At 37.6% G+C, this 72089-nt stretch overlaps 2 protein-coding genes across 2 annotated transcripts; both read left to right on the forward strand.

The window, feature by feature from the left end:
* Positions 1 to 6454: 6454 nt before the first annotated feature.
* Positions 6455 to 12534, forward strand: LOC121256152 (WAT1-related protein At3g28050-like). The gene is made up of 7 exons (XM_041156817.1): positions 6455 to 6837; positions 6925 to 6990; positions 7187 to 7300; positions 11251 to 11488; positions 11590 to 11748; positions 11842 to 11993; positions 12099 to 12534. The coding sequence occupies exons 1-7, from the start codon at positions 6665 to 6667 to the stop codon at positions 12250 to 12252; spliced, it is 1056 nt and encodes a 351-aa protein (XP_041012751.1). The 5' UTR covers positions 6455 to 6664; the 3' UTR covers positions 12253 to 12534.
* Positions 12535 to 27905: 15371 nt separating this feature from the next.
* Positions 27906 to 28877, forward strand: LOC121255063 (WAT1-related protein At3g28050-like; the record flags this gene model as incomplete). Its single annotated transcript, XM_041155355.1, has 3 exons — positions 27906 to 28088; positions 28191 to 28342; positions 28561 to 28877. Coding segments are annotated over 3 exons (498 nt in total), but the record flags the coding sequence as incomplete, so codon positions are not given.
* Between the last annotated feature and the right edge of the window lie 43212 nt (positions 28878 to 72089).

The raw sequence follows: 72089 nt of genomic DNA on the forward strand, positions 1-72089 counted from the left end.
TGACTTCAGATTCAACCCAACTGGCCCAGTCCACAAGTTACACGAGTAAGGATTGTATAATTGTTGGGAATTGTGAGTCACTTGCCATTATCCACACCGGTAACATTTCTCCTACCCCGAATCTCCATCTTCTCGATGTCCTAGTTGTTCCTCGCCTCACCAAAAATTTGCTTTCTATTAGTAAATTAACATATGATTTTCCATTATCTGTTATATTTACTAATAATTTGTTTACTATTCAGAATCGCAAAACAGGAACAGTGGTGGCAACCAGCAAGCGTGATGGCGGCTTATATGTGCTTGAACGAGGCAATCCTACTTTTATTTCTGTCCTTAAAAATAAATCGCTTCATGCGTCTTATGATTTATGGCATACACGACTTGGACATGTCAATCATTCTGTTATTTCTCTTTTAAATAAAAAAGGACAGCTTTATCTTACCTCTTTGTTGCCTTCTCCTACTCTGTGTAGCACATGTCAAATTGCAAAAAGTCATCACTTGCCTTATTCTCAAAATGAACATAGGTCGTCTAATGTGCTTGACCTTATCCATTGCGATATTTGGGGTCCCTCTCTCATCAAATCGAATTTAGGTTTTGCCTACTATGTTCTACTTATTGATGACTATTCTCGTTTCACGTGACTCTATCCTTTGAAATTGAAATCTGATTTTTATAATGTTTTTATTCAATTTCAAAAATTTGTGAAAAGTCAATATTCTGCTCGTATCAAAATTTTTCAAAGTGACGGTGGTGCTGAATTCACTAGTAATTTCTTTCAAGAGCATCTTCATTCTTCTGGCATCCATCATCAACTCTCATGTCCATACACACCCATCCAGAATGATCGTGCCGAAAGAAAACACCGCCATGTGACTGAGACAGGATTAGCCCTTCCTTTTCATTCTCACCTCTCTCCTCGTTTTTGGGTTGACGCCTTTAGCACTGTAGCTTACATCATCAACCGTTTGCCCACACCGCTTCTTGAAGGTAAATCACCTTTTGAGATTTTGTATGGCATTCTCCAAATTATGAAAACTTTCATCCTTTTGGTGGCCGTGTTTATCCTTGCTTACGTGATTATATGCCTAACAAACTTTCTCCTGGCTGTATTCCATGTATTTTTATGGGTTACAGTCCTTCTCACAAAGGGTTTCGCTGCTTAGAACCCACCACTTCTAGGCTTTACATCACTCGCCATGCTCAGTTTGATGAAACTCATTTTCCTACCCTTGCTACCTCTCAAGCCCAACCCATATCCTTACTTCAGTTTTCCAATTTCCTTGAACCTAGTCTCCTCCATACAGATTCGCCTCCCTCTGACACCTATTCCCAATTACTCAATCTGTGTTTAACCCATGTATTATGTGTACTGATTCAGTTAATAAGTCCTTGCAGGTCTTTGGTTCTCTTGCAGGTCCCTCTTTGCAGCACTCGGCTCCTCCACCTGAGTCCAGTGCAGATCCTGTTCTTGCTGTCGTGGTTCTGTCGGGCTCTCACCCTATGCTTACGAGAGCTAAAGTTGGTATTTTCAAAACTCGTCACCCAACAAATCTTAGCTTCTTGGGCTCCTCTGGTCTTCTTCCTGCTCTTCTTGCATCAATTGAGCCTAAATGTTTCAAATCTGCTGCTAAGAATCATGTTTGGCTTACTGCCATGGATGAAGAAATCCATGCACTCAAGAGTAATCGTACCTGGATTTTGGTCCCTCGACTTGTCAACACCAACATTGTGGGCTCCAAATGGGTTTTCCGGACCAAATACCTGCCTGATAGATCCATTGAGCGCCTCAAAGCTCATCTTGTTGCCAAAGGTTATACACAGGTACCTGGCCTTAACTACACTGATACTTTCAATCATGTAATCAAGGCTACCACTGTTCGTGTTGTGCTCTTTCTTACTGTGATACAGAAATGGCCTTTTCATCAACTTGACGTCAAGAATGTGTTTCTCAATGGTACTCTCACTGATCAAGTTTATATGGAGCAGCCTCCAGGGTATATTGATCCTTGCTTTCCCAATTATGTTTGCCAGTTGAAGAAATCTCTCTATGGCCTTAAGCAAGCCCCTCGTGCCTGGTTTCAGCGTCGTAGCTCCTTTCTCACTCACCTAGGTTTTTCTTGCAGCCGTGCTGATCCATCTCTTTTTATCTTTCATAAGCAGTTGGATATTATTTATCTGCTTCTTTATGTTGATGACATCATTATTATAGGCAACAATTATTCCCTTCTTGACAGCTTCACTTGTAAGCTCAATTCTGAGTTTGCCACGAAGGACTTGGGTTCCCTCAATTACTTTCTTGGTCTTAAAGCTTCCTCCACTTCTGATGGTCTCTTCATCAGTTAGCTCAAATATGCATGGGATATTCTTTCTCGAGTTCAATTGCTTGACAGTAAGCCTGTTCACACCCCCATGGCTGTTTCTCAGCATCTGATCGCCGATGGTCCTCTGTTTTCCGATCCCACTCTCTACAGATCTCTTGTTGGTGCACTACAATATCTGACCATCACACGTCCCGACCTCACTTATGCTGTCAACTCTGTCAGTCAATTCCTGCATGCTCCAACTAATGATCACTTTCTGGCTGTTAAGCATATCCTCCACTATGTCAAAGGCACCCTTCATTTTGGCTTAACTTTTCGTCCCTCCTCATCTCCTGGTGCTCTTGTTACTTATCCTGATGTTGATTAGGCTGGCTGCCCTGATACTCGCCGTTCGACCTCTGGTTACTCTATTTACCTTGGTGACAATTTAGTTTCCTGGAGTGCTAAGAAACAGCCATTGTCCCTCGTTCCAGCTGCAAATTTGAGTATCGTGCCCTTGCCTCCACTGCTGCCAAACTCATTTGGCTCACACATCTCCTACATGACCTCCAGGTATCCATCCCACAGCAACCTCTTCTCTTATGTGATAACAAGAGTGCACTTTTTTTAAGCTCCAATCAGGTTTCACACAAGCAGGCTAAGCATGTTGAATTGGACTATCATTTTCTCCATGAACTTGTTGTCGCTGGCAAACTCCGTACCCAACATGTCCCATCTCATTTGCAGGTTGTTGATATTTTTACCAAGAGTATTCCTCGCCCACTCTTTGAGTTCTTCTGATCCAATCTGACGCTCAGCTTGCGAGGGGGTGTTGAGGATATCACTCCTCAATCAAAGTCTTCCCATATATGCCAAAGTTGACTACCGTGATTATGAGAGATTTATTTGTACATTGTTTCCTTTTTATTGTAAATTCATTAATTTGTATTAACTATATACATTCTGTAACAATTATATAAAGCAATACAATTCACCACCGTAAAGCAAGGTGGATTTCAAACATTCTAAAAAGTAATTGCTTTAGTCAATCATATTGGTGGAGTGCACAAAAATGACTGCACATAAAATTTTTGTTCCTAAAATCTAATAAAACATCTTAACTCAAACCATTTCACTACTATTCACAAACTATTTCACTATTATTAACAAAAATTTGAGATATTCTAAAGGTCCATTTGGCAATACAACTGTTCTAAAATATTTTCAGATATTTCATATTCTAATATCACTCAAATACAAAATATTTTCAATTTCAAATCTTCAATTTTTTAATATAATTATTACCTAATCATGAAAACTTTTATAAATTTTAAACAAGATACAAAAATACTATTTTTTTTTTCAAATTTCAAAACAAAAATAACATTAAAAATATATTTAAATAAATTTTTAACTTATATTATTTTTCTTCAACTTTTTATCTTTTATTTCCAAAACTCAAATAAAACATCTTAACTCAAACTGTTTTACTACTATTAACAATTATATTGAAATATTCTAAATATTAAAACGGGTAAAGTGTCAGAAATAGCCCTAAGTGTCTAAATATGGAAAATGATTGTTGGACTGATGAGAGTGACCGATTGGATTTTTTAATATTTTTTTACTTAATGGTTAAAGAAGTGACTATTAGTGAATTAATACTTTTCTTTTATTTTTTAAAAACTCTTAAGCATATATAAAAAAATGAGTGAAAGAAAGGGTAAATAAAAATAAAAAAAGCATTTGCACTAATCCGTCATTATTATCGGTTAACTCTCTTGTCTGAGTAACACGTTCCTAAAAATATTATTCCGTTCAATAATAATCAGTTTTTAGAATATTTGTAAAGAGAAATTTTATATGCAGTCTCCATTTTGATAAAGATATTATCAAAATGAAAAACTATTTTGACAAAAATATTATTGTAAGTCCTTCATTTTGGAGACTGCATGTGTAAGTCCTTCATTAAATAAAAAAAAGTACTATTTTGATAAAGATATTATATAATTTAAAAAAAAATTAAAAATAAAATTAACTAAATTTGCAATGCAATTCTCATTTAAAAATTGAACGTAGCATTCTCGTTTGCAAATTGCTTATCTTGATCTTTCCTCTCCCTACTCGTGTTTCCCAACCACTCCCTCTGTTTTCTATTTGCAAGATAAAAACTTCTGGATTTTTAACTAATTTTTCCAATAAAAAACAGTATTGGTAATATTAAAAGAGAAGTTCGAGATATATAAAGAAATTATATAAAAATAAATTTAATGATGCAAGTCTATGTGAATTTTCAAATTTATTTTATAAAAAGAAAAAATTATAACTTAAGATAGCATATATCACTTGTTTACTCGTTTATTTTTTATAATTCACTATTGTATTTGTCATATTAAGAGCATTCCCATCCGGTTTCTTATACTTTAAAAATCTCTAAATTTTAGGGAATCGGCTTAACTTTTTGATAAAATAAGCACTCCATCCAGTTCTCTATTTTGAGGTATATAGGTTTAGGATGTGAACAACGACTCTCCATATTTGGGAATAATGCTACTCATTATCTTAATTTTCATCATCCTCCCATCATCTTATGATGTGTCATTAGATGATTAGAAATTATTTATTATATTTCACTTATAAACCAATCATCTAATGACGCATCATAGAATGATGGAAGGATGATGGAAGTTAAGATGATGAATAAATTTTTTCATAAAGTAATAGAAATAATAATAAAGAAAGAATAAAAAAGGATTATGTTAATAAAATAGAGAAATGTTAAGAAATGAGATGTAAGATTTTTTTAAAGATGAATAAAATTTAGAGTTCCACTTCTGACTGGTTGGGCTGATGTTGGGCGTTTAGCAACCCCCAATAAAAATAAGACATGTAATTAGTTTTATACTAGACACACTAAAACTAGTCTCAGTTGATTATACCAAGGAAACTCATTTATGAGAAGAGAACAAACATTCCAACTTCATCTTCTTCGAACCAGTTTGCCACCACACTAAAATAGGTCCATTGCCACCACAACCAGAAAAGGCCGTCGCCCCCAATCGTCACCCATCACAACCGGGTTCTATCCTTTGCCCATATCTCCTCTCTCCTCACCCAAAACTCTTATCTCCCATTTCCTCTATCACATATGAAAGCCCCTATTCTCTCACTCTCCTCACCCAGATATTTTAGAAAAAAATCTCTATTGTTTAATTCGTTTCATTAATTTTGCTATTATTTTTTCATTCATCATGTTTAAAATATCTATTATTACATACCAATTCAACACGAAAATCATTTTCAAATGATCTCTCCCAAAACAACTTACCACAAAGTACTGAAAAAAGAAAAAAAAATCCATGTTTTGGCCGAGACTTATCCCTTTCCTCTTTCTGTTATGCAAAATCGAAGCTTTCTTATGCTCCTCTGTTCTTCCTCTTCTCGCACCTTGAATCTGCAAGCTTGAATTGACAAGCTAGAGTGGCTCGCAAAGCCACACTTCCAAACAACTCACCACCAACTTTCAAACAATCTCGAGAAGGATTACCCACAGAACAACTTGAATAACCCTTTGTTTTCTTTCTAATTTCTAGAGGAATGAGTAATAGAATAGAGTAGAAAACGTATAAATCGCCTGAGAAATAAGTTACAAATGAAAATGAAAGAAAAATCAAAATAAGAGACTAAGAAGAAGTAGAAGAAGAAAATTTTGGGTAGCAGAAGTGATGTGGAAATAGGAAGGAGAGAACACAATATAATGAGGCAAAGATTACACAAAAGGAAGTTTGAGAGGAAATTTATCGGAAAGCACTTTGTGAACAAAAACAGTGGGCTTTAGTGGAAGGGGAGAGGGTTTTTACAAGGGAGGAATTTTTTTTTATGCTATGTGTAATGGAAAAGTTATGTGGCAAAAGTTCATTGGGGACTGTTATTTGAGGAAAAGCAGATGGATCGTTGAAAAGTTTTTCTCTAAAATTTAAGAAAAAATTATAAGAAATATGACTTTTAACTAAAATGTAGAGAAAATTGTAGGAAATCGAAATGAATGCTCTAAAGTAATGCATAAAGCGACACGTAGGAAAAACAAAGCGAAGAAGTTGAGAGAGGATTCTTCATTGTCACGTTTTATGGGAGCCAGAGCCACTTATGGATCACCACGGGACGTCCAGGAATGGAGTTGCTTTATCGCATATCTGCTGCCCTTTCGCTGTCGTATTAGTTGTTGTTGGATATTATATTTCTTTACTCGACCAAATACCATAGATCCTACCCATTTCCAATAGCTTATCGAGTAGAGGATTTGACTCGTTTTCTTTCATCATCTGTTGAACAGTAACTGTGTAGCAAAGAGAGAGCGAGAGATGCAGGGCTTGGGAGTAATCGCAGCATTGGTGACAGTACAGTTCCTGGAAGTTGGCTTGAACACCATGGTCAAAGCAGCCATGAGTAGAGGGATGAGTAACTATATTTTTGTTGTTTACTCGAACGCCCTCGCCATCTTCGTCCTTCTCCTAGCTTCTATAATCTATTACAGGTTTATATATTCATCTGACAGCTCCAACTTTCCAGCTCACCAACTTCCTGCAACACTTTCTTTAACATCTTCTACTTTGATTTGCAGAAAAAGAAGTCTTCCTCCACTAAAATTTTCAATAGTCTTTAGAATCTTTGTGCTTGGCTCGCTGAGGTAATGTTTAAGATTATATTTTCAGTATTCTTAAGAATTTTTGTTCTTGGCTTGCTAAGATACTGTATAAGATTATAATTAGGGAGTTATAAATGGGTTTCTAATTGGGGGTCTGATAATTTGGTCATAAATGTGCACCTGCAGCCCCGCCGACACTAATTTATAATCAATCATAATTTTTTGGGCGACTTTATAGTTGCTCTGTGCAGACTTTCATGTACACTGGGATTGGGTACAGCTCCCCAACTCTGGCCTCAGCAGTAATTGATCTGATGCCAGCTTTTACCTTCATTCTGGCTATCATCTCCAGGTGCATCTCCTCTCTGTTCACACTGCTACATGCTTAAGCTACTACTCTCACCAGTCTGAATATGCTACCAAATTCAAATGTGTTGGTTGAAACTTTTTTTACAGCTAAAATATTCTTGTTAATCAATGTTGCTTCTAAGTTCAGAAAAAATATCCTTTAATTGGCGGAGTGCCCACCGTTAAGTCCATCATTTTATATGTTTGTAAGGTGTTTAAATACATATTCCATAATAAATGCTGGCATTGGTTATTAGATCCTAAAATAGTGTTTGAGACGTGATTGACTAATAAGTTGCCAGTGGACAATGGAGAAGCTAAGATTTTTATTTAGACGCATCATATATACAACTCTAAAATATAACATATTTGTAAGGATGAGAATATGTTTTAACCGACTATTAACTAAGTATAGGATAGAAAATTTAACTTGTATATAGATGATTTGTTGCAGTAATACTGGCTAAATTTATTGGAAATGGTGATCATCTTTTATAAATTGTTTCTGGCACCAGTAAAACCTTGATGTCACTTTACCATATAATCTTGACATCGCCAAGGTTCCTGGGCCCCTTTCGTCAACCTTCTGATATTAAATTCCTAGAACAACCTGATATTCACCAACCTATATTTTGGTGGATCAAGATCAACCTATATTTTGTAAACATGATTGGTCATAAGGTGGTAATCCTAAATTTTAAAGAAATAGTGCAGAATTGTAGTTTCGCATTGTATAAACATATCAACACTAAGGAATTAGTTCAGTCTAAGTGGGAGCTTATCCCATATTTCTTAAACCTAAGTTGGATTTTCTGCAAAGTGGTGGCTTCCGCCTAAGGAGGTCTTACTACATGCCTATGTGGAGAAGTTATGCGGTTAGAAGATAACTCGTAGAAAAATGTGGGGTGAGTTTCTTCAATGAAGTTGTTTTGCTAGTTTTGAGGTTTTGGATACATTGGGGATCAGAGTTTCAAATGTCTCTCATCACCGTTATACTTCATCTTATGTTGGTGGAAATTCCCATAGATTATATCTGATTATGGATGTAAGCCTTTGTATTGAACTACTTATATCTTATGTTAGTCAAAATTGATGCTTTAACTTTCACTTTGTCTTGGCCTTGATGAATTTCGTATTACTTCATTGGGAGAGTGTGGGTGGGTCTCTGAATGAGTTGCCTCTAATAATTACTGTATTGGTGCAACACTCTGTACGAATGATACACTTATGTTTGGACTTATATTCAAAGTATCACTTTCTCAGAACAAACGCGCATCAAAGCAGTGGGCTCTTCATTGGGATATGGAGATGTTTCAGTTTGGTGTTTGTGTTGTTTGATAAAAGATTATTTTAATAGCATTTGGATTTGGTAACTGTGTAGCTGCTGTGATTAGGATTGTGGGATGGCACCTATCATATTGTTTACAAAAATATGATATGGAACATTTGATAAAAAAGTAATCAATCTGTGGTGTATGTAGATGCGTACTTTTCTTTCAAAACAGGAAGTTGTTAAATCTTTATAAATTAAAAGTGAAGTTAGTGATGAAGGTGTGAGAGGGGGATTGAGGTGAAAGAAAACAAGCTCGAATAGGATCATGTGCCTATAATGTCCAGTTTCTATTGCGATTGCAATTGCATTGGCAGTTGTGACCTGGAGCTTTAATGTTGGATGCCAAATGTGGAGCATTGTCTGAAGATATTGTCTTTGATGCACAAACGGGTTCTTGATATGGCTGAGAATTGTTTCTGTGATTGATGCCTACCCTAATTTCCTCCTGTCCCCCTCCCATGGCACCCGCAAGCTGATGGGAGGAGGACACACCAGCAACTTGTCCTCGATGAGTTGCTTATAATGAGTTATTTGTGGCCCTTGGTGATAATATCTGCAACTGGTGAAGAGATGAAATAAATTTAATTGAAACGTCATGATTGACTACCTTGTCACTTGTGAAGCAATAGTTAATTTACATGTGCTTTGTGCAGCCTTGAAAGCCAATACTAAGGCACTAACATTATCACACTATTATGGTACAAGTGGAGAAGACAGAGTAATGAATAATTCGTTTATGAGCATGTGAAACCAATAGAATTAAACCAGAGTTATTAGCCATTGCGTGATATTCAACCTCTCTGTAGTCTGTACTTGTGTGTGAGACCACTTCTTGCTTCACTCCCCATGAAACAAGACATGAGCCAAAAAAAAAAAAATGCAAAAGCCAGTGGTGAAATTATGGCCCTTCGAGGTTACTTGCCAATTAATTCAGTGGAATGAGGAGTAGAAAGGGTCACGATCAACAGTCACTTTGAAAAATCGAAGGACCTCATTTTTTTTAATATGTTATTCAGAGGAACATGGTTTATTTGGTTGGAGGGGAATGACTTGAGCTTTGAAGATGGGGAACGCTCTCTGGAAGAGCTAAAATGATTTTGTTTTCAATACTTTATTTTTATGGGCTTCTGTTATTGATTTAAGTGGTGCTAGTTTTCATGATTTTTATGTTTCTTTTTCAAGCACCTAACTTCCTCTAGGAATTTCCTCTTGTTAGCTGTATACATCCTACGTACTTGGATTATGCCTATTCCATTGATTCAATAAAATCTTGCTTCTACTGACAAAAAAAAGTAATGCATTTTATTAAATTCATAGAGGGGTGCAACCCTAGCACACATGAAGTATTCAAAAGGTTGCACCCACTATTGAGAAGAAAAAGAGCAGAACTCTTTGGAAGCTAGAAAACTGGACAGTTGGGAGCTATTTCAGTAGCAATCCAATCATAAACAATGTGGTTGTCATTGTCCACTCATGTTCTTCAAAGGTTCGGGTGTCGAGTTCTTGTTAAACACACTGCATTAAGCACAAAGGGATCCTGTTCCGAACTTCTAAGTTTTAATGGCTTCCACAAGGATTCTGTCAGTAGGCAAAAATCTTCACCACTTTTCGGGACACGATCTACTTGATCCCAAAAGTGTACAACTTTGCTGTCCATAATTCCCTAGGCAGCTCACATTGTTACAACCAGTATGTTATCACCATGTGCGTCTTTCGCAAATTGTCTTTTTTAGAAGGCCACAGGACAAAAAAAGAAGCTATCCTTGAAGGAGCCTTATTTATTCAAATACATTTCCAGGGAAAAAGAGAGCCAACTGGATGGAGAAATGAGCGCATTGAAAAAGATTTGACCTCAAAGTTCTTCCTCTTGGATGGGATGAAACATATCTGTTCCTCACATTCTCTTCTCCACACAAAAGGAGTATAACTTGTCAAAAAAGAAAAGTAAACAACTACATCTCCCACCAGTGGAGCATATTATCAGAAATTTGTTTGTGTTCTGCAACCGAAGCCACCTTGCTTTGGGATGGATGAAACAGTTTTGGGAAGAGAGACTTCTAGGGCCGGTTTTGAACCACACACCATGCCAAAATCTGATTTTAGACACATCACCATGCTCATATCTAATAAAACGAGAGAAGTCCCCCTACCCTCTCCTAATCTTCAATCAAATTAGAGACTTCAATCCAATTGGAAGCCACACTTAGGGTCTTTGATCGGCTAGGGGACTTCGGTTAATGTGAAATTTCAACCTAAGCTGGGTTTTGACCTCAAGTGGTCTTCCCACATGAGGAAGCTTTATTGTTAGAGGATGGCTCTTATAAATGAGTTTCTATGAAGAGCTAGTTTTGGAATTTGAAGACTTTGAGTGTATTGGTGTTCAAGTTTTGAATCTATCATCCCCATTTTACTTCAATTTTTATGACAGTCTCTGATTTGTGGAGATAGATTTTTGGGCCAAGGCATATAAATATTTCCTGGTTAATTACTTTTTTTCTCCACGTATTTGACATCCAAATATGTTAACATGTCATAACAAACTAATGTTAGAGTTTCCATCGGCATAAAAATCACTATTCCAAGGCATAAAAAATAAGGCTTGAATCAAATGGTGGTTGTAGGATGGAGAAGTTGGACTTGAGATTTCAGAGCAGTCTGGCCAAGTGCATTGGCACCATTGTATCTATAGCTGGTGCATTAGTTGTGACTTTATACAAAGGTCTGCCCATCACAAGTGCTTCATCACCTGATAGTCGCCAACCCAACGAAGTTCTTCTGTCACCAAAATCAAATTGGGTCATTGGAGGCTGTCTTCTTGCCACTGGTAGCTTTTGCCTTGCAGTATTGTTTATTTTCCAGGTAAACCTTGTTTATATGTTTAACTCATCTCTTGATGAATTTCTTGCAGGCATTATATCACAATGATTTACACTTTTTTTTTTTTTTTTTAACTTCTACAGACCCTGATTATTAGAGATTATCCTTCCGAGTTGATGGTAACACTCATCTGTTCCATTTTTGTAACCATCCAATCTGCCTCAATCGCACTATTTGCAGAAAAAGATCCAGCCGCTTGGAGACTAAGGCTAGATACGGAGCTGATAACTATATGTTACTCGGTAAGCATCGAGCAGGTGACATGCTTGTCTTAGGATTATAATTTTGATGCTAAGTATGAATTTCTGTTTGGTTCTGTGATAACATGTTTCTAGGCCCTATTTGTGATTGCTACACGAAGCGTAATTGTTGCATGGGCATGCCGTAAGAAGGGTCCTGTCTATGTTGCATTGTTTAGCCCTCTAGGAATGGTCATTGCGGTTGTCATGGGGGTTTCGTTTCTTGGGGATACTCTTTATCTTGGAAGGTATTCTTCTGATCAAATCTCCGTGTAACAAATCTTTGCAACAGTGCTCCTTTTTTGGATTCTTGAGAACTATTCGCATTGTGATTCAACGTAATTCATGTGCAGTGTGATAGGTGCTGTTGTAATTGCTCTCGGGTTTTATGCTGTAATATGGGGACAAGCCCAAGAAGATAAGACGATTGAAAACAGAGGAATTTGTAGCCTTGAGTCATCTTCTCCAAATGTCCCTCTTTTGCAGAACAAAAACTTGGATTTCTAAGACTGCACAAGAATTAAGACAGTGAAAGAATGGTATAAAACCCTGAATTTCAGCCTGTGCAGTTTGAAGACAAGATATCTAATCTGTAAGTAGATTTCTTGTAAACTGAGTTTTAAGTTTATGGTGAAAAAGATAAACCCATGTCCATAGATAGGACAGTTGAGTTGAATATTGATAACGTTATTTTCTTCAGCTGAGTGGTTCAGATTCACAAATGGAAAACTGGGTTGTCATCAGATTTAATGGTGGTTGGTGTCTATAAGGAAAAAGTTAGTAACTTTATTATCCTGTTTCCTCTATCTCTTAAGGCTACTTTAATACGAGTTTAAGGAAAAATTGGGTTTAATGTTTGTTGTTAGATCCACCCGAATTAGCAGCCATTTTTTCGGACAGCTTGATGGGAAGTACTTTTTGTTAGGAACTAAACGGATTCAAACTTTGTTCTTGTTGGTGGTTTATGGGAGTTTTTCTGTTTTCCCAAGCTTTTTGTTTGATTTCATTAGAATGGTCATAGAAATCTTAAAAAACTAGACTAGTTTTTTTTTTTTTTTTCTTTTTTCTTCTTCTCTTTCTTTTCTTTAGCTTCAGCTTCAACTTTTATGGAAGAAAATTGAAGAAAAACTGAGAAGTAAATGGAGTCAGATCTTCAACGACACCAAATGGAGGGACAAAGGGCTACAAAAGTGAGACAAGGAGAGAGGGCTCAAGGATACTCAGACGGGAGGGAAGTGAGAGACGAATCGAGTAGATCTGGAAGGGAAGTGAGAGACGAATTGGAGAAAGGAGTATAATTTCTCTATTCATATTGTTAGGGGGTAAAACCTCCTGGCCCAAAAGGCATCCCAGCTCAGCAAATTAAAGGAGCACCTTTGAAGACAAGTGAGAAGAAAGAAGAAGAGAGGAAGAAGGGACAGAAAAGGATGAGGAGGAGACAAAGGCGGGAGAAAATAAGGTGTTAGGAGGTGGCATGTGACATAAAGAGAGGAAAGGAGGGGACATAAAGTAAGGATGGGCAGGGGAAGAAAAAGGGAGGGGGAACTTCTAAACGACTTTGACTTCTTGAATTTCATTGGGTTCTTCAACCTTACGACAATTGCTCCACAAAGAATATATTTTCTAGAAAATAGCTCTCTGACTTCTATTGTATAACGAAGATGAGAGACTTAAAAAAAAATTATATTATAGTAGATTTATCCTCCAAACAACGCGTGAACGTAGGTACTATGCTGAACCCTATAAATTTGTTTGTCTTCATCTCTTTTATTTTTCCTACATTTATTTTCTATTCACTGCTGTGAATGTACGTATGGATATCGTACAGTTGCTCCGGACCAATACCTGGGGCTCCAAACCACACCGATTGAGACTCGGATTGTCACAGTGGGCCAATAATGACTTTTTCTCCCCTTTCGGCTTATTGTGTGATTTTTAGCACTAATTCCTGGTTGAGAGTCAACAGGTGGGTTCAGCCACTCTACTGCCCGATCTCCCTCACGGCAGGAAAGGTCAATGACCACCCGACCTCACTAATTTCTCGTTGAGAGTCAACAGGTGGGTCCAATTACTCGATTGCCTGTCCTCCCTCATGACGAATCCATGGCGGCAAAGGTCATGGACCGCCTGACCTCACTAATTTCTTATTGAGAGTCAACAGGTAGGTCTAGCCACTCAATTACCCGACCTCCCTCACCTGGACAACAATACTAGCACATCATCTTCTCTAGCAAAGGCTGAGTGTTTATACTCATGCCATGATCGCCGCCAGCGGGTTACTTTCGGAAACGAGTCGACAGACTAGACAATTGCTTAAGATGGACCCAGGGGGCCGAAGGGCTCATTGACACTTAATGCGGGTTACTACAAACAAACTCTAGCATCAATACCAAAATAGAAATGACAACAACAATTCACATCAATGGGAAAAATCCGTTGACACTATCAAAAACAAAAACATCGGAAGGATAAACACTGTTTACTAATGATAAACATTCATACAAATGAACTCAAAGCCAAGTCGCACCTTGTGGCTCGTTGAGAGTCAAAAGGCACTAAAAGTCATTGGATTGCCTGACCTCCCCCATGACGAGCCAATAGGTGGGAATGGTAACAGACCGCTTGACCTCACCCACACCTTGCCAAGAGTCAATAGATGGGACAAGTGACTTGATTGTCCGACCTCCCTCTGTGACGAGTCAACAGGCGGGAAAGGTCCTGGACCCCCCGACCTCCCAGACCCAATAGGCAGACAAATCACTTGACTGCGTGACCTATCCGCGCTCGCATCTAATGCGGTCGAGCATATCTCCCACCCAAGCCAAGCTCCGTGCTTTCACTAATGCGATCGAGTATACTTCCTGCTTATCTCACCAAGTTGTACCCCGCGCTCGCACTTAATGCAGTCTAGCTCATCTCTCGTTGAAGCCGAGTTTCACGCTCAAAGCTAACGTGGTGGAGTACATCTCCTGCCTAGCCTCATACTCGGAAATCTTTATCACTTAATGTGAGCAAAATGGAAAATCAAGCATTCGGTCCCATAATTTATTTTTCTAAAGATTGCTGCAGACTATCTCTATCACAATTTAATTTGAAGATTCTCAAGACTTCCTTTGAGTAAGTCGGCCTTAAGAATCGCGAGCATTTGTTAAGAGGTAAAACTCTTGGCCCAAAAGGCATCACATCCTAGCCCATTAAAGGGGCACCTTGAGAGACAAGTGGGAAGAGAGGAGAGAGGAGAGAGGAAGAAGGGGCAAGGAGGGGACAAAGACTGGGAAAAATAAGGTGTGTCAGGGTGAAGGTGGGATATGACATAAAGAGAGGAATTGAGGGTACATAAAGCAAGGATGGACAGGGGGGGGACTCTGGAAGACTTCAACTTCTTCTTGAACTTCTTTAACCTCATGGCTAGAGCTCTAGAGAGAAGATCTTCTCCAGAAAATAGCTCTCTGACTTCCATTGTACAACGAGGATGAGAGGCAATGAAAAACTGTAAAACAATCATCTTATAGTAGATTTGACCTCTAAACGAGCCGTGAACATAGGCATTATGCCAAATTACGTAAATCTGTGTTGCCTATGTCAAATAATGTAAATATGTGTCTCCATCTCTTTTATTTTTTTTGCATTTATTTTTTATTCACTATTGTGGATGTAAGTACGGACACTGTATAACCACTCCGAACCACCATCCGGGGCTCCAAACCACACAGATCGAGGCCCGAATTGTCACAGTGGGCCAAGAATGATTCTTTCTCCCCTTCCAGCTTATTTTGCAATTTTTGACATTAACACATATCATCCAACAATACTCAAATTTTCAGTTCAAGTGATAAATTTACAACAAATAAAGCGGAATTGTACCCTATAAGAAATGCGCACAAGGCAAACTCAATGATGGGAGAACTAAAATTTCCCAAAATTTTCAAAAATATTAAACTCAGTTTTGACTCCATCTAAAAATTATTTATCTTCATAACAATATGAAAAAAAGATACTTGATTTTTATTTTTAAAGAAAATTTTGGTCATACACCCTTATGCTATACGCCACTAGTTTAGCATCATGTGCAATTTGTTTTTGAATATTAGCTCTCGGTGAGTAAGTTATTTAAAAATAGGAATGCTGATGAAAAATTTGATCTAATTATAGGTTGTTCACGTATAAACTTTTTTTTTTTTTTAAAAGGAAAAACGTTTATAATATTAAAAAATAAGGCTGTCGTGGTGGAGCTGCCACTACCATTGTAATATCTAAGCGCAAGCGCAAGTCCAAGCCCAACTCTTATTAAGCTCAACTCCTATTTGGCTCAAGTGGCATCCTTTAAAAATAGAGCAAGAGAGTTGTGCGTAGGGCTGTAATTGAGCCAAGCCAAGTTAAGTCAATTTTTGGCTTGTTGAGCACGGCTTGACTCAAAATATTCAAGCTGAAGCTTGAGTTCGAGACTTTTGTTTATTCTTTATTCGAGCTCGACTCGATAAGTTAAACCCCCAATTCGAGCTTGAGTTCAGCTCGAATCGTTTTTTTTTTATAAATAAAATTTAATAATTAATAAGTTAGATAAATAAATAAAAAATCTAATATTGAATTTGTACAACTAACAAGTAGAACGTCTATTAAATTATAAGATTTAAAAAATTTAAAAATAATTAATATCTAACTAGTTAATATTTATACATAATAACAATATATTATATGACTACATATATTATTAATATATATACATAATATGATAGCATATATCTATTTCATATATAGTTTCCACATACTAGTATATGACATTATTAAATCTTATCGAATAATTATTGTACAAATTATAAAATATAGCTATAAAGTATATTCAATATATATACATAAATAATTAGGTTACATATTATATATTTAATTATAAAAGTGTTATGCTTATATTATTAGCTAATATATATATATATGTATATATACATAGGTGTATATATATATTTATCAAAATATGAATGAGCTTTAATCAAGTTAAGCTAATAAGTTGACTCGAGCATAAACGAGCAGGCCTTAATGAGTCTTAGCCGAGTTGAGTAAAGTTTTGTCAATTATATATCATTTACTAATCGAGTGAGTATCCACTTTCACGGACGAGATCTTTTTTTTCACGATTCGAGTTTAATCAAGCAAGTATTGAGCGGGTTATCAAATAGATTGATTCATTTACAGCCATACTTGTGCACCTAAGTTAAAAGGTCAGTTTCACCTAGGGTTTAATTTTCATTCAACTTGAACGGAAAAGCCATTGTGTCTGTAACCCCTATTACCTCATTTTGTTCTCCGCCCAAGCTGCTGCAAAATCTCCCCATTTGCAACAATAGCTCTTCCAAAACCTCTCTCTCTCTCTCAACAATTGTGAGGAGCCCAAGCATTATCGACATCGACTTCACCATACAAAATTTATTCAAGGGATGAAATAATGAGATTTCTCCTTATAAATAAGCATAGAATGAACACACCACTCACACTAGTTATCTCTTCTCATTTTGTGCTTGCTACTCTCTCTAGTTTTCCACGTTTTGGTAAGTCCTTTTGTAGTTAGTTTATGTTAATATGATTTTTGGTGCTGATTGTGTAATTTTCGTTGATGTAAATTGCTTATTTGTTTGGAATATGTATTTTGGTCAGTACAACTTGAGATTTGGGTAGGAGTTTGAAATTAGTTCTGTATGTATTTGGAGCAATGATCTCTTTGGTAGGGTTTTGCATGATTTTATTTGAAATAAGAAATTGAGTTTTAATGTAGGTCCATTATCAGTAATTTGAAATTTATTATATTTACAACCCGTTATTACATATGAAATCTTTGGAAGAACATGTGTTTGTTTTACAGCTTTGGGTATTTCGTTTTACTTAAAATGAAATGATAAAAGCAGACCACTATTCCTCTGGCTTCTACAAGCTTCTTTTCAATAATGATAATGTCCTTTGCCTTCTTTATGATGGGGCTAAGGTTTCCAGTATTTTACTGGCCTGAACCATGGGTTTTGCGCTGGCAAGCCGAAAGGTTCGCATACAACAGTACGCAATAGAATCGCACTGCTTGATTGCTTCGAGAGTTTTAGTTCTTCCGATAAATTTACATTTTCGACAGCCGACTATGGGCAATTGCTCCATAGAAGATTGACACTTGATTACGATGGTAATCTTCGATTGTACAGTTGGGATGAGGAGGGCAAGATGTGGGTTGTTTCATGGCAGGCCTTTCAGGTACCTTGTATTATTCATGGTGTTCCTGGAATTGGCAGAAATTGGTCGTGCCTTCCGAGATACAAGATGATAAATCATATTGATTGGTCTCAAGGGTGTGAACCCGAATTTGATCTCTCTTTTAAGAAGAACGTGTTTGATTTTTTTTGCAGCTATTCCATCTTTATTTTTTGCAGTTATGATTACAAACAAGGAAGAGGTGCAAGAGGGATTGTGTACAAAGGGGTGTTGGTGGACAATCGAGTTGGGATTTGGGGGAGGGGAGGTGGAGAGACGAAAATGGATCTGGGAGCCGTTGGTCTTCTACTTTTCTTTTCTCTTCGTTATTTATTTATTAATATTAATAAAAACAGCTCTGACAGCAGCAGGCCACACCAGCTTCGTACGCAGATTTGTCTGCAAAATCGTCTGTACCTAGACAAACACAGGCTCATGGAAGAAGAGTAAACCTATTGAAGACACAAGGACGAAGATGGTACAAGAGAGAAGTTTTAGAGTAGTTAAGGATGACAAGTGGTTGGTTGGAAGAAGTGATTACGTAATATTTCAATAGGAAGTGCAAAGAAAAACTTTTTCGTGTTGTGTAGAATTTATTTTTTATTTTTAAATCGAAGAGTTGGTAGCAACTTGTCATAATGATCTCGTCTCAAATTTATTAATAAGCTCTTATTTATAGTGAAGGAATATCATAATTACCAACCAAGCATTAGGGAGTTTACAGATTATAAAATAAAAAACCTCCCAAATACAAACTAACCAAAACCGAAACAAATAAAACAAAGAGATGAAAAAACTAAACAAGCCTATAAGAAGACCACAAATAAATCTAACAGGCCTCAAAAAGACGTGTAAAAAAAATCCAAACAAGCCTAAATAAACCAAGGCCGAAAAAATAGAAATTTTAAATAGGCCTAGAAAGAAATTCAAAAAAAAAAAAAAAATCAGCAAAGCTAATGATGGAAATAAGGAAGGCCTAAATAATCTAACTGCACAATACTTTTTAAAAATTGGGAAAAATCTTGATTACCAATATATGTGACATTCATACCCATTTCCTCTTCTCTAGCAAGAAAATTCGCCGCACTATTACCTTCCCGAAATTGATGAGCTACCACGAAATTTATCCCCTCAAGTTAAAAATTTATCTGCCGCACTTTTAGTTTACATTGGAAACATATGAAGTTTTACAATAATTCTTCATCTTTATAAACTTGAATATTGTTACACGATGGGCTAGGGGCAGGGAAGTGAAGAGGAGATGCATAGCTGGGGAGGGGCGTACGAAGTGTATGAAGAAATGTGAGGAATTGGGGAAGAAGAGATCGACCGAAGCCTAAAATGTTTACATGTGATTATGGGCTTCATGGGCCAGACGGAAGGAATGGTCTCGGGGAATGGTACAGAGCTCTATTTTGACCATTTATTTATATTGAGCAATTTATCTTATTTTGACCGGGGAATGGTACAAATATCTAAAGCCTTCTTTTTAGATATTTGTATTTCTGATTGATTTGGCTTTATATCCTCTAATATTGTATGATTGTATTTCTCAGATCTGTCACCATGATTGAGTTGCTTTTTCGTGTCTGTTGGCAATGACCATGGTGTAGTTTATGTCTTAACATGAGTTTCATTTTTGTTCCTCTTGGATAGGGTTGGGTGTAGTTTGAAAAAATAGCAAAGTGTTTTTCTTTTTTCCTCTTGGAGAGGGTTGGGTGTAGTTTGAAAATATGCAAAGTGTTTCTTTTTTGTTCCTCTTGGAGAAGGTTGGGTGTAGTTTGTTAATATGCTTCCGGTGTAATTTTTGTATCTCTTTGAGAGGGAAAGGTAGTAGTTATTCAAAATGCATTTTTGTACCTCTTTGTGTAATTTTGGTGTACTTGGCGAATATGCCAATGGTAAGACTTTTTGTGGAGATACAACAGGTAATTTTTTGTACCTCTTGGAGAAGTGGGATGTTTTGGTACCATGAGCCGACTAGTATGCCAAGTAGCTGGTTTTTGGTAGCATGATTTTGTACATTGTTGTTTTTGTGTCTTTGATGACGGGCAACATGCAGAGGTTTGGTTTCTTTCCATTCTCATTTTAAAATTTACTGTATGAACATTTGACTGAAGAAGGGTAAGGAAAGATTGGGCATACATCTATTTGTTGTGGCAATAACCAGTAATCTGTGTAGAAATAGATATGATATATATATATATATATATATATATTATAATTATATCTTATTTCATTTTTCAGAGTATCTTTTTGGAAACTTCTAACTTCTTATTTGGAATGTGTACTTCTTTGCAATAGTTTCAATTGGAGAAGAGCAGCATTAGCAGGCATATTTATAATTTTGATACTCTTGTAAGTTATTTTTATTTTAATTAATTTTTACTAATTGGGTGTAGTTTGTTGAGCACATATGGAACTTTTGTTTCCTACTGATTTTCTTCAATGCTAATGTCACAGGTGAAGGAGGGCCATCTATTGAGTAGACAATAGATTGGCTAGGACAGAAGATGGTCAAAAGTAATTAAAAAAGTATATCATGTTTATGTTATTGATGGTTTCTTACTATGTTTACCCCATCTAACTATGTTTTATGTTAATATTTGTAGTCGAGCAGTGGAAACAGCCAGACCTAAGGGGTTTAAAGGTATAATTGTGGGTTTTCCCCAAAGGCCAAAACTTGCCTATTCTCGGAATTTGTTGATTTTCATCAGAATTCTAGCTTTTTACTTAATACCTGGAAAGTTTCATATTGAGGTTATTTTTTCTCCAAAAGAAATATATTCAAGTTTCGTCTAAATCATATGGTGAGTCACTCTGAACTTGCTGCATTTATATTAGCTTCAATCGTTAGTCTGAAATGGATTTTAAAACTCAGGAAGGAAGTGATGCCAAGGAATTTGTGAGGGAGTGGCTTTGTAGCAGTGATGCTGATCACCATGATAAACTAATAGCTTGTGGGGTCATGATTGTTGCAGAACTTAGGATGCAGGTGTTGAGGGAGATTGAATTTACTTGTTCTGTTGGGATTGCTCATAATAAGGTAGGTAGCGGTCAATTTTTAAAATCTTCCTTAATGGAACAGATGAATTTTCTTTTTGTCATTAGTTTAGCTATGACTTTGTTAGCAGATACTGGCCAAACTTTCAAGTGCTATGAATAAACCTGCACAACAAACTATTGTGCCTCTATCATCTGTCAAAGGATTACTCGAATCCTTGCCAATTAAGAAAATGTGAGTTTTTGTTTCAATTTTATACTTCTATCTTGAGTTAGAGATGCAAATCATATTGCTGTATACATTAGCTGACTGTCATTTTGCTATTTAGCTCCAAAAAAGAAAGATAAGTGGAAATATGTTTTTATTTTTTTCTGTATTCTTCTCTCTTTCAAAAATTGTGCTGCTGGTAAGTTCTTGTGAACTGCAATGCTTACTGCCAAAGAAAACATGGTGTTCAGGAAACAGCTTGGAGGAAAGCTTGAGAGTTCTTTGCAAAGTGATTTGGGTGTGAATACTGTTGGAGAGCTGTTGCAGTTTTCAGAGAAGAAGCTACAAGAGAATTAAGGGGGGAATGTAAAAGAGTTATGACAGTGTTATTGCAATGTATTACAATGTCAAGACAATGCTATATTTTACTTATTCACAAAATGTATGTGAATTTATTGATTCACAATTTGTAGTACAATGTATTTGGTTTGCATTATTATTCCATTTGCATGAGTAGTACAATGGATTGCAACACAACGTTATATTTTAATTATTTACAACTTATGTTTCATTATTATTCCGTTTGCATGAACTCGAAGATCAGATACAAACTGTGTTGCAATCTTGATGTAGCCATCAACCTGAGAAAGCAAGTGAAGTTAGGTTCACTTTGCACCATCAGCAACAATGGAATCAAAGCTGAAATCATTTATGAGAATTGGCACCATTAGCAACAATAGAATAGGCAAAAAACATTTTCATTATAAAGGTTGATTTAACAAAATACAATTTACAAACATGGTTTCCACTTTCAACCATTCTTGCACAAGTTGTTTCTACTCAAAAATTACATAATCCATACAACGTGCTGTTTACATTACATTTATCTGAACCAAGCAAACACTATTACAAATGTGATAATCCAATACAAACACAATAACTTTCGTTTTTCCTTTCTCAGATTTTTCGCTATCTCCCTCACTTTTTCTTCTCTTTTTCGAACGGCATACTCGCGCTGTAATACATCATCCCACGTCTTCCAGGCCTTATTCTTTTTTAATAACACGTTCTCCTCTAGCAACTGTAGTATATCCGCCCATACGAAGAATTCACACCTCGCATCTCCCTGCACACAGTATGAACTCCCAAATTAATATGATAAAAAGTACACCCTGCAACAGCAAATCGATTATTTTAATATGACAAATATGAAGTTGTTTTTACCATATTATACTTGGGCAAGCAAAAAATCTCATTCTAGAATTTTTCTTAGTGTAAAACGTCTTTAGTGGCGTTTTCAAATCACACCAACAAATTGGTGACTCCATCACAAAATCATTAACTAAAGATGATGATTAAGAAGATGCCATACGTGATTCTGAAAAAAAGGAAAGACAACTTCAAACACAATAGTAATATTGCCTAGTGAATGTCCGATTAACTAAGACCATCATCAAATTTAAACATAACTAGATTTCAAGTAACCCAACACCAGCAGCTCATTATCATGCCAATCTTTTACCTCACTAAAAAAATCTTTAGCATCTCAATCTTTATTAACCATTAATTTGTAGATGGTATTTAGTGTATACAAACTTCAAATGTACAAGTTAACCTAACAATGTATCATTCCATCAATCTATTTATGACAATAACAACATGCTTCCATTAAAGGATACAATACTTATAAAGTTACAATAGTTAATGATGTAGTTAGTGATGGTAAATGTATATCTAAGTTTACAATAGCGGTAGGAAGGGTGAGCTCGGATTCCATTTTTACTATCTGATATGGCAAATCAACTCAGACTAAACAAACAGAAATTAGTATTCCCAAATGGATAAAGATGCCAATAAGAATATAGATTTGGATTAGCCAGGTAGTTTATTTATAAAGAAAAGAAGATATTCAAGTGGCAGGGGTCAGTTTTCAGCTTGGAAAGTCCAGTTAAGTGCAACATGATTGGCCATTTATTATGATTTATTTGTATGGTTCTATGTACAAGTACAAGTAGACAAGAATAAGTAGTGATGTAAGCCTCCAACCACAAGCAAAAAGAAATTTTGGGTAATGGAGAAAAAAGAAAATGGAACAGGAAAAGAACAATCACAAGACAAGAAAAGAAAGGTGAGTTTAAATCTATTTTCAAATAATATTGACCATTCGGTCCACTCATGACTAAACCAGAGAGAGAGAGAGAAAGAGAGACAGAGAGAGAAAGGGCATTTGCATCAATAGGATTTTGGCTCTGTATGCATTAGAAAGCTTTTCATTTAGTGGAAGACTGCATTTCAAACTACATCCATTTTCTCTCTTTTGATTCGCACCACATACATATAGCAAGAGTTTTGATCTCATCAGGTGACCCTAAGTTGAATGTCCAAGACTGTAGTCCTCTCCATGTTTATGAATAAATCTACCAAAACTTGACCACATTTCATGTGTGTGTATATATATATATATATATGCTTGAAAACATACCATTAATTAGCTAATTGAATAATAAAAGTAAACCAGATTGATAGTAGTCGAACTGCACTTGATTTTCATCTGCAACCCACTTTAGTGCAAGCTTATCCTATGCCTTTACAACATAGGTTACAAATGCTTCACCCAATGCAATTAAATTAAAGTACCCAAACCAAGATTAACACAAACCAAGATTAAAAAAAATACTACAATCACCCAAAAATTAACACATACCCAAGATTAAAAAAAACATTAACACACAATCATACTCCAATCATTGTCACCAACTAATATCTGTATACCTTTTCAAATAGTTTCATATGCCAACCACATATATAGACATATATTTAAAATGTGCCACTTAATAAATTTGGTTAAAGAGACAAAATTTAAGAAGAAGAGTTTTAGTCATATCTCATTTCTAGGCTGATTTCACTGCAATAGTAGAAAATTTGGCATTACTAGTGAAACCAGGGGGTTTAACTGATAATAGAAAGCCATACAATCTAATTTTCTCATAGCTAGTGTGAATAAAGTACACCCACATGCATGGTCTATTTCAAAGTAATCAACCCCAACCTAGGTAAATTAAGAGAACATGCATTCTATTCTAATGAGCGTTGGAAATATTGGGTGCTTTTCTCTACTTGTCTTCCAGAGAATTCTAGAACTCCTTATTTTGATGGATTAAACCATTGGCATTACTTTGTATATTTATGACCTTTCCCATTTTCAAGACATATTTTGGCTTTTCAATTGACAGTTGACACTAGAAACCTCAGGAAATATAGTAACAAGTTTGATTGCTTTGTTATTGGGCTATTTGCATTATATATATATATTAGCTATAACCAGATAAGAACAATGCACCAATTACCCCATACAGAATGGGATCCTCTCCATTTGTTGACAAATAAAATTGTCAAAATATCTCATATTTTGCACTAAATTGATATTATCTATTTTATTGGCCCACCCAACACAGAGAGAGATAAATTTACTTCATATCCTAGAGAAAGCACCGATTGTTTTGAAAGATCTAATCCCACATGCTTAGCTTAAGACTCAGGGAGTCCTGGTTCCCTCATAAGTGTATTTGACATTTCTCTCTTACCCACTCAACATTTAGAAAGGAAGTAACAAGAATTAAGTGCCAGATGTGTTCAATGTATTCTGTTGCAGTTAAGCCTTGCATCAGGGTGAGCAATGGCAAATGCCCCTCTTGAAAATCAATTATTGCAAGAGCTGAAGTCACTGTGGCTCCCAAGCACAGTACCACACACATTTTCCCTTTGTTGTCAAAGGATGGCATTCCTCTTGCTGATTTACATGTACAATAAATTATAGAAAGGCAGTCTCAAAATAATATCTTAGCCAGGGGAAGATCCTTGTAAAAAGCCACAGTTCCACCCTACATTTCTTAAAGAAGCATATGAAAAGTGCAGGAACATGTGTGCAGAATATGCCAAGACCTTCTATCTAGGTCCAACTCCATTTCCCTTCTTCCATCAATTTTGACTTATCCAATATATGTATGATGTCTTGAATTCTAACTGACTAGAATTTATTGTGAGTCATCAAATCTTATTTTATAGGATTCTATGATTCTCTTAGGATGTATGAAATTTGATATCCTACAAACAGATTCCATACGAAAAATAAAAAAATGACAAGGAGAAGATGTGCTTTCGTGTGTATGGACATGTCTTCCAAACCCGGCATGCTTTCTAATCTCATCGAAGTTTCAGGATAGAATGCAACATCCAATCTCTAGCTAATACTAGATATGCATTATCCAGAAACAACCCCATTAATTTCTAGCAAAATATCATTTATTTACAACTCATATAACTAAACCCTAGAGGAAAAAAGAGATGTTGTAAACATAGAGAAAAAAAAAAAAAAAAAGAAATGTATGACTAAACCCTAGAATTACAGAGAAAAAATGAGTAATACAAGGAGAAACTTGAAGAAGATTATTTACAAGAAACGATACATTATCCCTCCCGTAGATGTGAGGGCTTCATGTCGGTGGATTGAGCGCTTCAATCTGAGTGTGTCGAACTCACAGGGAAGAAGAAGAAACCCTAGAGAATAAGAAGAAGAAATCTTAGAGAAGAAGAAGAAGAAGAAGAAGAAGAAGAAGAAGAAATCATTAGGATCACCTGCGAACTAGGAGCTCGGGGCTTCAGGGGGGAACTCGAAATCTTTGTTGTGGGCTCGAAATCACAGTGCTGAGGAGCTCAGGAAATCATAGTGCAGAGGAGCTCGGGGGGTGGGGGGGAGAAGAAGGAAAGAAATGGCAAGGGAGAAGAGGAATAAATAAACTGAGAGGGTGGAAGAAAGGTATACACGGGGGATGGGAGAGACGAAATGAAAATTCAAAATGTGTTGAAAATTTCCTATACCCCCCGTTTCGACACGTAATGCGTGCAACTTGGATGCAGCCTATAGTGGCTGCTCTCAAGAATTTTTCTTTCATCTGTGGGCCACTGGAAGTGAGAAGTGACGTTAGATATAATAATGATAGAATTATTACTCTCCTACAAGCCATTTACTACTCTTTTTTTATTTTATTTTTTTATAATTTTTTTATTGTCATTATTTTTTATTATTATTATTTTTAAAGATAAGATGAGATAAATTGAGATGATTTATAAAAAAATAAAATAAAATTTATGTCTTAAAATTTATAAATAATAATAAATAATTATGAGATGAGTTGAGATTTGAAATGAGGTCAACTCCTCTCTAATATTTGTGTGCTGCAGTATAAGTGAACTGGACAGTACTTGTCCGGTCTGTTGTTTTGAAATTTTATTTAAAATGATTAATATAATGTCAAAATAAAGCTTCTTTTAAATTATGTAAAATAAATATAAAATATATATGAACTAAAGTGATTTTCTCTATTTAGTTTGTACTATTTATCTTTGCAAATATTTTTTTTATTATTTATTTATTTTTCCAAGTATACTTTGTATTTCTCACATGATTTACACTTTTAATTATATAACATCAAAAAGTTACAATATTATTAGAATATTTCATTTTAATAAAAAGAATATTAATACTCATCTTAAAAATTTTGCAAAGCATGATAAAAAAAAAAAAAGTTGGAAAAATAAAAATAAAAGAATGAATGAGTTTTGTCCATATTCTTATGGTCCCTCTGATGTTATGTCTCTGACTTAATTTGCTTTTGTCCTTGTCACGGTATAACGTTGTTGATGTCGATCACCCGAATTTTATTAAGACATCATGATCTGTTGCCCATCAACCACACCAATAATTGTGTTTGATTTGCTAACTTGATTCGGAACTGCGTTCGAAAGACCCAGGATGTGGAGGGAGGGCGTAACTGTGGTCATGGTGATAGTGGAGTGCTTGGATGTGGGATTGAACACTGTTAGCAAAGCTGCTATGACAAGAGGAATGAGTGAATTCGTCTTTGCTTGTATTTAATTCCCATCTACTAAATCCTAATCACTCACAGAAAAAGGTCTCTTCCTCCACTCACATGGAGCATACTCGGTGGAATGTTTGTTACTTCCATGATTAGGTACCCCTCCAGTTAAATATGTCATGGTATCGGCATAGATATGACTTTGTGAGTCTAATTACCCAGATATTTGTGTATTTGTTTGTTAACTAAATCTTATCTCTTTCCCATATATGCAGTTGTAGTGTACAGATACTTAAAGCTTTGGGGATAGGTTACAGCTCTCCTACTATGGCCTCAGTAGCGTCTGATCTAATCCCAGCCTTTACTTTTTTTCTGGCCATCATCTCCGGGTGAGCTTCTTAATGAAGTTCCTTGTCTTCAGTGCTTTGCACTTTGTTTTGGTTTTGTTTTGTTTCTATTTCCTTTCACTCTTCTATTTAAAAATGGCTATTGGCCGGTAAGCCGTACTTGAAAAAAATGGGCTTCTTTAGGTTTGAAAACTGGACTTGAGAGTTAAAAGCAGTCGCGCCAGGTGTATTGGCACCATTGCATCAATCACAGGGGCTTTGACTGTCACTCTATACAAAGGCCTACCAATTACGGTTGCCTCATTACCCAAGAGAGTGGAGGTCGGGCAACATTTTTCAACGATGCAATCAAACTGGCTCCTTGGGGCTTTCTTCTGGCGTCTGCAAGCTTTTTACTTACACTTAAGTTCAACATACAGGTAATAATACATGGGAAATTCTCCATTCCAGCTATTCATTTATTGACTTTTTAATAGCATCATCTATCTCCGAATATGAACCTGTTTTGTTGTTTTTGGCTGCAAGACAAGGATTATTAGGAAGTACCCTGCAGAGCTGACTGTGGCACTCATTCGCTGTATCTTTGTGGCCATCGTATCTGTCATCGTCTCGTTAATTGCAGAGAAAGACCCAAATGCTTGGAAATTGAGCCTCAATATGGAGTTGATCGCTATAGGATACTCGGTATGCAAAACCATTTAAACGCCAAGATCTCTCTTCGTTCCCTTCCAAGTTAAAATTATTTAATATGGTAGCTAATTAATTACCACACGACTCAGTCTCCAGGCACTGTTTGCAATTACAATCCGAGCAAGTGTTGTTCTATGGGCATGTCGTGAGAAAGGGCCCGTGTATGTAGCCATGTTTAAGCCCCTTGGTATATTCATTGCGGTTGTCACGGGGATTACTATTCTTGGGGATACTCTTTATCTTGGAAGGTATATTCTAGCTCCTCTGTATCTCAAGATATGGCCAGATTCTCTCATTTTACTTAATTGTCAGCATATATGAAGTGAAATGCTCTTTTGGTATCTTGCTATTGTGCTCACGATGGAGTAGTATTCATGCATTACAGATTCTCTCATTTTCTTCTTTTTTTCATTAAAAGGAATTCACACTTATGGTGGCCAACTACTTGATGCTTATGTACATGCAGTGTGATTGGGGCGGCAATAATAGTTCCTGTGTTTTATGCTGTGATATGGGGGCAAGCTCATCAAGAGAAAAAACTGGTTGAAGATCCTCCAATTAGTAGCCTTGAGTCATCTTCATCTTCTCCTAGCGTTCCTCTTTTACAGAATAAAAGCAATGAATTATAGATTTCTTTCAAAAAGATGATAGAAGCTAGCTCATTTAAAGCCTTCCTCTACGTATTTGTTGCTGAAAATTGTAATTGATTAGCCATAAACATGCGTTATGTGCTATAACAACTAAAATTATTATACAATAAATAAAACCTTTAATTAAAACGTACAAATATTAACATTTTGTTTTCCAAATTTTGGTTAATCAACTTGATATTTTATCTACTTAGATTATGTCTTTGTACCTGTGTTAGCAATGAGATCAAACCACTCAAGCTGTCTTGTTTGTTTGTTTGTTTTTTTTGAAATAAAACCTCTTCTTTCATTCATATATCATTGTCTACAATACAATTATCTCTATGTAAACAATCCGATATAAAAACTAGTATATCTTCTATCCAAATCTTTCCTATTCCTATGTGTATTGCTTCTTTAGCTAGTTTGTGTGCAACTGTATTTGTGTTTCTATGCATATACTTCACTGTCCAGTTGGGCCACTCCTTTAACAGAAACTTCAAGTCCTCAATGATGCTGCCAAAATAAGAAACGTCTTCAATCTAACCATTCACTGCACTAACAATAACATGAGCATCCCCTTCCAAAATTACTCTGTTAAAACTTAGATCCTTGCATAGTTCCATAGCTTTCCTAAGTGCCCATCCTTTGGCTATAGCAGGTTGTTCCATAATCCCACCCTCCTTAACTTCACATATAAAGCTACATCCCAATTGGCCTTAAGGCAATTCACATTTGGTGGTTTCCATTTTTTATCCAACCCTCTTGCTCTACTTCTGTTTTCTGTCATCTGCACATTAGCTGTCTGATACTCTTCCAAACCATCTCTTGCTGCTCTAATAACATTGTTATGGCTTAGTAATTTATTTTCAAACACAAAGGTGTTCCTCCTAAGCCACAACCCTCTCATTATTGCAGTAGTTTCCTCCATCTAAGTCTCTGTAAGTTTCTCTGCCAACTCTTCCAGTAACCCAAGTAGATCCCCTTCTCTGACTCTCATTTCTGAACTGCCTTAACAGTCTCTAACCATACATCATTCATAGCATGGCATTGCCATAGGACCTGCATAACTGTTTCGTCCTCTTGTAAACAAATAGGGCACCTAGCATCTTCAACAATCCTCTTGGACATCGAATTTTTCTTGGTAGCTAAGAGGTTATTCCCTACCTTCCATAGAAATTTTTTTGTTATACCAGGAATTTTCAATTCCCAAATCCTTTTCCAACTCTTTCCCTGTCCATTATGCTCTGAAGATTCCCTGAATAAATCTCTTTTCCTCGATTCTTCCAGATAGTAAGCGTCTTGACACTATAGATGCATTTCTTTGATGGACCCCAAATTAATCTATCTTCCACAATCCTCTTGCTTAAAGGAATACTACATATCTGCTCAGCTTCTTCCTTTTAAAATATTGATTTTATAAGACCCTCATTCCATTCCTTCATCTCCTCATGTATCAGATCTTTAACCTTTGTACAAGAATTCAAAGAAGGATTGAGAGTTTGTAAACAAAATGAAGATGGTGTTGACAACCACCTTTGACCCCATATATTGATCATTTACCCATTTCTCACCCTCCATCTTAGTCCCTCCTTAAGTAGTCCAAGTGAACTCCATATACTTCTCCATACTTAAGATGGGGCTCTACCTAATTTTGCTTCCAGTAGAGATGTGCTTCTAAAATACTTTTTCTCTAAAAATAGTAGCAGCCATAGAAGATGGATTTAGAAGGATTCTGCATGCTTGTTTGGCCAGAAGTGTTGTGTTAAAACTAGCTAGATCTCTAAATCCCAATCCCCCATCCCTTTTTAACTAACTCATTCTCTCCCAACTTCTCCACTGGATGCCATTTGAATTCTTTTGATTTTTCCACCAAAACATGGAAAGCATCACATTAATTTCTCTACACAGTCTTTTTGGCATCTTGAAGGCACTTATGGTGTAAGAGGGGATTGCTTGTAGAACAGCTTTGATCATTACTTCCTTCTCAGCCCCCAAAAGGAAAAAGTTCTTCCAATTGTTAATCTTTTGCCAAAACTCTTTCTTTTATACTTCTAAGTATTGTACTTTGATTTACCTGCCATAGTAGGTAGACCCATGCATCTTTCATAGCTACTTTGCACAAGAGCACCTCCTTCTAATAGAATATTTCTTCTGTCTTCCAGAAGTGTATTAGAACTAAAAATCACTACTGTCTTATCCTTATTCATAAACTGACCCGATGCCTTTTCATATTTAAGCAATAACCCTTGCATCTTCCTCCATTCTTCCACACAAGCTCTTCCAAACAAGATACAATCATCTGCAAAGAGGAGATGATTTACTCTTAAACCTCTTCTTACTACTAAAATTCCCCTTGTATCCCCTTTAAGATCTGAATTATTGACTAATGAGCTCAACCCCTCTGAACACAAGATAAATAGATAAGGGGATAAGTCTGTTAGCTATCACTTTGGGCACCATCTTGTAGATGACATTGTAGAGGAATATAGGCCTATATTCAGTTACTGACTTAGGGTCCTTTGTTTTGGGAATCAAAGCAATAAAAGTATGGTTAACTGAGTTGAAATGGATTTTACCATTCAGCAGGTCTAGTATTGTCAAACACACCTTATCACCCATTGTTGCCCAGTGATTTTGGTAGAAACAAGCACCAAAACCTTCGATGCTTGGTGGCTTTAAAGGGGCCATACTTTTAATAGCAGCTTCTATCTTCAATCTGCAAAAGGGTTTTCTCAATTTCTCATTCATCTCACTTGTCACTTGAGGTACCACATCTTGCAAACACTCGTCCAAAGCAGCTGGACTTGGGTTTGAGGTAGTAAACAACTTTTCAAAATAAGATCTGAAAGCTTCATCAACTTCCACATTGTTGATGTAAAAGTTTGTTAGCAAAGATTAGATGACTATGATCTATTTGATTTATTGGATGAATGTAATTTGTGTTTATCTTTATTTATGAATATTTAAATTCAAAGATAAGTAGATTAATAGATAAATGTTTGTTTTTATCTTTATTTATGAATAATTGAATTCGAAGATAAGTGGTTGAATAGATAAAGATTCAAATGACTTTTTGATCAAGATTGAGGGTTCAAAAAGATAGGAGATATCAAGTGATCTGGATAGAAGACTCAGAAAGAAGATATCGAGCAAGGATGAATTTTGAACTATCTAAAAGTTATCTAAAGCAGTTATCTGATGAAGTTTCAGCGCTGGCTATTAGCAAACTGTCAACACAGTTATCCCACCAACAGATTCCTATAGCACATGAAATTCCTAACAGACTCAGCTTGTCAGTAGAGTTATACTACAGATCAAATACTTGGCAGTTTATTTAATTAATCTTTGGCTGAGGATGGCGCTGGCTTGTGGAGTGAATATTGAGTGCGCTTGGTGATCCACACGAGTTCCAAGAGTTTTAGTGTGAGCAAAGTTCTCTTGAGAATTTTCTAGTGTTTTTGTCTCTTTGAAGTGCGTGCATACTCTGTGTCGGAGTTGAGATGATCAAGTTCAGCCACTGGAGTTCCAGAAGGGAAGTCAATAGTTTAAAGATCGTTAGAGGTTCTGGCTACTATTGTAGTAGAAGACAAACGAGTTGTTTGTTTGGTCAAGTAAGAGAATCAAGTTACAAAGGTTTTGTAATTGAGAGTTACTTGTAAATGATTTTCTAATAATAAGATTGTTTTTCCTGGGTTTGGTTGCCTCGTAGGGTTTTACCTTTGAAGAGTTTTTCAAAAAGTTTCCCTTCGAAACTAAAATTGATCTTAAGCACTTTTATTACTTATGTATTTAAGTATTTATCAGATTATCATATAACAAAGAGACTAATCAATTTAATTATTTGTGTGGTGAAGCATGTGATCTAACTATAGGGGTACTTGGGTAATTTCACACATGACTTCTGAAAACTCTTCTTTGTTCATCCCTCACTTGATTAATGTTATTCTTCCTTCTTCTCTGGTTTGCACTAGCGTGAAAGAACTTGGTGTTTCTGTCACCCGAGACATACCAATTCCTTTTTGCCCTTTGCTTCCACTTCACAACCTCTTTCTCAAGCATGATCCCAACTTCCCTTTGCACCCTTTTAATCTCTATAGAATTGTGCCTACTCTCCTCATCTTGTAGCTTTTTTAGATAGTTAGTCTTGTCTTTAATATCTTTCACCCTATCCACTTTGTTATGATCATTTCATTTCATAAGTGCATTGCTGCAATTTTCCAACATATTTTTGAAATTCTTTGTATACTCTCACCCCTTCCTTCACTTCTATCCCACACCCTTCTAATCACTTCTTTACAATTCTCCTCCTTAGCCCAACAAGCTTCATATCTAAAAACTTTCCTGCCTCTCCAATTGTTCCTCCCTTCTTTACACAGAGTCAACAACAATGGCCAGTGATCTGAACTTCTTCCTGCTAAAGCCTCCACCCAGTAATCTCTATACATTTGAGCCTAGCTTGGATTGGCCACTGCCTTATCCAACATTTCTTTGGTAAATGTATCATCCTCATGTTTATTGCTCCACGTGAACTTGTTCCCTCTCCACTCTAAATCAGAAAGATTCCCTTTCTCCAAAGCTATCCTTAACCTCTCCATCATTTTTTCCTATTTAAGATTTCCCCCCACCATCTCATCATGAGTTACAATTTCATTAAAATCACCTATTACACACCACCCTTGATTCCCCTTAGGCCTTAAAGATTCAAGAAATCCCAAGCTTCTGCCCTCTTTACAGTTTCTGGTTGCCCATAATAACTTGTCAGCATCCATCCACCCTTATCTTCCTACTCTGAAATCCACACATTTATATGCCTCTGTGTATAGTTCATAACTTCTACCTTTACCAAAATTTTCCATAAGAGTGCTAATCCACCCCTCTTCCCTATTGACTCCACTACAAAACATCATTCACACTTTTAGTTTTTTCTTTAACCGATTACACCTTTTTGCTTTTAATTTAGTCTCCGTCATGAAGACTATATCAGATCTCTTTTCTTCCACCAAATGATAGAGGTCCTAAACTGTCTGAGAGTTCCCAAGCCCTCGGTAGTTCCAACTTAGAATTTTCATTGCGATTGGCAGGGCTGTTGAACATCCTCTACCAAATCTTGGTAAAATTCCACCATTCTTTTGTCATTGCTCAATCTTCCTTTTTTATGCTTCCCACTCTCACCCTTTCCTTCCTTCTCCTCATCTTTCAATCTTTTTCTAGTCAAGTAGCCTCCCATTTTAACAACAACCTACCCCTTCTCTCTAACTTCCTCTTTCACCCTTTCCCAGTCATAGGTTTTTCATCTGCAATAAGCTCTGGTCCTTCCCCAGCCAACACAACTTCAATCTCCTGCCCCCCTCTCCTAACCTCCCTTGATTTTTCCTTCACATACTCCCACCTCTATTACCTGAGTATCATTCACAATCTCCACCTCTTCCCCTACACTATACTCTCCCCTTACCCCTTCATCATTTTCTCCTCTCACCATATCAAATAACATGCCCCCATTGATTTCCTCCCCCCTATCCTTATTAGTGCCTTCCTCATCTCCCTTTTCTTCCACATTTGTATGAAAGTTGCTAGCTCCCCTTTCTGTGTCTTTATAACCCTCTCTTTTCTACACTCTGTAGCCTGATTTAGCCTCAGCCATCAACCATGACCCATATTGATCCTTCCCTTCTCCTTTCCCATCACATCCCTTACTTCCCATGAACCAAACAACCACAAGCAAAACAGATTCTAGGTAACTTCTCATACCTTAAAGGAATCCACAACTTTGCTCCTTTTACAATAATAAATCAACCTCTAGCCAGAGGTTTGTGAAGCTCTAGACTGATTTGAACTCTTAGAAATCTGCCCCATCCACTGTCATCTGTCTTCACGTCAACCTTCTCCACCTTGCCAATAGTCTTCCCTATCTGCTTCCCATGGTCTCAATCCATACAAACAAGAGGCATATCGTGCATTTGGACCCAGAACCTCTCATGTTCAAACTTTAGACTCTGAGGTGGTGTGAATTCCTCAAACAGTTTCAGTGCTAGGAAGTGTGAATCAAACAACCATGGTCTCCCACTCCATACCTTTTGCTTATCTGCATGATTAGCAAAAGTAAGTGTGAACACATTATTCCCTAACTCAACAAACTTTCATCATGTCGTCTCTAGCACTTCCTTTCTAATACTTCTCTCCATACAGGCCCTTTCCACCAAGCTACACTCCCTTTTAAATTGGATTTCTTTTGAAACAGTTTCATTAATGCCTATTGCTTCCCCTTCCTCCTCCATCAAGCAGAATCTCTTCCATTTTTCTTCTACCTCATTCATTCTCCTTCCATCCTACCACCACGTTTTTAGGCTCCAATAATGTCACTGTAATCTTTCTCCTACTTTGACCACCGTGTGCCACTGTACTATCTGCTACACACTAGCTATGTACCACCTACCTCCCACTACAAAACCGTTAGGATCTCTTGTGGTCCCCCTAAAACTTCACCTCATCCTCCCTTCACGAGAGCAGAGAGAAGAATTTTTTTATAAAACAAGATTCCTCAAGCTGTTTTGTTTATGCGAAAAGAGGGATCACAAACTATTTAAAAGAACATAGAACTACCGGTTAACAAAGTTGAAAGTTTACCAACTTTAAAAATATTCATTCATAATCTTATTTTTAAAATAAATAATTACTGTTTTTATTTTGGTGATATATTATTTAGTTGTAACTTAAATAACACAAATGGGGTAGTGACTTTATAACACTAATTAGTCAGACGCCCGCTTTATATGTATGTGGAAAAAAGTTATTGAATTCGTTTTAGGAAAAGAAAAAAGAAAAATATCCTAACTTTTGTGTGGTAATTACAATTGGAGTGGCAGTCGAAAGGGTCTTTTGGGAAGTAAAAATTTAAAGGTCTTTTGAAAAGTAAAAATTGAAGGGTCTTTTATGAATAAATGATCATTTAAATAATAGGAGGAGCGTAAAAGATGGGTAAATGAATTGTCACAATAGACACAAATTATATTTTACATCTTTTACGTTACTCTTTCATAAAATATTATTATTATTTTGAATTTTATTTGACTTTAATGAGTTTGATTCAAAAAATAATTATACTTTTATTGAGAAGTGTAAAGTTATAATATAGTTATATCTATATATTTTTCTATTTTGCTAGCATCTTAGTGAGAATGGTACAATATCCATGTGGCCACCAAATGGTAAATTATTTTGTCAAGCATGGAGCCTACTCTTTTTTTTTTTTTTTTTTTGAAAAAAACCATCTTCATTGATATCTGGATGTCACTCAATACAATAACATTCCCTCTCTACAATTCTTTGAATTCTATCAGGTATGTCTTCTATCCAAATTAATTCAGACTGTAAATGTTAACTTTCCTTAGCTAAAGTGTGTGCTGCTACATTGTTAGACCTATGTGTATATTGTACTATCCAGTTTGTTCTCACTCTTAACAATTGTTTTTTGCCTTCAATTAAACTGCCATACAAAGAATTATCTTCACTTGCATTGTTAACAGTTTTGACAATCACTTATGCATCACATTCGAACATAACCTTTTCCAACCTTAGCTCTCTGCAAATATCCATAGCCTACCACAATGCCTGAGCTTCAGCCACAACAAGTTGATTTGCATTAAACTTCTGACCTTCAACAGCAACTAACAGTTCCCCATCTTCATCACAAATTGTTACCCTTATTCCCACCTTCCTCTTCTTTTTGTCAACTACCGCATCCCAATTGACTTTGACAAAACCTGTTCTTGGCTTTTCCCACCTCAAGATTCTGCTACAACTCTCTTCATTACTCCTCAGCACTGCCTTGTCCATCAGTAGAGCCTACTTGTATTCTGTCAAGTCATTATTGGCAATTCTGATGACTTGGCTTGGAGACTTAAATTTATCTTCAAAGATAATCTCATTTCTTCTCACCCAAAGGCCCCTCATCACCACAGCAACCTCCTCTAATTCTGATTCATTAAGCTTAATAGAAAGTTTTTCCCACAAGGCTAGCAAATCATGTTCTTCACTCTTCATCTTTTGCATGACACTTAATGATTTTGACCGCACATCACCAGTTGCAAGGCATTGCCAAACCACATGCATAATTGTCTCCTCATCTCATTTACAAATGGGGCATAGAGGATTGTCTGTTATTTTCTTCAAGAATAGATTTTCTTTGGTAGTAAGGAAGTCATTTACAGCTTTCCAAAGAAAAAGCTTAACTTTTTCTTGGAACATCCATCTTCCATTTGATGTCCCAGCCTTTGACACTCTCCCCATGCCTTGAGTTTTCACCTTTAATAGCTTGCTTCCTTCCCATCTCCAAATGGTATGTACTCCTAACAGAAAAAAGACCTTTTTTGGAAGGTCCTCATACCAATTTATCCTCCACCTCCATACTGCTTAAAGGAATGCTACAAATCTGGTCAGCCTCTTCCTTGCTAAAGATACTTCAAATCGGAGGGACATTCCACTCCCCTCTGCCTTGCATCAGCTCTCAAACTCTAGCATCTTTATCCAAAATAGAAATGGGAGATTGCACAGAGAAGGATGAAGGAGTTGAAAGCCATTTATTTCCCCAAATTTTTATTTTTTCCCCATTCCCCACCTTCCATTTTAGACCCTCCCCGAGTAAACTCACTGCATTCCACACACTCATCCACAGAGAGGAAGGTCTATGACCTAGACTTGCTTCAAGCGGTGACTTGTTTTTTAAATATTTCTCTCTCAGAATCTTAGCAGCTATACTAGTCTCATTCTGAAGGATCCTCCACCCTTGTTTGGCTACTAAAGCCAAATTGAAGTTCTCTAAATCCCTACAACCCAACCCTCCATTCTCCTTTTGTTTTCCCATCCTTTCCCAACTACACCAAGCACTCCATTCCCACTTTTTTTTTATTACCCCACCAAAACCTTCCTACCATAACATTGAGTTCTTTACACAGTTGCTTGGAAAGTTGAAATACACTCATAGTGTAAGTAGGTACAGCTTGAAAGACAGCTTTAATGAGTATCTCTTTCCCTGCAACATACAAAAAGGAGTTCTTCTAGTTGTTGATTTTTTTCCAAACTCTCTTGTTTATGCCTCTAAAAGCATTATATTTTGAATTCCCTACAGCTGTAGGAAGCCCCAAGTAATTTCATAATTCCCTCTCAACACTACTCCACCTCCCTCCATAATCTTCCTTTTTATCTTCCTCCTTAGAGTTTGAACTGAAAAAAATAGCAGTTTTGTCCTTATTGAGGAACTGGCCAGATGCTTTTTCATACATCCTATCCCATTCCTCTACCTTGGCTATACAAAATAGTATGCAATCATCAGTAAAAAGTAAATGGTTTACTAGAGTCCCTCCTTTTGAAACTGTCACACTCCTTGTATCTCCCTTAAGATCTGAATTGTTGAACAAAGAACAAAGCCCCTCGGCACATAGGATAAACAAATAGGGGGACAAAGGGTTTCCTTGCCTCAATCCTCTTTAGGGCTTAATTAAACAACTTGGTTTCCCATCGATAGAATAGAATAAGAAACTGTAGTCACACACTTCATGGTCAACTCTATCCATTTTTCACAAAAAACCATTCTGACCATAACTACTCAGATAAGACCACTCAATCCTATCATAAGTTTTTGGCATGTCAAGATTAATGGTCATACTCCCCACTTTACCTTTTTTCCTCACTCTCATAGAGTACAACACCTCACATGCTACCAAGATATTGTTTGAAATTAACCTACTGGGGATGAAGGCACTTTGATTATGGGATATAATTTCATTAACAACCCCCTTCAGTGGATGAAGGCACTTTGATTACGGGATATAATTTCATTAAGAACCCCCTTCAGTCTGTTAACCATCACCTTAGCCATTATCTTATAAACTACATTGCACAGACTGATGGGTCTAAAATCACTACCCAATTTAGGTTCTAAAATTTTAGGAATGAGAGCTATATAAGTAAAGTTTGTAAAAGCGGTTATAGACTTACCATTGAGCCAACTCAATACATTATTACTGACTTCCTCATCAACTGAGTGCCAATATTTCTAGAAAAAAAGGCTCCAAACTCATTAGGTCCTGGAGATTTAAGAGGTGCCATGTGTTTCACTACTACTTCTATTTCTTCTCTGGTAAAAGCTTTTAAGAGTTGGTCATTCATACCGCTAGTCACACAAGGATTTAAACTCTTCAAGCATTCCTCAATGTCACCACTTCCAGGTTCTGAGGAGGCAAAGAGTTTATCAAAAAAACTTTTAAAGACCCCTTCCAAACCTTCAGGACTCGTGTATTGTCTATTCTGCTCATCAACAATAATCTAAATTCTATTATGCTTCCTCCTCTGATTGGCACATCTATGAAAGAACTTGGTATTCTTATCCCCTGATTAGTACTAGTTAACCTTAGCCCTTTTCTTCCACTTCAAATCCTCCTTCTCTAGCATAATTCCAATCTCCCTTTGTAATACTTTGATGGCTGCAATGTTATGGCTTCCCTCATTTTTTTGTAACTCCCTTAACAGAGCAGTTTTCTCTATTAAAACTTTTTTATGATCGAAAGCCATATGTTTACTACATCTCACCAAAGCATCTCTAGTCTCATTCAATTTGAGAGTTAACCCCAAAGAAGAATCCCTGTCCCTTGACCTCTTTTGCCATACTATTTTAATCACCTCTTCATACTTCTCATCCAAGGACCAACAAGCTTCATATCTGAACAATTTCTTGTGATGCCATGCCTTTCCAAATTTCTAGTTCATACACAGTAGAATGGGCCTGTGATCAGAGCTCCTAGCCACCAATACTTCCACCCACCCATTTGCATGGTCTTCCTTCCATTTGGTATTAGCTACAACCCTATCAAGTCTTTCTTTAGTGAAAGGCTCATCCTTATGCTTGTTACTCCAAGTATACTTCCCCCTTCGAACCCAAGTTAAACAAACCCCCCTCCTCAAGAGCTTCCCTGAACCTAGCCATCTGTCTTTTTATTTTTTGTTTTCCCCCTCTCTTCTCATCATGGGCCAGTATCTCATTGAAGTCATTTACCACACACCACCCCTTGTCATCTTATGGTTTTAAGGAACTTAGAAGTCTCCAAGTCTCTTCCCTCAAATTGGTATCTGGCTGACCATAAAAACCTGTTAGCAACCACTTAACATTTCCATGTCCTTCTTTTATCCAAGCACTGATATGCCATCTGGAATAGCTCAGAACCTCAACTTCTAGAGGTTGTTTCCATAACAACATTAATCCACCCATTTTTCATATAGGTTCAATAACCAAACAACCTTCAAACTTCAACCTCCTTCCAATTTTCTCTCCATTAGCCTTCCGCAGCTTAGTCTCCATTGAGAACACAACATCGGGCAAGTTATCCTCTTCTGAATGGCAAAGGTCTTGAACTGTCCGAGGGTTCCCAAGCCCTCGGCAGTTCCAACTCAAGATTTTCATGATGATGGGTGGGGCTGCTTCACAGCCTCCACCTCTTCAATTGAGCACCCCTCAACATTCTCAACCAAACATCCCTCCACCCCTTGAACTTTTTTACCTAGTCTCTCCTCCTTTTTGTCAACCCCTGGTCTCAGCAGCCTCTTAGAAGGTGATAAATCAATGACCAGCTCACCCTTTTTTCTTTGTTCCCTAGCCCTCATTTTCCAAACTCCACTAACCTTCCCTCTAGTGCTGTTTGGGTTCAACCCTTTGCTCCCCTTCCCTTCCTCAAGTATTTTCTTTATCAGCATCCCATCATCTCTCTCTGCACTATTTTCTTCAAGAATTACAAGCCCCACTGACTCCTTTGTGTTACTCTTCTCTTCAACCCTTTGCCCCACTAATGCTTGAGTGGCAGGAACCACGTCTACCTCTTCCTCCATGTCTCCCCCCCTCTCCTTATCTGGCCTTCCCTCACTTTCCTAAGTAGTATTTCCCACATTTTCACTATTTTCTTCCTCCATAAATTTCTTATTAAACCTCTTAGAACTCCTCATACCTTCCTTATTTTTTGGTCTACCCAGGCTCTCAGCCAAGTACCATACTAGTACTCCCAAGTCATCTCTCCCTTGCAGCCTAAAGCACCATGAACAATACATCCAGACTTAAAAGCAAAAGTGAGGAAGTTTTTTTGTACCTTACAGGGATCCTGTAAGCCTTCCCCTTCAAGTTGATGGTCCTCACTCTTGCTAGTGGATTGTGAAGTGTTCCACCTAGAAACTCCCATTTCTCGTTGTTCATACATTTCAGGGGCATATCGTGCAATTGGACCTAGAATCTCTTAGTGTTAAATTGCATTTGTTGAGGAGGTGTGAGGCCGTCGAAGTTCATCAACACAAACAGCTGGTTATCAAAAAGCCAAGGTCTCCCCCTCCAATATTCTCTGCTTATCAGCGTGATTGGCAAATTCCACCTCAAAAATATTGAAACCCACCTCATGGAACTTTGCCCTTCTACTGACCCTCCAAATTTTTGCCATAACAGACTCAATCACACCCTTGCTAATCTTACTCTCTGCCCAAACTTTCCCTACTAGACTCACCTCTTCTTTGTATTTTAAATATGCTGATTCGACTTCGTCAATGTCGATATTCGCTGCCTCCTCAGACAACTTCAAATTCTCCCACCAATGCTCAAGCTCATTCATCTCACCACCACCAAGAAACCACAATTGCCCTTGAAAAACTAGTACTCACCACCACATGACTCTCCTCTCCTAGTCGTGAATCCTTTCTTTCCACCAGAAAACGTCCCTGCAACCACCTGTGCTGTCCCTTGTGTGCGTTGAAAATATTCTGTAAGCAGTACCTTCACTCCCAGCTGCCACTGATTTAGTTATAATCCTAGTGGACCCCACTTCACCTCAACTTTCTTCTAGAGAGAAAAAAGCGAGATAAGCATAGAGCCTACACTTGACTCTTGAAGGCTTCTATTTTTTTTTTTTTTTGTTGAAAGTATCTATAATTTCATTCAATATCAAAGTTTATCTATACAAGCTATATCATGTATAAGTGTGCTATACACTTCCTTTGGACCTTCCTCCATCCACACTTGTTCTTCCTCATTAGACAGACCTAGTTTTGCCTAACAATGAGCTGCCTCATTCCCCTATCTATTTGTAAATTGAATCAACCAGCATTGTCTACACTGCATAGCCTGCTTTACATCCTCAACCAATTGCCCATACCAACTCCAACAATCCTCTACCTTATTAACAGCCTTAATAACTTCTAAAGCATCTCCTTCAGAAACAGCCAAAGGGACATTCAATTCAACACATAGCTGCATAGCTCTTCAAAGAGCCAAGACTTCTGCTATCACAGGGTGGGCAACACCCTCTTTGCTCATGCACTAAGATACCAAGACCTGTCCTTTAGCATCCCTCATTATAACCCTAGCTCCCAATCTCTTAGTCTTTGAGTTGAAAACTACATCCTAGTTTACCTTAACTCCACTGCCCACTGGTGGCTGCCACGTTACCATCCTATTTGATGTGCCTCCCTCAATTTTTAGCCCCATTGAACTGCTTTGAGCCAGCTTAGACTCCTCAAGACTATCCCTTGATTTCTTCACCACCACTTTAGGACCAGAGAATGATCGTTCAAAATAAACTAGTTCCATCTGTTCCATATCCCTCTGATAGTTGATTCCACCACTTCCAACCCCTCCTGCTGTAAACTCTAAGACATCATCTCCCACACCTTCACAAGATCTCTCTCTGAGATAGTCCATTTATGAATAGGACTTGCGGGATCAGCCCACACATCTGTTGCAGCAGAGCAACTTTATAGGATGTGGCATATAGATTCCTCTTCCCTTTCACATATAGGGCACAAAGGGTTCTCAATGACTCTTTTCTTTGTCAGCTTCACTCTCGTGGGTAAACAATCATTTAAAGCCTTCCACATGAAAGTCTTTACCACAACTGGTGAATTTAAATTCCACATTGCTTTCCAGCAATAATATTTCACTGAGCCAACTGATGATTCTCCCAAACCCCTCCCTCTCCTTCCCATCTCTAAATGATAAGCACTTTTAACATTAAAAAGCCCAGTTTTTGTGTTCCCCTAGATCAACTTGTCCCTTTGACTAGACAAACTAATTGGAATGTTGCACACTATCTCAGCTTCCTCTTCCCCCAAGCTCTCTTTGATCACCTCAACTTTTCAACAATTCATTTCAGCATCTATGAACAACTCAACTCTGGAACTGCTCTCAAAGTTCTTCACTAGAGATTGCAGATATAAAGTATATGGCTTTGGGATCCACCTATTACCCCATATCTTCACGTCTCTTCCATTGCCTACCCTCCACATGAGTGCCTCTTTGAGTAAGTCAATAGCTCCTCATAAGCTCCTCCAAATCAAAGAAGGCCCCAAGCCCAACTTAGTCTGCAGCAAATCACCATTTCTAAAATACTTCTCCTTTAAGATCCTTGCTGTCAAAGAAGTAGGATTAATCAAGAGCCTCCAACACTATTTGGCAAGTAAAGCTTTCTTAAAACTTTCCAAACTTCTAAACACAATCCCTTCATCAGCCTTAGATTTTCTCATTTTACCCCAGCTACACCATTGAATCTTCCTTTCATTTTGTTTGAGATCCCACCAAAATCTCGCCATCATTCCATAAATTTCTCTACACAACTTCACAGGTAGTTTAAATACACTCATGTGGTGATTTGGTATGGCTTGAATCACCACTTTGAAAAGAATTTCCTTAACCGAGGGGAGAAAAACTAATTCTTCCAGTTTTTGATCCGTTGCCACAATTTGTCCTTAATGCCTTGGAAGGTATTGTATTTGGATGTACCAACCAAAGCTGGGAGTCCAAGATACTTCTCATAGCAGCCACTAACCCTGGCTCCCTACTCCTCTTAGATCAATCTCCTTTCTTGTGCCTTAGTATTTAGGCAAAATAAAACAACAGTTTTCTGCTTGTTTAGACACTGGCCCAAGGCATGCTCATACAAATTAAGTAAGCCCTTGATTTTCTCCCATTCTTCCATATTAGCCTTGAGAAAAATGATACAATCATCAGCAAATAAAAGGTGTGTAAGTCTAGTTTCCCCTTACCACAGGCACCCCTCTTATAGCTCCGTTCTGTTCATAAGAGTTGAATAAATTGCTCAAACCTTCTGCACACAACAGAAAAAGATATGGGGACAAAGGGTCACCCTGTCTTAGCCCCCTTAGATGGCCTAATCATCCCACCTGGTTGTCCATTAATCAAAACTTCATACAAGACAATGGTGACACATTTCATTATTAGGTCAGTCCATCTGTCATCAAACCCCAACCTCATCATCACTCCCTCAAAATATTTCCATTCTACCTTATCATATGCATTAGACATATCCAATTTTATGGCCACGCTACTCACATTCCCATGCCTCCTCTTCTTCATGGAGTGAAGTGCTTTGTATGCTACTAAAATATTATATGAAATAAGTCTTCCTGGGATGAAAGCACTCTAAGCACTGGATATAATGTCATCAAGGATCAATTTCAACCTGTTAGCCAAAGTCTTAGCGATGACTTTGTACAATACATTACATAGACTGATTGGCCTATAATCAGTGACTAGCATAGGTTTTTTCACCTTTGGGATCAGTACTATATAGGTGTGATTTAGACACTGTTCATATCTCCCCCTCTTAGAAAAATCAGGACTGCTTTGCACACCTCTTCACCCATAATATTCTAAAAATTCTGGTAGAAACAAGCCTCATATTTGTCAGGCCCAAGGGACTTCAAAGGCCCCATCTGAAAAATGGCTACCTTCACTTCTTCCTTTGTAAACTTCTCATACATTTTTGGAGTAACTTTCCTTCTATCGTGTTTAAACACTCAGATAACATCTCATTTGAAGGCCAAGTTGATTGGAAAATACCCTTAAAATACTACTTGAAAGTTTCTGAAACTTTCTTAAGCCCTACCCTCATTCTAGCTTCTACATCAACCACTGATTTAATCAAATTCTTCCTTCTCCTCTGAGATGCATAGGCATGAAAAAACTTTGTATTCTTGTCCCCATGAATGAACCAGTTCCTCTTTACCCTTTGCTTCCACCATAGATTCTCTTGTTCTAATAGCATGCCCACCTCATGTTTCAACTGTTTCGCCTTTTCAACATTGCTGAAACCCTCTGAATAATTTAGTTTCTCAAGCTGTATAAAGTTCTCTTTTAAATTGTTTATACAATCCCTCGCCATCTTCTTGCTCCACCTAACCAAGGCTCCACTACATGCAGCTAGAGACATCTGAACTCTCTTAAGTGACAGTTCATACCTTGCCCCTTCCTCCATTTATTTTCCACAACCTACTTACACCCCTCCATAGTGGTCCAATTTGCTTCGTACTTGAACAATCTAATTCTCCTATGATCAATCTTCTATCCCACTGTCATGTGCATTAGCAGAGGTTTGTGATCTGTAGATCTTGCCACTAGTCCCTCTACTACAAAATCTTTATACTTGAGATCCATGAGTAGTTTGCCACCACTCGATCTAGTCTTTCCTTGGTAAAAGAGGAGTCAGCGTGCTGATTACTCCAAGTAAATTTATTCCCTTTGCAACCTAGATCATACAAGGAATTGTTCTCCAAAGCCTCTTGAAAAGACCTCATTTGTGGTTCACTCCTTTGATTGCCCCCTTGTTTCTTTGATTGGGAGGTAATCTCGTTAAAATCTCCCATAACATACCATGCAAACTAGTCACCAGGTTGTAACTTTGCCAACAGCTTCCATGAAACTCTCATTTTTTAGTTTCTGGTTGGCCATAAAATCCAATGAAAAGCCACTTAAAATTTGCTTCAACATCATTAATCCATGCACTTATATGCCATTGTAAGTAATTATAAATCTCAAATTCACTCCCTTCCTTCCACAACAAGGCCAAACCCCTCCTTCCTTCCAATTTCACCCACCATAAAACACCCATAAAAACCCAGCCTTCTTTTCACCTCTTTCTAACTTCCTTGCATTTGTTTTTGTCTCAATAAGCAACACAAGCTTGGGCCTCTACTCCGCCACCAATAGGTAGAGGTCTTAAACTATCCGAGTGTTCCTAAGCCCTCGGCAATTTTAGCTCATAAGATTCATGATAGCTGGCGGGGTTGTCCAGCAGCCTCCGCCAAAACAATTTTACTAGCACCCTATAAAACACCATTCCCTTTTCTCACCTTCATTGCTCTCTCCCTCTGCTCCCCTTCCCCTCCTCTCCTGTACTCCTTTTGTGACCCATTGGCAAACATACCTTTATTTTTGGAGAATTCTTAGCTTTGGCTCTCCTCTTCAAATGTCCCCCTCTTGCCGTCACAGTCCCCTTCTCCTCATTCCCATCCTCAACTTGTTGATGCACCCGTTTTCCTTCACTACTTGGATCACACTCAGTCAGTGACCTCGAAACCACTTCGCTAATTACCATAGTCTCACCTAGTAGTGCCTCATTCCCTATAACTTCCAACTCCTCAGCAAAAGACACCATGACGCTCTGCTTCTCTTCCTTAGATCTCCCCCCCTCTCTCCTCCTCCCTTTCCCCTTCCCCTACATTCTTTTCTGACTTCTTCTTTACACTTTCTTCTAAGTGTTCTCCCCTTCCTCCACCTCCCCTACCCTCAGCTCCTTTTCCCTCTCTTGGAGCCTTCTCCGCATCCCCTTTCATCCCTTTCCCATATCTCTTGCGAATAATGGGAGTTGCCCTCAGCCATGGGCCAAACTATCCCTCTTCACTTCCAGCACACCCCTCCTTCTGGTGTATAACTCTCCCACACTTAAAACACAATCTCAGTAGTTTCACGTAGGATAATGGAGCCCACATACTCTTCCCCCCCCAGACATAGAGTTCTTCTCCGTGCTATGACCTTCCTCAAATTACACTCAATCCTCACTCGTAAGCAACTACCCTACCCAACATCATCCTTTCTCACATCCACTTCCACTACTTTACCAATTGAGTTACCCACCACCTCCCCTATTTGACGATTCATGCTTACCAATAGAAGGTTATGTAACCTTACCCAGAAAAGTTCAGCCTCGAACTATATCAGACGTGTTTGGGTCATTCCATCAAACGACTTGAGGATAAATATGTGGTTATCAAACAACCAGGGTCTCCCTTCTAGTATCCTACTCTTATCTCTCAGATAAGCAAACGTAAGAATGAAACAATTTGATCTAAATTCTTGCCAATCAACTAGACTACTAACCTTCCAGATCTTTTCCATTGTTTTCCTCACTATTTCTCTGCCAATCACCCGATTGATGAAGATTCTACCCACCAGGCTCCTTTCTCCCAACCCACTCTGCCACTTGTTACTCTTAGCATTAGGCTCTATCGGAGCGTTCTCCTCTTCGTTCAGTTGTAATCACTCGTAGATCTCCTCCAGATCCTCCATCCTCCTCCTTAAATCACCAATGGAATATAGGACTACACCACCTACTTCACTCACGAAACAGGCGCAGGACTCGCAAAACTCCACCTCTAACCGCTCATAGAGCAACCTAGAGAGGAGACTAATAACCTGAGGAAGTGCACGAGAATGCGATGCTTCATTTCCAGAGTTTTCTATCTGAACAAAGGTATTCTGCACAGCCTGACTTGAGTCTGTTGGTATTGACATTGATAGCGGATGAAGATAATGAGAGTGTTGTACATGGACCCTCGGAATTAGAACTGAAATTGGCGCTTAAGTCTATACCAAAAGATAGTAGCCCTGGACCTGATGGTTTTGGTTCAGGATTTTATGACGCATGTTGGGATTTTGTCAAAGAAGATTTATTGGAAGCGGCCAAGGATTTCTTTAGTGGGGCACCGCTCCCCATATTTTTTACTTCTTCATATTTTGTCCTTATTCCTAAAGTACAGAACCCAAGAAGCTTTGAAAAGTTTGGGCCTATAAGCTTATGTTCAGTCGCCTACAAGATTTTTTCAAAAATTATTGTAGGGCGATTGACACACTGTCTCAATAAAATCATTTCTCCAAACCAAGGGGTTTTTCTCCCTGGTAGAGTATCTTTGAAAATATTACATTGACACAGGAAATGGTTCACTCTATTAACAGGAAGAGTAAAGGGGGAAATGTAGTGTTAAAGGTGGATATGGCAAAGGCTTATGATCGAGTTGATTGGAGGTTTTTGCTATTGGTTGTGGAGGGTTTTGGGTTTTCTAATTGTGTTTGGAATTTAATAGCGGAATGTGTTTCGACCCCATGGTTCTCAATAATGATGAATGGGACCTATAGGGGTTTTTTCAAGTCTCAACGAGGCCTTTGGCAAGGAGACCCACTATCACCTTATTTATTTATATTGATGGAAGATATTCTCTCTTGGCTTCTAAGGAAAAAATTTGAGGAGGGGAGGATCGGGATTTTCTATCATCCAAGGGGAGCGCCGTTAATCTCTCATTTATTATACGCGGATGATATGCTGGTGTTCGCTAATGCAGAAAGAAGATCTTTGAAGATGCTGATGCAAACATTGGAAGTGTATGAGGGTTGGTCAGGTCAGTTAATAAATAAAGAAAAATATGCTTTATTCTTGTCTAATAAAATAAGCAGAACCAAAGGCAGTGGTCTTTTACGTCTAACAGGTTTTACGGAGGGGAAATTCCCTGCGACGTACCTTGGAGGGCCATTGAGCCCTAGACGCCTAACAACTAGAATGCTTGAACCATTGGTCTCAAAAACTCAAGGTAAGGTAGCGAGTTGGAAGGGAAGGTTGCTGTCACAAAGAGGTCGCCTCATTCTTATTCAGCATGTCTTATCTTGCATGGCGACCCGTACGCTAGCAATGATGGCAGTTCCGAAGGTTGTGGTTAGGAAGATCAATGTCATTCTTTTGTCATTCCTCTGGGGGGAGAATAATGGCAAGGGAAAAATGAAATGGTGTGCTTGGTCTAAGGTTTGTAAACCAGTGAATGAAAGGGGTGTTGGGGTAAGGGATCTAGCTAAGGTTCAAAGGTCTTTTCACATGAAGTTTGCATGGAGGATGATGATGGTAGATAGTCTTTGGACTCGTTTCTTTAAGGCAAAGTATGTTAGACACGGTCATATGGTGCTAGCTAATTCTTCTCACACGGATTCTCGGTTTTGGAAGTCAGTCTTGAACGTCTTTCCAGAGGTATATGAGTATGTTTATGTCAAAATAAGAGAAGGAAAAGCTTTCTTCTGATTTGATAGATGGTTGTGCAGTGGTCCTCTGGCTGAGAGCGCTAACTCGATACAACGGTCAGAGCTGAAGGTCCAAGATTGTTTGGACTCGGGGAATTAGGATGTTAACGTTCTGGAAGAGTTGGTAGGGGTAGAGAAAATGAGTGAACTTCTAATGTCGAGATTAACGCAGAAGGTGGGGCCTAACGTGTTCGTTTGGACACCATGAACTAATGGAAGTTTTTCAACTGCTTCGGCATGGGAAGTAATCAGAATTAAAGGGGTGCAGAGGCCATGGATGGAATGGGTCTGGCATAGTCTTCTTCCTATGAGAGTGTCACTATGTATGTGGAAAACTGATTACGCCCAAAGAATAATGCGGTAGTTGTAGCACAATTTTTGGGTATCGATTCCACAGAGAGACAAATTAAAAGAATTGTAAAAGGAACAAAGAAATTAAAGAAAGATATTAAATGATTAGTGGAGAATAAAGATTAATTTTAAATGAAATTAAAGTGAAGAAAAGTGACTAACGAAAAAAATACTCAAGTTTGACAAATAGTAAAGCGTCGGGAATCCCTTGCACAAGTCTGGTATGTTAATTATTCTTAATTTATTAAATAACTCAATTGGGAACGCAATTTCCAAAATTTCTAATTGGAAGGTATAGCTTTATAAATCAATATTAAACCAAATGTTAACTTTTGAAAAATCACTCACCATTTTTAAAATACATCAATTATTATCACTATTAAGAAAATCCAACGATGAAAATATACTCAGGAAGCGATATTGCAGCAAAGAATTAAATCAATACAAATCAATAACCCTATCACAAGCAATCCACCTATAGTAATCCACAGAATGTGTGTATGTTCCAAATTATATCCATCTAATCAGAAGTCCTGGCACGTGCAACATTAATAACATCTCAAGCGAAAGGCTCAACTCCATAACTCATGGGTACTCTCTATGGAGTTGACAATGGGTGTACAAACACTCTCATGGAGAATTAGGCAATTATGAACACAAGCATTCATCTTATGATAGGAACACTAACAAATAGGACTTCCACCACTCTTTCCAAAATCTAACTTAAGATCAGAATAGTCAACATAAAAGGTTGTAACGTGGTTTAGGTTCGGGGCTATATGAAAAAAAAAATGATGTAAAGGATTTAAAAACTTTCAAATACATACAAAGGGAATATTATTAAACATCTCAATAAACCACATTTCTCACTTGATGTACTCTTTAACATTTCAAATTATCGAATAATGCATCTTTTTTTAAAAAAAAAATAATAATTTGGTGAACAATTATGTCACCCTGGTATTTTACTATTTCTATCCAGCCTTAGTATTTTTGCCTTTGAAGCCCACTCACTTGAACACCTTGTAACTCATGTTCTTCCATTTCCTCTCTCTCCCTTTTCTTTTTTTTTTTTATTCCGTGCAAAAACAAAGAATTCCACATCTAATACACACTTGAAAGTAACAAGGGTAAGAAAAATCAGTGTATAGGTTATACTCCAATGTGGAAAGGTATGGATAATGTGGGCATATGAAAATAAAAAGCTACATATGTTTATTGGCTCAAAGTTGGCTATAGGGGTCTATGATGAAAATGGTTAGCATGAAAGGCTCAAACGTTGATCCTAAGTTGACCTTCATCATATCTCAAGTATATCTACCATCTTACCACAAACCATGTAATGATATTCTCAAAAGAAGTGACCAATTCAACAAATCAATGAACACTTATTACAATTTACTGCATTTGTAGGCTCTCAATCCTCTCTAAAACTCACATGAATACTTAAGCAAAAGAGTTCTTTAACTACAGGTGTCAAACCACCATCTTACCACAAAGTTTGAATGAGTGCATTAGAGGTTCTGTGAATGATTCAGCAAAAAATTATTTTGGTGGGTTTGGTGAATTCACAAATATAGCTATGAATGAGAATAAGTACACATGTGAAAAGTGCACATGTGATGCAAAATTAAAAAATAAAATAAAATTGACATATGAAAATATACCACAGAATTCCAACAAGCATTTTTAAATATTGAATTTGCACCACCCCCCAACTTAAATGAAACATTATCCTCAATGTTTAAGAATCAAATTTGAATGAGGAGTAACCAAAAATGGTAGAATACACTTGATGAGTGACGTGGGTAGCTCGCTAAGCACCAAAGATGATAACTTGAAATGAAAAAATAAAACTAACCTGCAACTAAAAACAAAGAAAACAATAACAAACAAAAAGGAAAAGAAAGAAAATAAGAGAAAACAAAAATAAAACAAATAAAGAAAAACATACCTGTGTGGTGTGGTGATCGGGTCCACAAGTGGAATGTCTTTCACTTTCGAAACTTGCCTATCAATTAATACTTTAAGGCATTGATCATTTACTTTAAAGATCTGACCATCCTTAGGATCCTTTATTTCTACCGCCCCATTTGCAAAAACTTTCTTCACTACAAAAGGGCCAGTCCACCTAGACCTAAGTTTTCATGAGTGCTTATGGAGTCTAGAATCATATAAGAATACTCGATCATTAGGCTTAAACGTTTTTCTCAAAATATTTTTATCATGAAATGCTTTCATTTTAGCCTTATAGATTCTAGAGTTCTCATAAGCATCATTTCTCAACTCCTCTAACTAGGTCAACTGAAATTTTCTAAACTTACCTGCTTCTCCCATGTCAAAATTGAAATGCTTTATGGCCTAATAAGCTCGATGCTCGTGCTCCACAGGTAAGTGGTAAGGTTTTCCAAAAACAAGCCTATAAGGTGACATGCCTAAGGGAGTTTTGAAAGCTATACGGTAGGCCCAAAGCGCATCAACTAGTCTCAAAGACCAATCTTTACGATCTGGGTTGACCATTTTTTCTAAAATTTGCTTAATTTTTCTGTTTGCAAGTTCTACCTGTCCACTTGTTTGGAGGTAGTAGGCAGTAGAGATCTTATGTACCACCCCATATTTTTTCATCAAAGTCTTAAAAGAATGGTTGCAAAAATGTGTACCCTGATCACTAATGATAGCACGTGGGAGATAACACATTCTCTTTTAGAAATTTAACTACCATCCTATTATCATTGCTCCTATAAGCTGCTGTCTCTACCCATTTTGACACATAATCTACTGCCACAATAATATATTGATATCCAAAAGAATGAGGAAATTGTCCCATTAAATCAATGCCCCAACAATCAAAAATTTCAATCACTAAAATTGGGTTTAAGGGCATCATATTACGACGGGACATAACTCCTAACTTTTAACAGTTTTGACATGAGCGACAATAGATGTTTGCATGCATCCCTAAACAAGGTGGGCCAATAAAATCCACACTTCAGAATTTTTGTACCGGTTTTCTTCATTGAAAGGTGGCCCCCACAAGCTTGAAAAAATTTCAAGACGCTAGCAATCTCTTCATCAGGGATGCAATTCCTTAAAATTTGGTCAGGGCAATATTTGAACCCTAGCCTTTAGGCCATCCTCTTCCCTGAGATGGTAAATTCCACCACCATTTGGGTTTCTTGCAGGTCGTAACCTATTTGTGTTCTCAAGAACACTAGGTCCAATCAAGTGTGAGATTTTTCAGCAAGCTCATTGAGGTATTCTATGGCCTCACCAGGATCTTTCTATAGGAACTCACCATTACACATCATCTTCACAAATTGGTGTTCTCTAGGTGTAAGTCCCTCATAAAAATAGCTCACTAAGCGCCAATTCTCATACCAGTGGTGAGGACACATACTCAACAACTCCTTAAATCTATCCCATGACTGATACAAAATCTCACTGTCCTTCTATGTAAAGGTGGAGATCTGCCTTTTTAATGCGTTGGTCTTATGTTGGAAAAAATATTTTTTAAAGAATACCTGAGTCATCTCATTCCATGACCAAATAGATCGGGGTCTCAGTGGGTATAGCCAACTCTTAGCTCTATCCTTCAAAGAGAAAGGAAAGATCTTAAGTCTCACAATGTCATCAGTTGCATTTTGACTATGAAAAGTCGCAACTACTTCCTCAAACTCCCTAATATGCACATATGGATTTTCATTTTCCAGCCATGAAAAGTAGGGAGTAACTGTATCATCCCTATTTTAAAATCCAGTTGGCGAGTAGTAGCTGGAAACATGATGCATGATGGTGTAGTTGTGCGTGTAGGGTGAAGGTAATCATGAAGAGTTCTAATGGGTTGATCTTCGTGCTCACTCATTTCTTCAGGACTAGATGGATTGTCAAATAAAGGATTTAAAAGCTTGATTCTGACACTTCCACAGGCCCACAAGCAAATCTACCCAAAGTGTCTCTATATTTGTTCATGAAAGGTAACAAAATATTAAAAACTAAAACTACTATTAAAAGAAAGAAAAAAATAAGAATAATGCAGCATGCTAAAAGAGGGAATGAAGTTACTGCCTTTACAAACTGCTAAAATAAAAACCTATCTAGCAATTATTCTACCGTCTCCTTGGTAACGGTGCCAAAATTTGATTACGCCCAAAGAATAATACGGCAGTTGTAGCACAGTTTTGGGGTGTCGATTCTACAGAAAGACAAATTAAAAGAATTGTTGAATGAACAAAAAAACTAAAGAAAGATATTAAATGATTAATGGAGAACAAATATTAATTTTAAATGTAAATTAAAGTGAAGCAAAGTGACTAACGAAAAAAGTACTCAACTTTGACAAACAGTAAACCATCGGGAATCCCTTGCACAAGTCTGGTATTTTAATTATTCTTAATTTGTTGAATAACTCAATTGGGAATGCAATTCCCAAAATTCCCAATCGAAAGGCATAGCTTTATAAACCAAGATTAAACCAAATGTAACCCTTTGAAAAATCACTCACAACTTTTAAAATACATAAATTATTATCACAATTAAGAAAATCCAACGACGACAATATACTTAGTAAGTGATATTGCAGCAAAGAATTAAATCAATATAGATAAATAATTGATCCAAACATAATCAAAGAACCAATCCATTCAATAGAAAAAACATGACTGAATCCATAAATAGAATAAATTCTATGATTATTTGGAGAAGAAAACATCAACAATGAATTGAGAATGATAAAACAAAAGATTTTTAGTAATTGAAAAATAAATACATAAATAAAAAATAAATTAAAAATACCATTTAATGTGCAAGTTCATCCCGAGCCCTACTTGAGAATTTAGTTACCCATAAATATAATGGACAACAAAAATCTTAAGAGAAAAATAAAGCAAACGACGGCCATGGAAATTAATTGTCTTCCCCTCTTCAGAACTGAGCCATCTCCCCCTTTATGAACTCCCAATTTCATGCTAATGAAATACTTATATAGGATAGTAAAAAAATCCTAATTTCTTCATATTCCCGTATACAAAATTGCCTAAATTTTAGTACTCATCTTGGCAGCCACGTACACACTTCAAGAATTTGAATTTTAAAATATCTATTAGGGACAATGTTGTAGCCCTTTAAGATAGCTTTCCAACGTATCAAGAATCGCATCAATCTGATATTTGAGCAGAAAGTTATGATAAAAATACTCAAGTATGTACAGGCTGTCTTCTAGCGAATTTCAGACTGATTTTTTCTCTTGATCCGAATTACTCTCAAAACCCATCATTATCCTTATTTGAAGAGTTGTACACTCATTGAAAGCTCTTAGGTTATTTCAACATCTTGCCCACTTGAAAGTCCTTTGAATTTGACTGGGTTTGGACTTGCTTTTTTGTAGACTTTGAAATTAAACATAAAAATCTGCTCAGAAGTATCCTAAAGTAAATAGAAACTCAATTAAAAAATACACATTAATTCCTATGATTTCTATTCATATTTTAGCATTTTAGTCTAATAATAGAATATTTAAAGTGCACTTTCATACACTCATCAAAAGCATTATTCCGTTGCCTACCGTTAGACAAGAGAGTTCGCATGTTGGGCATTCCGATCGTTTTAGGGTGTGATTGTTGTGTGGAAAAAATAGAGGAGACTCTGAATCATCTGCTAAGCACAGGGTTCATTGCTATTATGGTATGGAAGAGAGTGGCGTCAGTGTTTCGAATTATGAACGTAGATGCAGAGCCTTGGAGGGTAAAGATAAGTAGGTGGTTCCGAGTTGCAAAAAAATCAACACAAAAGGGGACAATAATTAGTTTGCTACCTGTCGTGATTACTTGGAGACTCTGGCTTCGGTGTTGTAAAGCCCGCATGGATGGAGACCTTGAATCGGTAGAGGCAATGTGGTTATCTGTGAGAAGCTGGCTTGCAAAAATTGCAGATGGCGTGAAGGGTGCCTTTCCTATATAGATCAGAATTTATTGGAAGAGTTATAGGTGAGAACAAGTAAGCCAAAGAGTAGAACTCCTCACAAGGTGGTCTGGGAGAAACCTCTTGTAGGTGGGTTGAAGCTAAATGTTTATGGATCTTGTAGAGAGAATCCAGGTTCTTGTAGGGGTGGGTGTAGTATCCGAGATTCGGATGGTAACATGAAGGCTGCTTTCTCAGAAAAATTAGACTCAGGTACAAATAATGGAGTGGAGTTGAGGGCGACTATTAGTGGCGTTCAGCTTTGTAAAGAGTTGGGATATCAGAATATTTGTATTGAAAGTGATTTGGAATTGGTGGCAAGTTGGCTAATTTCTAGAATTTGTACTACTTGGTATTTATGGGACTTTTGGAAATCATTAGAGGAGGAGTTAGTCGGCCTTCGTGTCTCATTTAAGCATCAGTTTCGAGAAGGGAATCAGGTGGCGGACTTTTTGGCTCGTCAAGGAGAGGGTGGCAACACAAGGAGATATTTTGCAGGTGATGAATTGCCTAGTAAAATGAGAGGTCTAGTTCGGATGGACAAGCCTCGATTTCCTAATCTTTGGCTGTAATTATGGTTGAGGCTCTGGGTTTGGTGTCTGGTGGAGTGTGAGCTTGGTCGTGTGGTTTTGTTTTTTTTCCTTTTGTTAATTTTATTTCGTTATTTTGTATGGAAGGTTTTGGCATAGAGTATTTGTATTAGTTTTAGGTGTTATGTCACGGTATTCCTCCTCCACAAGCGAGAGCTTTTAATAATATTGGGAGGAGGTCACTCGTGGACATGTGACATTTTCTCCTTTTTAAAAAAAAATCAAAATATAAAGGCGACAACTACCAAGAGATCAAACTAATCAATTTTTCTTGAAGACTGGTTTTGTAATTAGGATGCCAAAATTATACATATAATTAAGTCATGAGTATTAGGCTATATGGGTCAACTTCGATCCTAACCCATTTAACTAAACGAGTCCGACTCTGAAATCCTAACACAACCCATATAAATAATGTGTGACATGACACGACCAGCATAACCCGTTTATTCTGGACACGACCCATTTAACTTGTTTAAACCCATTTCATACAAATGGATTGAGCTAATCTTTATATTTATTTTTAACCCAATTAATATAATTTCATATATAATACAAGGATAACTATATAAAATCATTCACAATTACAATTGGATTCATGATAAAAATTTTATTATCAATATCCAAAACAATATATATATATATATACACACAAATATATAAGAAAACTAATATTTTTATAAAAGAAAATCATATATTAACAAAAAAACTCAAAAGTTTGAGAAATTAATAGTCAAATACTAATATTAATATTACATCACACCCGCCTATTTACCCTTATAGATTAACTCTTAGATCGATACTAAAATTTGGAAGAATAGCTCATTAGAGTAGTCCATGACCCTAAGAGTCTTAGAAAGAAATAAATTAAGTTTAGAATTTTGGTTAAGAGCATTAATCGATCACCACATGACTAGTGATCTTGAAACCATGCTTTAAGCTTGATTTTTACTCTTATCATTTCTCATCCTTTTGTTCTAAAATTATCTTGTTTGGATATCCATTTCTATTATTCTTAGATCATATTACGACTTCAGTTAAACCTTTATACATGTCATTAAAGATAATGACATGTCAAAACTTGAATTCGCTCCAATTGGCACCCATGTGTACTCTTGCGTACAATGGACTGGTGTGCCCCTAGCTCTAACATTTTTGTGTCATTTTCTCAAATTCATTTATGTCATTTAAACACCTCATTTACTTTCTTAAAATAGAACCAAGTTTCTTGATTTCAAGAACCCTAGCTGAAACCCCAAACCAAGTGCACCAAGTATTAGGCAACCAAATGGCATTTTTTTAGTATTAAAATTTTTGTTAGGGGAGAAGCACCACCCCATGCCACCCTCTTATACTTTCATTCATCAAAAGCCCCTCCAATTAACATGAAGAAACTTGAACCAATCCGAATGCACCTTTGAGTATCCCACTTACCACCATTAAATCACCTTATTTAGAGAAAATATATTTGCAACCGTGAATTATGCAACTGTGGTGTTAATTGCTTTGAAAAAAGTGACTAAAACATGGGGCCCACATGAAAAAATTAATTTTTTAATAGTGGACCGACCCCACTCTTTTCCAATGTGGTTACGCGGTGTTTACGCACTTCACAATTATATGTAGAATTACTCCCTTATTTATTGGGCTGCCATTTCAGCATCACTTGGCAACCAATTCCCCCATTGCCTATCACCTAGATAGGGCACTTAAGAGTGCCTTTAAGTTAGGCATAACAACCATAGAGAAGAATCCAAGTGAATAAGACAAAAACTGTTGGCCTTGGGAAAACACCCTACCTGGCATGATCGTATGCCTTCATGCCATGCATTTATTCCACCACCCTTTTCTCCACTCCCACACAGAAACTCTCCTACTTCCCTAGCCAAATCAGCCTACATAGATGTCATCATGGTGGAAAACAACCAACCACATCCCACGACAAGGAGGATCTAGGTGCATCATCACTAACTACCCAAACACCCAATGGGAAGCCACCATTGCCGCACCCTTCCACCCCTTTGAACCGTATATGAACTCATATTCCCTTCACTTGTTCCTCAATTCATTTCCTCAAGCCTTCCTTGAGTGCTCTTGAGAGTTATCTTCCCATGGTCTTTGAGTGTTCTTAAGTGTTCTAAGTGAGTTTGCGAGTTTTGAGTGGGAAGCTTAGGAGGGCCATGAAATCATTGTTTGTTTTTCTCTCTAGATCTTAGTTTATGTGTTAAGTTGTGTCTTTGAGTATTAGTATTAATTTGGGTGAATATAGCATGAGATACCCTGTTTAGCTAGAAGCTGAATATTGGTGGATAGGTTTAGTGTTTAAACTATTTTTGGTGAAGATATTAGTTATGACATGCCTTGATAATTTATGATATGATTCAAGTATGTCTTAGAATAACTTCTGAAAATTTCAAGTAAATCTCACCATTTGTGGACCCACTATCATTTCACTCGAAATGATAGAAGTTACAGATGCAGATGGACCCAATGGACTAGTGGATCATGAGGATTGATGAGGAACCAGACGTCAACATGAGATTTGATCTTATTTTGATATTTCATGGCCTAACCCTTCGAGCCATAGAACGCATTAGGCAATTGGTTTAGATTTTTTTGGAAACTTGGTATTTTGTACTAAGATTAAGCTACCTTATGATTTGGAACTTATGATTTAAAAAATATTATTGGGATGATTTAGTTATTCTGGCATAAGTTCATTTTCACCCTTACTTTCGGTTACGATTATTACATAATGCTAGCTACATTTCTAGAATGCATTGCATATTAATTATCATGTACAGGGGTATGTAACCTTGTGTTGCATATCCCAACACTCTATGTCTCCATTACATCCCAAGCGGAAGTTGGAAGCATCCCACATCCCAACAAAAAAAAAGGCATTTAAAATAAATTTAGAGAATAGAATTTATTCGTGTTATATAGATTGATTGTAGGTTTCACAGGTTAACTCGCAATTGACTTCTTTATTAATTGTATTTTATTGGGTCAATTCATTTTAACCTAAACTCATTTATTTCAAACTGTTAACGATGTGTTTTGCACACCAGGTACTGGCCTCAATTACCTACGACATAGAGAAGATAAAGGGCTTGGGGTTAAATGGTCAACTCCGATGCCTAAGTTAGATTTTTGTTATTTTAAAGGAATTTTCCGTAAGAAAAATAGCATAAGTATCGAATTCTAACCTGTTGTTTGGCTTTTATACTGCTTGTCAAGTGATCACTCTATATCTCATGTCAGAGGCCCTGGTCTCCCGTACAGTATATACTATGCTATCATCTTTAATGAGGCGTGACCTCCCCGAGCCATGCCTTAGTGGCAGGTGGATGGGTGTGGCCACTTTCCGCGCACTTTGTCAATGACAGGAGATTTTGTTGTGATCTCCATTCATGTCCCGTATCCAATCCTTAAATGGGCCTGGCTTTGGTACGACATGCTTTTGCAAGTAGTGTCAGGGTAGGTGGTGTCCTACCTTTCCATGTCAATTAGCTTTCTACCTAGGTCATTGGCCCTCTTCTCCCTTACTTAAATCTATGGGTCGACTGCACTACTGAACACTAGGGCGTCCAAGATAAACTTGGCCTGGCCCAAGATGGATGTAAATGTCCCTCCCAATTAGGCCCAGCCCTGTGACGCCCCCAGATTTCACTTGGGATCGGATGGACATCCGAAGCGTCGGGACATGCAACACAAGGTTACTTGCCCTTGTTCATGACATATAACATGCAATGTTCCTAACAAGCATCTAGCATTATGCAACATTCGTAGCGGATAATTTTTTTTTGTTTAGCAATACTATGCACCAAACTTATAATATCTCAAATAGTTAAAACATAAACCATGCATATTTAAAACATCCACGATTACAGCACGAGTCTCAGAAGACTGTAATCTCAAAACAACGGAGACATGACTCCATAATTACATTGCCAAAATACACTATTGGGCTAGTTCGTTGAGTAACTCATGTAACTCGACTAACGATGCCGAAATACTATCCAAAGACCGAACTATGGAGGCTGCAAGCTCCGTGTTGCATCTATGGCATCTAGTCAACCTCCTCCAGTCTTCCAGTGTTTGCTCCCTACTCTGATCTTGACACATCGCCTACCATTCGGGGGGAATGGTAGTTGGGACTACCATGGTGAGATCTGATTATAAATCTCAGCAAGTTAATAGGAAACTTTCACACAGGTTAATGATGCATGCATGACAGTAAAAGCATGAATGCATAATCAAAGTCATAAGTAATCATAGCATAACTTGACATATAGCATGGCATAAATAACATAACTTGAACTGAGACTGAAACTTAGTTTGACGTGACATGGCATGTACGTGAACTTAAAACATAACATGGACTAGCAACATAGTTTGAACGTGAACTAGAAACATAACATGGACTTGAAACATAGCATGAACGTGAACATACATAATTTGAGCATGAACTTGAATATAACATGAACTTGAGCACAACATAACATAAACGTGAACTTGAAACATAACATGAAAGTGAACATGGTATAACATGAATGTGAACTTGAACATAACATTAACATGAACATAACATGACATAAATATTAACTTGAAACATATTCTTGTCTCATGGGGTCACCATGATCGAGTAATCTTATCTCATCGGGTTACCATGATTTTGTATCCTTATCTCATGTGGTTACCATGATTGACATGAACTTGAAACTTGACATGAACATAAACTTGAACATAACATAACGTGAAACATGACTTGAACGTGAAATACATGAACTTGGAATCTTATTCAATATATTTAGTTAACAAAAGTGACCATACGGGTGCTACATGGGTCCCCTTGAGTTATGTGTCCCTGCCGATTACCATATCATAACACAGGTGTCTATACCAGCTATGAGTGCGTTAATACATACTTCGCAGGTGTTGTGGCCCCGTGTATTCTACGTGTCATAATTGTTGTGTCTCACATAATGAATGCTCCACAGTTGTTGTGGCCCCAGACTTCATGCTCCACAGTTGTTATGGCCCTATGAATTGTTTGTGCCACACTTACTGTGGACACACGTAACATAAAGTGTGGCTCCATCGGCGTTAGTGTCTGGCGCGCTCCGGTGACCAGCTAGTTAGGCCCATTCACAACTTGTTGACTATACTTCGTCAACTCAGAGAATTTTTTACCTTTTTAGACACTCCAGCGTGAACAAAGGAGTTCTACTAGTATATTACCATATCCTAGCGCTTAGGGTCGTGATTAACATGAATAACTTAATTGGCATACTTGACATTTCATAACGTGACGTGACATGAATGTAAGACGACAGACATGGAATACTTTGAGACATAAATGTAACATATAATATTTCATAACATGGCATACATGTAACAGATAATATTTCGTAACATGACATAACATGTAACAGATAATATTTCATAACATGGCATAACATGTGACAGTGAATATTAATTGACATGACATACATGTAACAGATAGCATACGTAATGTGACATACTTGCAACAGATAGTAACATGAGACAAAATATATTGTGTAACAGATAAATATTTCGTGACAAAATAATTCAAGTAATAGATAAACATGTGATGACATGGCATATATAACAACATACGAATATAAACTGTAGTTCCCTTACCCATCACACATGCACAGTAAACTGGTTGTAAGTTAAGAGCTAACTTATCTCGATATTCGCGTTTTATGAGAATAAAACGCGAAACATGAGGAATTATAAGGTGATATTCTAAAAGTTAGAAATTTAAGTACTAACAATTCGAAATGTGATAAGAGACAACTTAGAGTAAAATTACCATTTTATCCCTAACTTAAGGATTTCCTATCCTAACTCTAAAAATTACCAAAATTTACATTCCTCATTTAAATTTTATCCTAGAATCAAATATCAACTCAGAAAAATTTAAAACCATTCACAACTATGGAAAACTCACAATGGCCGAAACATTCATAGGTCATTTCTCTTGATTTTGGTTGCAATTTCTTCCATCTTCAAAACCCATGATTAAATCAAAATTTTGTAACAATGATATTCCTATCCTAAGTTTAAAAATACACTTAAAGTATCCATTAAGAAAAGCTAATCATCAACACCAAGCTTTTTGTAAAAATACCAAACTTTTTAACAAAAAGTAAACCCTTAAATCACAAGTTTTGATCTTAATAAAAACATCTCCAAGAATTATGGAAAAATCAAAGCTTACTTCTAACATATTCATAGCATCATCCTAAGATCAACCATGCTTTAAATCATCAAACAAAAGTCACCAAAATCACATAACAACACTTGGAGTTTTTGGTTTTACACTTAGTCCAAAAACAGAAAATTTTCTCTCAACTAACTTTGATCAATCTCTTGGTCCATGGCTTAAAACATGTGATCTTCAAACTAAAATATCTCATGGTTTAAAAATGTGTGCTAAAGAAAATCCAACCATCAAACTTAAAATCAGATAGCTAAAACTCAATAAAACATGGATCTAACCCAAAAACATCAAATCTTAGGACTAATCGAAATTCTCTTGCATAGAAAAATTATATCTTTAAAACTAATACTAAATATCCTCAAAATAATATCCTAACATGTATATAAGAGGCTTAGAATCATCATATAAAAATATCAAAGCCTTTGGAATAGATCAAACCACGAAATATTCAAACTTTCACAAAACAAAAACTGTTTTTCCACTTCTAGTTTTCAAGTTTATAGATCTAAGGAAATCTATTATCAAAAGTTTTATCCATGCAAAAAACCTCAATGAACATTCATAAACACATGCTACCAACACTCCATAAAATTTTCAGACCGAGATAGTTCCATTAGCTTAGTCAAAAATTCCAAAACATAACATACTCTCCAGTTTCACTCCCAGAATGACCATTCTATGGTTAAAAATACTGTTGACCGATCAAACGAGTATGAAATGAGACAAATAAGATATCCACGAAAACTAACCTCAAAGATGAACAACTTTTATGAAGGATCATCATGAGAAAATACTTATAAGGGGTCTAAAATATCCACACAATAATACCCAGGAATCTGCCTAAGAGATGTCTTTTGAGTTTCTCTCTAAAAATGGGGTGAAGAAGTGATAAAATGGAGTGAAATGTGCTTTGCATGACTTTAGACTCCTGGAGGGGGAAGTTATGGGCTTAAATGACCCTTGATTGGAGTTGGTTATGTGACATAAAGTGGAGAATAGTGAGGGGCAAGGACTGCCTACAGCAACTGTGAGAGATGAAGGTTGATGGAGTGGATTTCTCCTTCACATCAAGGCACTATTGGGTGCAGCCAATGGTAGTGGATAGTCTGCCATGTGGGGAAGGAAACTTCTTCAAGAAGCTTTGCCAAGGTAGCCAAATTCGTGGGCCTTGGTGGGCCCCAACCAAGTGAGCTTCAATTTGGGGTTTAAAGGGGGTTTAATTAGGGTTTGAGATGCTATCATGACCAAACCAATTTTTCTTGGGCCAATCAAATTTTCAAGGTTTAAAAGGTTGGATAATGATGTCATAATAAGGATTTGATTAGTTAATAACATGTGGAAATGATTTAATCAAGTGATTAAACACAATGCTAGAAATCGGATTAAAAAGGGTTTGGAGGCCAACTTTAGGATTTGGGGAAACCATTTAGGGTTTTGGTTTCAACCAAGTTTTGGGGATTTTAATTAGATTCCAACCATTTAGGGTTTCTCTAGGATTGAAACACTTTTTAATCTGGCACAATTTGGTTGATTAGATGAAACAAATCTTTGCTTAGGTGGCTTGATCTCACACATTGATTTCCTTCACAAATCTATCTAATGGTTCCTCATAGTGCCAAGTGTCTAATACTATTCACTATGTGCGGCTAAGATCTTACCAAGTGTCCAAATAAAACTTCGCTTAACCTAATTTGGACATTCCACACTGTGATTTTGAAAATACTATACTAGGTGCGCTTATCGAGGTTACTATTCACTTGAAGAAATGCATAATAAACTTAGTACCGAAAAATTTTAAATATTCATATTAACCTACAATGAAAATTGTTTACTGAAATTCAACCTCGAAGTACCCCTAAAAATTATTTCACAATTTTGAACAGGTGTTTTGTCCGGAATTATGAAAATAGGCAATTGCACCATAAAATCCTAAATAATCAATTGAGTCTAATGGTGTAGACCAAAACACATCTTGACACTTCTAACTACCTCAAATAATTAAACTCATATTTCTAGCACTATAGTGAGTGATAACGCTGACAGACTAAAACCTGTGCAATTGGTCGATTCATAAAATCTTATGGGATTTTCACAATGTTCCTAAAGTCAATAGAAATTCCACCTGTAAATTTTTAGCGGGCTATTACAAGCCCAATTAGGGATGTAAACATCACTTATAGTTACCTCGTTAATTCCTATTGTACTTTACGCAAACAGTGAGAATTGTCATTATTTTGCTTTCTTTTTTGTGTTTGGCGGCTTATAACATCTAATGCGGGGGGCTACTTGTCATGCGTGCCTATCCGTTTTCCCATGTTGGAGGTTGCATCTGACGGCTTGATCCCACGTTCTCTCGTGCAGCGAAAATCGTGGGACTTGTCATTTCATTGTTTCATTCCCGATGACACATGTCACTTTCTCGTTTTGGGAGCCTGAATGTCGTAGTGGCCTATTTAAACCCAAGCCCTTTACTACTTTTACCTTCTTGCTATCTCATACCTCTTGCTCCCGTTGTGACTCTCGTTTGCTCCTCTCTTCAGTTCTTCCAAGTCTTCTTCATTTTTGTTCATTTCCAAACCCTTTCAATGGCACCCGAAAATACCTCACATTTTGCTTCTCGAGGGTCTCGCTCAACCCGTTCAAAGGTATCTTCTAGGGTCCCTGGGGCTTTGGATCCCCCGAGGTCTGCAATGAGTCTCAATACTTCGATGGCTATTTGATGGTGGACCCTGCACTACAAATTATTGTAAAACTTGCTACAACAATGGAGTCTCACCATGCCAAAATTCCCATCTCAAGATCGATAAATAATATATTCGAATAAGCAAAAAGTGTCTGTTCCTTTACACCCCAACGCCTTAGATAAAATTGCTAATAACTTTATCATAGAATAATAAACAGAGTAGGAATAAAATTCCTTAACAAACTAAATTTCTAAATACTAAAATTAATGGATTAACATCCTTATTGATAATCACAAATGGATTAAAATCCTTATTTCCTTGTAGATAACTACGACCTAATAAGACAACTACGACTTAACAAACTCCCTCTAGTGCTAGACTTCGTCAATTTTTCCCTCCCCCGAAAGAATTCGACTGCGACGGATGTTGAGACTGATAGAGCTCTAAGATATTGGGTTGAGACGCTATACTTCCTTAGTTTGAAGCCAACAGCAGTCTGATAATGGTCTGTCCTTCCACTTAATGATAAATTTTTTGTACCCACCTTGCTGAGTTGACACCACTTGTTCGTCTAAAATGGCCTCAATATCCTCACGCCGCTTGTGAGTCTTTGGTAGATCAGTTGTATTAGTGCTCCCATGGAAAGAAGGATCATGTCCATGATAGTCTATAAGATCCTCAACATTCAAAATGGGACTAAATTGCATTTCGTGTGGAAGCTCTAGAACATAAGCATTGGAGCCCAAATGTCGTAACACCTTACGGTTTCATTTGTTTTCGCAGATGAGATGAGTTGAGGTAAAAGTTGAAAGTTGAAAGAGTCACACGACTATTTTATCCTCAACATTGAATTATTTATTTTATTTTTTGTGAAAATTTGAAAAAGTTGTAATGATCATATCAGATGAGAATGGTTGTGAAAACAAACGAGGCCTAAATGGCCCTGCTTTTTCTTGAGTGTAATTTCATGAGTGTACCCCTTGGAAATATCTTAGGTCGAACGTGGGTAAGCACAAACTCCCCAGGTTGGAATTACGCCTATCAATGATGGGCATCAGCCTGTTGCTTGTAAGTTTCCTTGTTACTCGATGAAGCACCTCCTTATGGACCTCCTACACATGGTGATAAAAATCCTCGATGCCTTCACTGATGTGTAGTGGCAAAGGCAAAGGAAACAGGTCGAGTGGGGTCCTTGGTTTCATGTCAGTCACTACTTCGAATGGGGAACAACCTGTACTACGGTTGACTGAATTGTTGTAGGTGAATTCTGCATGGGAAAGTAGGAGAACCCAGGTAGTGTTATAATTAGCAACAAGACCACGTAATAGATTTCCAAGGTTGCGATTGATGGCTTCGGTTTGTCCATCCCTTTGCGAATGGAATGCACTTGAAAGGTGTAGTTTGGTTCTTGTCTTGGCCCACAACGTCTTCCAAAAATAGTTGACAAAATTGACGTCTCGTTCATAGACTATTTTCTTTGGTAAACCACGGAGGCACACCACTTTGCTAAAAAATGCAAAGGCAACCCGGGAAGCATCATATGTCCGGCAGCAAGGAATAAAATGAGGTATTTATGAAAATCGATTAACCACCACAAAGATTGAATCATGCCCTCGGATTCTCGTGGGAGGCCTGGCATGAAGTCCATGCTAATATCCCCCACGACTTCTTTGGTACCGACATAGCTGTGTATAGTTCCGTATTTTTCTTGTGAACTTTGGATATTTGGCACACACGACAGTGATGAATAATTCTGTGCACCTCACGTTTGAGACTGGGCCAAAAAACTTATCTTCAACAAGATGGATGGTCTTGTCGTGGCCAAACTGTCCTGCAATCCCCCTGCATGCAGTTCTAATCCCGAATGCTGGTGTCGGGTAAACACAACCTATTTCTGAAGCAAAGAAAACCACCTGTGATCCATAATCAAGGTGGGACCTAGGTGGACCTAACGAAAGAGCACCATATATAGCTTTGAAAGACTTATCTACTTTGTAATCGTCTTTGATGGTAAAACCTCGACTGCCGTCGTAGTGTGTAGGGAAGTCTTACATCTAAGAGCATCGGCAACTCAATTTTTAGTGCCAGCTTTATGCTTTAGGACGAACGAGAATTGCTATAAATAGTCGACCCAGCAGGCATGCTTGGCACTCAATTGCTTCTATGACTGAAGGTGGAGGATAGGGTCGTGATCTGTATAAAGAAAAAAATACTTGGTGAATGAGATAGTGTCTCCAATGGCACAGGGATCGAACAACTGCATAGAACTTGAGATCGTAGGTAGGGTAGTGACATTGCACTTCATTTAAATTTTCGCTAAAGTACGCAATGGGGTGTCCTTGTTGACTAAGTACCCCTCCAATACTTGTGTGGGATGCATCATAAGCTACTTCAAACGGTTGCTCGAAATTGGGTAGTCAAGGGACAGGGGCTTCTTTTGATTTCTTTGGGATGCGTCTTTTGATTTCTTTGAAAGCTTTGTTGTTTGCTGGAGACCACATGAAGGGGCCATAGTTAGTGCATTCTGTAATTGGGACCATGATGCTACTGAAGTTCTTGATGAAACGCCTATAAAAAGAAGCGAGGCCATGAAAATTGCGTGTTTCATGTACATTTGTTGCTACTGGCAAGTCAAGAATGGCTTGCACTTTTGATGTGTCAGCCGAGATGCCGCTAGTAGGGACTATAAACCCAAGAAAAGTACTAAGTGTTGGGCGAAACTACACTTCTTGAGGTGTATGTAGAAGCTCTCGAAACGTAAAACTTATAACGTGTAATGGATTGGTGTTCGGTCTCTGATACATGACTACGGATGCTGAGTTCATGAAACATGTTGGTCTATTCATCTACAGATGTGTTTCCTTGTCTCAGCAACAATAATTCCTTGTACAACGTTTCTTCACAATCAATGGGTAAATATTTTTCCTACAATTTCACTTTCATCTCTTCCCAGTCGACAATGGGTGATTGGTGCAGTTGATGTAGTTGTTCCTCCACACTTTGCCACCACCACCTAGCTTGTCCCTTCAATTTCATTTTGACAAAACGCTCACGGCAATTGGTTGTTACTTCGAACCGGTCAAATTAATCTTCCAAGAATGTGATCCAGTCTTGGAAGACATATGGATCTAATTTTCTGTGAAAGTCAAGTACTTCGACACGTACTCGTCATGTGGCATCATTATGATGGGGTTCTGAAGTCTCTCATTGATTTAAAAAAGTCTCCATGCGAGGCAGGAAATTATTGTCCTCGACATAAGCTCACGAAGCCCATTGAGAATTTTGAAAAGGTGTAAATCACCTTCATGTAGTATCTTAGGCCCCTCCTTATCTGCTTCTTCCTCTAGTCTAGGGTTGGTCGAATACATGTGCCCACATGACATTCAACTTTTTTGCGAGGGATCCAACTTGGTTGACCACTTCCAAAAGGACATCATCGCGTTGCTATTGCATTAGGCAAGGGGTGTTATATGGCCTGGTACTATGTACACTCATAGTGGTACGTTGGAACTTCGCTCTTGATACCAAAATTGATGGCGAACCCTGCACTACAAATTAATGTAAAACTTGCTACGGCAATGGATTCTCACCACGCCAAAATTCTGATCTTAGGATTAACAAATAATTTATTCAAATAAGCAAAAAGTGTCTGTTCCTTTACAACCCGACGCCTTAAATAAAATTGCTAACAATTGATCCTAGAATAATAAACAGAGTAGGAATAAAATTCCTTAACAAAGTAAATTTCTAAATACTAAAATTAATGGATTAACATCCTTATTGATAATAACTAATGAATTAAAATCCTTATTTCCTTGTAGATAACTGTGACCTAATAAGATAATTATGACTTAACGGACTCCCTCTAGTGCTGGAATCCATTAGTATCATTGGGCTTCGATGGTCACTTTTATTGACCTGAGGTCCACTAGATCTTCTTTTGGAGCACCTGACCCACTAGCTTCGACGCTCCGGCGAATCGCCAAGGGACCGTTGACTCAGAGGGCTTCGCTATGAAGGTGGCATTCTACCCCTTGATGTTCATCAATGGATTGCGACTTCCTTTCTGCTGCCCAACTAGAGAGATTTTGTTGTGCTGCTGCATCATTTGGCTCAAGGTTCTGGGATCCGCCGGTGAAGGTTACCTAGACTTGATGGCCATAATGTTTCTCTTCAAGCATGGGGTGCTATGTTTGGGCAACAACTTGTGCAGCTTTCGTTCCCACCCAAGATACAGGGTTGTTCGCCTGGAATCTCACTTCTCCTGTGTCAAGATTGGGAGAGAGGGTGGGAGTTTCCCTTCGGAGAAGATGTCCGCCGTGAGTCACCCATTAGCGTTGTTTGGGGTGTATTACCGAACAACAAGGAGATTTGCTTGGACCTAACTGAAGGTAGTTTATGCTTGGGTGAAGGCGCACCCAAATGACATAGATTATGATGCCTTTCTGACCAGGGCCAGCATTGACTAGTTCGTGGTGTTGTCAGATCAATCCTGCTTCATTGGGAGACTCTTCCAAGGGAGTTAGTCTTCTTCTTATGGGAGGAAGAGGCCTCATTGTCCTCCACTAAAGGGATAGGGTAAAAAGCCTCACACCGAGGTAGAGGAGACCTAGGAGTTAGGTAGTGGCAGTTGTAGCTAAGAATCTCAAAAGCGGCCTCTAGTGGGCAAGTCTTCCTGGGCTTTGTGCACAGTAAAGGTCGTGGAGCCCATTCACAATCGACATTAGCGCTTCTCGGGATGGACAACACTTGTTCCCCTCTCCGCCTGTGTTCTAGTATCCTACCCTGTCGGGCAACGCGAGACCAATAGGAATCCTTAGCTGATGGGAGGAGGAGCTCGAAATGGCCTTATTCTTTGCCTTCACTGACCCTAGATCCACGTAGAGATCATGCTCAATTATCACATTGTCTATCCCTGACATATTCTTGTGATCCAGGCGAACATATCTTGGTGCTGAGTCAGTAGTTGTTCATCGCCTACCTTCTTTTTTTATTCCATCTTAGTCCCCATTATGGTCATTTCCTCGGGGCGGTTTAGGTCCAAGGCGACAAGCTCCAGCTGCTCGTTCGGCTCTGCCTATCTGAGAATTTGCTCATCCCTCACTTCTTCTTCATTGCCGACAAACTCTGGAGGGGTGGTGGTTCTGCTCTGCAAGTTAGGCCTCCAACTGACGTCCCCCACACCAGTCGTTGTCGAGAATTTCATATTTAGGTGGTAAGTTAATGTTACCACCTTTTAGATTATTTAGGGTTGGTCGGCCCAGTATGGCATTGTAAGCCAATGGGGCTTTCACCACCAAGAACTCAGCCACCATCGCGCCTGTTTTAGGGCCTTGCCGGGCAGGACTAACAAGGTAATGGTTCTCATTGGCTAGACGATGTCTCTTGAGAACCCTTTGACCAGCATGGGAGATGGTGGCAGTCGGTTGGGATCAATATCCATTTTAGTAAAAGTATCCCAAAAAAGGATATCTGTAGAGTTGTCTATTAGGATCCTTCTGGTTGTGAAGTTGGCGATGAACATGGTAACCTCCAGCTTGTCGTCGTAAGGAGATGACAACCCTCCCCCGCTTGGTGGCAGGTCGCTCCATTGAATAGAATTTTTAGTATCGCACCCTCCAGCTATGGTTTTGCCAACAAGGCTATTTTCACAAATTGGGGTTTGTTAGAGAGGATTATGTGCAGGTTCTTGCCCTTTCTACCATCTTTTGGGGCTTTTGCTCTTTCTCGACCTCCAGGATCTTCCATGACCTTGCTACAACTATTTCCTCTGGTCCATCAGATATTGTGTGGCAAGGCGCTCCAACTCGTCCATTTTCCTCCTGAGGGTGTAACAATCCTTAGTGTTGTGGGTTCCGTTTTGGTGATAGGAGCAAAACCGACGGACAGCTTAGGAAGTTGGTAGTCGTGACCTCATCCTGTTGCCAGCTTCATGGATGTCTAGCTTGCTTTCTTGTTGCAAGCTCAAATTGGACCGTGCATGTCTGGGACCCTGTCCTCTCGAGAGGGCGGCTATATCCTGCCTCGTATCCTACCCTCCCTTCTTGAATTTTTCCAGGGCCTTTGCCTAGCCTGACATGTTCGACTTTTGGTCGGCTTGCTCCAATTCGATTTTTCTTTAGGAGGGGGGTCAAGGTTAAAGAGTGACCTCGGCATTGACGAATCCATCTGTCTTGTCCATGAACTCCCGTAATGTCGTGGGATTTTTCCTCTCTAACTCCGCCATGAACGTGTTTCGAGGCCACACATCTCCCAAAAGCGTCGCCAGCTTGATTTTCTTGTTTTGATCGTCTGCCATCATACGCTCTTTGTTGAACCTTGCCAATTAGCCTTTCAAGCTCTCATCCTCCCATCCAAACTAGTACTCGATGTTAGAGTATAGTTCAGGATGTCGATCCACAGGGAGTCAGAAGAAAAAGAACAAGACGCAAGCTTAAAAAAAAAAGATCAAATTATAATATGATAAGAATCCAAAAATTCTACCTAAAGCACATAATTAAAATGAGATTAGGGCACGAATAAGAAGGAAAGTAAAGCTTTGGGCTTCTATCAATAGGATGCAATACTACGACTTTTTCAATCCAAACGATATACACAATTAAGAATTATAGCACCAAATTCCTAATTAGAAGATATGACATTATATTCATCTACTTTCTCAAATTTAATTCTAGAATTTATTCTCCCTGTACAAACAATGGTTTTCATATACAAAAATGAATATCAGATCTAAAGACAACCCTATGGTCATAAACAATAGTGCAGTAGAAGATCACATCAATGATATAAAAAGCTTGTTTAAGTTACAATCATATATTCATAATCCTATAACTCAACAAAATCAAACCATAGCAAGATTTAATATAATTGTCTCAAACTTATAATATCTCAAACAAATGGAGAATTGAATCCTAGTATTTTAAACAATCAAGCTTAACATATGAATTGAAATAAAGTCAAAGTATTTCCACCAATTAAATTCAACTCTAGGCTTTACCTAAGATTTAGTTCTCCGTAAAAGACCTAAATAATAAAAATGGAGTTTTTCTCTTCTCTAGAACTGTGCCTCCTCTAAAAAAAATTCTGAATTTCATGCTTATGATATAGTTATATAGGGTAGGAAAGAACCCTAATGTCTTCATATTCTCGCATCAAAACTCACATCAATTTTAGGACTCAATTTGGTAGCCATGTGTGTGCTTTAGGAGTTCAAATTTAGAAATCATTTTTAGATATAAATTTGTACCCCTTTAAGATAGTTTTCCAATGCATCATGAATCGCATCGATCTAATATAAGAGTGGAAAGTTACAATTAAAATATTAAAGTCTATCCAGGCTGTCTCCTAGCGTGTTTTGGATTTCAACTTTTTC

This window comes from Juglans microcarpa x Juglans regia, chromosome 3D (assembly GCF_004785595.1).
Source record: "Juglans microcarpa x Juglans regia isolate MS1-56 chromosome 3D, Jm3101_v1.0, whole genome shotgun sequence".
NCBI lineage: Eukaryota > Viridiplantae > Streptophyta > Magnoliopsida > Fagales > Juglandaceae > Juglans > Juglans microcarpa x Juglans regia.

Bases quoted from the DNA above. Each gene is read 5' to 3' on its own strand.
- LOC121256152 (XM_041156817.1), top strand. From the start codon at position 6,665: ATGCAGGGCTTGGGAGTAATCGCAGCATTGGTGACAGTACAGTTCCTG. The intron at 11,749-11,841 runs GTAAGCATCGAG...ACATGTTTCTAG, and splicing joins TGATAACTATATGTTACTCG to GCCCTATTTGTGATTGCTAC. The intron at 11,994-12,098 runs GTATTCTTCTGA...ATTCATGTGCAG, and splicing joins GATACTCTTTATCTTGGAAG to TGTGATAGGTGCTGTTGTAA.